The 72,089-nt window shown below is 49.0% G+C and overlaps 3 protein-coding genes across 4 annotated transcripts in view; 1 reads left to right on the top strand and 2 right to left on the bottom strand.

The window, feature by feature from the left end:
* The window catches only part of LOC146075980 (zona pellucida sperm-binding protein 3-like), a 6,282-nt gene extending 4,490 nt beyond the window's left edge, over window positions 1–1,792 (bottom strand). Inside the window, exon 1 of the mRNA XM_083185729.1 lies at window positions 1,258–1,792. Coding sequence (XP_083041855.1) covers window positions 1,258–1,764 — 507 coding nt within the window. The 5' untranslated portion in view covers window positions 1,765–1,792. The remainder of the gene's footprint in view (window positions 1–1,257) is intronic.
* An 18,964-nt stretch (window positions 1,793–20,756) lies between these two features.
* LOC146075978 (vitelline membrane outer layer protein 1-like) lies at window positions 20,757–43,276 on the top strand. Of its 2 annotated transcripts, none has more exons than XM_083185726.1 (3): window positions 20,757–21,072; window positions 42,340–42,460; window positions 42,818–43,276. In XM_083185726.1, exons 1-3 carry the CDS (start codon window positions 20,910–20,912, stop codon window positions 43,110–43,112), a joined length of 579 nt encoding a protein of 192 aa, XP_083041852.1. In that variant the 5' UTR covers window positions 20,757–20,909; the 3' UTR covers window positions 43,113–43,276. The 2 variants fall into 2 exon arrangements, with proteins under 2 accessions (XP_083041852.1, XP_083041851.1); XM_083185725.1 differs by having other exon boundaries at window positions 20,765–21,068; window positions 42,336–42,460.
* A 21,545-nt stretch (window positions 43,277–64,821) lies between these two features.
* LOC146075977 (vitelline membrane outer layer protein 1-like) overlaps window positions 64,822–72,089 on the bottom strand; it is an 8,811-nt gene continuing 1,543 nt past the window's right edge. The window contains exons 2-3 of the mRNA XM_083185724.1: window positions 70,055–70,164; window positions 64,822–65,258 (exon numbers count right to left, since the gene is read on the bottom strand). Coding sequence (XP_083041850.1) covers window positions 64,964–65,258; window positions 70,055–70,164 — 405 coding nt within the window. The 3' untranslated portion in view covers window positions 64,822–64,963. The remainder of the gene's footprint in view (window positions 65,259–70,054; window positions 70,165–72,089) is intronic.

The following is a 72,089-nucleotide window of genomic DNA, read 5'->3' as shown; positions in this document are numbered from 1 at the left end:
TGAGGGAAGCGCTTATTCCACACAGGAATAGTGGTACAAGAAACCCTTATGTGCATGCGAGATTAGTATACTAATGTGAGTTCACTGCCAGTAAGACCCCGGACCTATATAGATGGTGGAGAGCACACTCACTTTTCAAGACAGAGTTCATTCTCTGAGGGAAGCGCTAATTCCACACAGGAATAGTGGTACAAGAAACCCTTATGTGCATGCGAGATTAGTATACTAATGTGAGTTCACTGCCAGTAAGACCCCGGACCTATATAGATGGTGGAGAGCACACTCAAAGACAGAGTTCATTCTCTATCCTTTATCAGCGCTGGTTATCTTAATCCATTTCCAGACTCATAAGTGAAACAATTCGCTCCACCTGTGGCTTTTAAAGTGAGTCAATGAGTAACAAGGGCACCTGCTGAGTGACCTGGAATATGTGCACCTGAGGACCGAGTTTGAGAACCCCTGGCGTATTCAATGTGATCTGGGCAGGATCTTACCCATTAAGGGTAGGCAGGAAGGTACCCTGTGATGTGTTCGGATGGCTGCCAGGGTACCTGGGCATGCACGGGAAGCAATAACCACACAGCAGCCAATGGGCTTCTGACATTTATAGATTGCACAGAACGCTTTGCATTAAATGTTAAAATCGGGCTGGACTGCATCCACCATAGAAATCTAGTAAGTGATGTCTCTAAAGTCAGAAATGAGACAGTATACTGAGACCTAAACCACATACTGTGGGCTGCAGACCTTTTACTACTGCCCACTATCACAGCATTGCCAGGTGTCTGCTAAGGATCATCAGATACCTCCCAATTATCCCAATAGGGTAGGGAAATCCCATCTCAGGCACTGCCCATCTCAGGCACTGGCCGACACCAGACCGTGTCCCATGGTGGTGGTTGGGGACCCAGAGTCATAAGCAGCAGTGGAAAGACACCATATTCATAGGAGAGCGACTGGGGGCATGGCCAGCTGCGCATGGAGATTCCAGCTCTGAAGACCCCAGTCAGCAGGTGCTATATACATACAGATATACTACACCAGGCATTCCCAACCATGGTCCTCAAGGCACACCGACAGCACAGGTGTTAAAGATATCCAGGCTTCAGCACAGGTGACTTAAGTCATACCTAAGTTATTCCAATTAAGCCACCTGTGCTGCAGCCCTGATACCACTAACACCTGCCCTGCTGGTGCACCTTGAGGAACGGTGTTGGGAATGCCTGTATTACACCATTAGAACACAGTCAGCCTTACCTGTAGTCCATTCCCACAATCCTGAAGATCAATCTGGAAGACCACACTGGTACTGGAGCTCTGGGGGCCAGGAGCACAGGATTGGGGCCCCAGGCTCAGGTCTGAGGCCTTCACCAGCTTCCCATTCCCATACAGGTCCCTCATCACAGTCACCACCATCGTGTCCTCCCCACACTGCAGACTGATGGGAGAGCTCCGGGGTGCTGGCTGGGGTATGGTCAGCTGTCTAGACTGAGCAGCCCCCCCATCATTCCTAACCAGGGACCCCACACCAGACACCTGCCGTGCACCCCACCTGGGGGACCAAAGCCCAGACTCCTGTCCAAGCACAGGTGGAGCGCCCACCACAGGAGACCCTCTAGCAGACCCCCTCGCAGGAGACTGGTGATCCCGCAACCAACTGCCCGGCTGGTGCCTAGCCAAGACCCGCTCCCTGGCACTGACCAATCCTGACCCATAAACCAGGGCCACCAGCAACAGCCAACTCCATCTCATACACAGCCCCATTCTGTCTGCAGGACACACAGCACAAGGCCAGGAGAGCAGGGATCAGCCCTATATACCCCTCCCCCAGCTGCTAATACCCCACCTGGGGCAGATTACACTCACCTGAGCTCTCCTCTCACCATGTGCAATCACCTAACGAGGATACACACAATACATATATGAAACAAGGCAGGTAAACGTTGTCATACCCTCCAACATGACCCATTGCATTTGCTACACCTGGACTTCCCTCTTAATGTATGAGTGCTGTCACTTGAATTGAAACAACCTTCTCATCAATTACCTAGTTCCACACAGGTGATGGCAATCATACATTAAAAGGGAGGTCCAGGAACAGAGCATTGTGTCCCGAATGCAATGGGTCATGTTGGAGGGTATGCGTTGTATGACTGGGCATTATGGTACTTGTAGTGCCCCAAATGCCTGTGAGCTATATTATACAGTATATATACATATACTCATGTTGGAGGGTATGTACATATATATATATATATATATATATATATATATATATATATAATATATATATATATATATATCGGGGTTGCCTACCTGACCCTCTCCATGCGGGAGAAAATGCTCTGTTCCTGGACTTCCCTGGTAATGTATGATTGCCAGCACCTGTGGGGAGCTGGGTAACTGATAAGAAAGGTGTCACCACAGGTGATGGCAGTCATACATTACCAGGGAAGTCCAGGAGCAGAGCATTGTGTCCTCCTGGAGAGGGGCATGCTGGGAGGTATGGATAATGTAGGATTGCCAGCACCTGTGGGGAGCTAGGTAACTTATAAGAAAGGTGTCACCACAGGTGCTGGCAATCATACATTACCAGGGAAGCCCAGGAACAGAGCATTGTGTCCTTCTGGAGAGGGGCATGATGGGAGGTATGGATAATGTAGGATTACCAGCACCTGTGGGGAGCTAGGTAACTGATAAGAAAGGTGTCACCACAGGTGCTGGCAATCATACATTACCAGGGAAGCCCAGGAGCAGAGCATTTTATCCCTTATGGAAAGGAGCAGGTAGGCAAAGGCTAACTACTCCTCACCTCTATGAGGTGAAATACCGCCAGTGATCACTAGATGCCACTGAAGAACCAAGTTACACCTTTGTGTGCTGAAAGATAACAGAAAGTAAAAGCACTTTGTGCAGGGACACTGATCTGTTTCAAACTTGCTGAATATGGAGAGAGGGACCTGTGAAGCAAGAGATTGGAGGTGGGTCAGGAGCAGCTAGGGACTGGGGGTGGAGAATTTGTGCCCTAAAAACTGTCACAGCTCAAAGTGAAGGTAAGTACATTGTAGAATTCTTTCTACTTTTAGTGTGATACAAATATACAGTATTGCTCTGACTCACTTTACTTCTGCACCAGCTAGGTGGTCTGGGAAATGTGACAGTTAGTAATGACTGCACATGTGCACCAGCTAGGGTGGTCTGGGGAATGTGACAGTTAGTAATGACTGCACCTGTGCACCATCTAGGTGGTCTGGGAAATGTGACAGTTAGTAATGACTACACCTGTGCACCACCTAGGTGGCCTGGGAAGTGTGACAGTTAGTAATGACTGCACATGTGCACCAGCTAGGAGGTCTGGGAAATGTGACAGTTAGTAATGACTACACCTGTACACCGGCTAGGTGGTCTGGGACATGTGACAGTTAGTAATGACTGCATGCGCCCCAGCTACCCCAGTGAATTCTGGGAGTGCAACAGAAAACCGCAGACGGACCGGCCATTTGGAGGGAGGGCTGCCGATGTCAGCAGCGTCCATATCTCCCCACGGCCATCGCAGCACCATGTAAGTTTAGATGCGTGTGAACACACCTGTGACTGTGATAGTTGATGAAGGCGTTCGCACAGCGGCCCTGCACATGCGTATAATCGCCCCACCATTGGTCCCCGGCTCAAATATGCTGAGGGCCAAATGATTGTAAGAATAAAATAGTGTGCCGAGCGTAGCGAGGCACCGAGCCCGAAGCATGGCGAGCGCAGCCAGCGATGCCAGGGGATGCAGTGTACTTCAAACTGTGTCCATGTCGATTGTGTCGACATTCGGGTAAAAAAAACCTGTGAAAACCCCATGTTGACCTTTTGACTGTCGACCTAAACCATGTCGACCTAATGACCCATAGAATTAGAACCATGTTGACCTAGAACCATGTCGACCTAATGGTGTCAACCTAATGCTTGTCGACCAACATGCTGTGGACCAAATGATCCCAACCTATTAGTAAGGGTGGTCATACTTGCCTACCTGACCCTCTCCATGCGGGAGAAAATGCTCTGTTCCTGGCCTTCCCTGGTAATGTATGACTGCCATCACCTGTGGGGAGCTAGGTAACTGATAAGAAAGGTGTCACCACAGGTGCTGGCAATCATACATTACCAGGGAAGCCCAGGAGCAGAGCATTGTGTTCTCCTGGAGAGGGGCATGCTGGGAGGTATGGATAATGTAGGATTGCCATCACCTGTGGGGAGCTGGGTAACTGATAAGAAAGGTGTCACCACAGGTGCTGGCAATCATACATTACCAGGGAAGCCCAGGAGGAGAGCATTGTGTCCTCCTGGAGAGGGGCATGCTGGGTGGTATGGATAATGTAGGATTGCCATCACCTGTGGGGAGCTGGGTAACTGATAAGAAAGGTGTCACCACAGGTGCTGGCAATCCTACATTACCAGGGAAGCCCAGGAACAGAGCATTGTGTCCTCCTGGAGAGGGGCATGCTGGGAGGTATGGATAAAGTAGGATTGCCAGCACCTGTGGGGAGCTGGGTAACTGATAAGAAAGGTGTCACCACAGGTGATGGCAGTCATACATTATCAAGGAAGTCCAGGAGCAGAGCACTGTGTCCTCCTGGAGAGGGGCATGCTGGGAGGTATGTATAATGTAGGATTGCCAGCACCTGTGGGGAGCTAGGTAACTGATAAGAAAGGTGTCACCACAGGTGCTGGCAATCATACATTACCAGGAAAGCCCAGGAACAAAGCATTGTGTCCTCCTGGAGAGGGGCATGCTGGGAGGTATGGATAATGTAGGATTGCCATCACCTGTGGGGAGCTAGGTAACTGATAAGAAAGGTGTCACCACAGGTGCTGGCAATCCTACGTTACCAGGGAAGCCCAGGAACAGAGCATTGTGTCCTCCTGGAGAGGGGCATGCTGGGAGGTATAAATAATGTAGGATTGCCATCACCTGTGGGGAGCTAGGTAACTGATAACAAAGGTGTCACCACAGGTGCTGGCAATCATACATTACCAGGGAAGTCCAGGAGCAGAGCACTGTGTCCTCCTGGAGAGGGGAATGCTGGGAGGTATGGATAATGTAGGATTGCCAGCACCTGTGGGGAGCTGGGTAACTGATAAGAAAGGTGTCACCAGAGGTGCTGGCAATCATACATTACCAGGGAAGCCCAGGAACAGAGCATTGTGTCCTCCTGGAGAGGGGCATGCTGGGAGGTATGGATAATGTAGGATTGCCAGCACCTGTGGGGAGCTAGGTAACTAACAAGAAAGGTGTCACCACAGGTGCTGGCAATCATACATTACCAGGGAAGTCCAGGAGCAGAGCATTGTGTCCTCCTGGAGAGGGGCATGCTGGGAGGTATGGATAATGTAGGATTGCCAACACCTGTGGGGAGCTAGGTAACTGATAAGAAAGGTGTCACCACAGGTGATGGCAATCGTACATTACCAGGGAAGTCCAGGAGCAGAGCATTGTGTCCTCCTGGAGAGGGGCATGCTGGGAGGTATGGATAATGTAGGATTGCCAACACCTTTGGGGAGCTGGGTAACTGATAAGAAAGGTGTCACCAGAGGTGCTGGCAATCATACATTACCAGGGAAGCCCAGGAACAGAGCATTGTGTCCTCCTGGAGAGGGGCATGCTGGGAGGTATGGATAATGTAGGATTGCCATCACCTGTGGGGAGCTAGGTAACTGATAAGAAAGGTGTCACCACAGGTGCTGGCAATCATACATTACCAGGGAAGTCCAGGAGCAGAGCATTGTGTCCTCCTGGAGAGGGGCATGCTGGGAGGTATGGATAATGTAGGATTGCCAACACCTGTGGGGAGCTAGGTAACTGATAAGAAAGGTGTCACCACAGGTGCTGGCAATCCTACATTACCAGGGAAGCCCAGGAGCAGAGCATTGTGTCCTCCTAGAGAGGTATGGGTAATGTATGATTGCCAGCACCTGTGGGGAGCTAGGTAACTGATAAGAAAGGTGTCACCACAGGTGCTGGCAATCATACATTACCAGGGAAGTCCAGGAGCAGAGCATTGTGTCCTCCTGGAGAGGGGCATGCTGGGAGGTATGGGTAATGTATGATTGCCAGCACCTGTGGGGAGCGAGGTAACTGATAAGAAATGTGTCACCACAGGTGCTGGCAATCATACATTACCAGGGAAGTCCAGGAGCAGAGCATTGTGTCCTCCTGGAGAGGGGCATGCTGGAAATATGGATAATGTATGATTGCCAGCACCTACGGGGAGCTAGGTAACTGATAAGAGAGGTGTCACCACAGGTGCTGGCAATCATACATTACCAGGGAAGCCCAGGAGCAGAGCATTGTGTCCTCCTGGAGAGGGGCATGCTGGGAGGTATAGATAATTTAGGATTGCCAGCACCTGTGGGGAGCTAGGTCACTGATAAGAAAGGTGTCACCACAGGTGCTGGCAATCATACATTACCAGGGAAGTCCAGGAGCAGAGCATTGTGTCCCGCATGGAGAGTGTCAGGTAGGCAAGTTGGGGTGAATTCCTCCATACCCTGCACATTCTCAGTGTGCTGACCGGGGGAGTGGTCATACAAAGTTCCCAGCTCCTTTATTAAACCCTATTGGATGGTACAGATCCCGCCCCAAGCCACTCGTATCCATGGCTCCGCCCTATAATATCCACCTTTGGGACAGATTCTCAAAGCTTCAAAAGTGGTAAAATTAGAGATGAGCGGGTCCGGATTCCCGAGATCCGACAGATCCGAATATCGGGGATCCGGGCCAGATCCGAGCCGGCTCGGGAGTTCCCGCCTGAATTCCGGACCAATAACGAGGCCGAACGTCATCATCGCGCTGTCGGATTCTCGCGGGAGCGGGATCTTATAAAAGACGCACGCGCCCCCCGCCATCTTCACTCCAATCTTGAAGAGGGAAGAGGGTGGTTGGGAAGCTCCGTGTGCTCCGTGCTGTGCTCTGTGCCATGTGCTCCGTGACCTGACCTGTGCCCTCACTGCCCTGTGCTGTGCTCCGTGCCATGTGCTCCGTGCTGTGCTGTGCTCCGTGACCTGCCCTCACTGCCCTGTGCTGTGCTCCGTGCCATGTGCTCCGTGCTGTGCTGTGCTCCGTGACCTGCCCTCACTGCCCTGTGTTGTAGACTTGAGAGTCAGTGACTGTTTATAGGCCTGAGCCCTGTAGTGTGATTTAACTAACTAGGTGCTGCAGTGCTCACATGCAGGGGCTGCAGTGTCCACTGTCCAGGGGCTGTCCTGTGGCCCGTGCCCTGTTGTGATTTATTTAGCCCTAAGCCCTGTGTTGTGATTTATTTTATTTAGCCCTGAACCCTGTGTTTTTTTTGTGATTTAACTAACTAACTCAGGCCCTTATTCTGATTGACGCGGACTTTACCGCGTACTTTCGGATCGCGTCTTTACGGCGTCTGCACATGCGTGGAGAACGCTACGCGCATGTGCCACGCATTGACTCTGTACCAGTTCGGCCAAATCCCGTCCAGAACTGTTCACCGCTATCATTCGGGAAATAGGGGCGTATTATGGGCGTCATGCGGAATGACACATGGGCGTAGTTTCAAAGTGGGCAAAACGGGGCGGAAACATGGGCGGACACGGGGGAGTACACTTATGTTGGGGGGCGTACATTCGGAAACCACTCCGAATGCACGCGATCAAAAAGGGCAGAAATGTGCGGTGTCCACAAGTGTACTATTGCTTTGCGGACACCACTCGTTCATGCGGTAGGCGAACGTACGCCTAATGACTACAACCATTAACACCTGAACCCAATAGAATCTACTCCTTTACTCATTACTCACTAATAGGCCGCTTGTCAGTGCTTTAATTGAAACCATTGCTGCTTCAAGGAAACCTTACTAGTCCCCCACATATGGCTGTACTTGTCAGACCTTTCAAACTGCTAACAATGGACATGACAGAATATTAATACTATCAATACACATGTGTATTCGACATGTACTCATGAAACCACACATTTTGGGTAAAGTAAACACATTTATTTATATTCATGTCACACTCAATGCCAGTGTGATGCAAAGACCATAAAATAATACATACAAACAATAAACAACATGGCAGGAATGCTGCAAAATAAATAATAATACAAAAGATATATAATTGCACACAGATGGACTCCAGCACCTCCTATGTGCCACTGCACATGCAGCCATTGGGAAATGAGGAGGCTGCTGGCCCTTGTACAGCAGGGCAAGCTGCACCTGACCATTCAACAGCAGGGCACCCTACACCTGGCCCTTCTGCAGCAGGCCAACCTGCAGCTGGCTCATATGCACCATCAGCAGAATCATTTGGAACACAACCGGGGACTTCACAAGATAGTACCATGGCCATCACTTCAAGTACAGCTGACAGTAATGGCAGGCAAAAGAGGGCAACAGGGGAACCACTAAGGACATATGAAGCAAGGGCTCATCTGGTTACCCTGAGCACGTGATTGGACACAAGAAGCTGACACACACAGCACAATGGAAGATTTGGGAACACATAACGGCGGAGATTAATGCAGCCACAAGTTCATTTCCGACCACGTTTGGCCTTGGTAGGCTCCTTGGCCTGTGCAGCAGCTCTTCGGGGACGGCCAGATGCTGGGGCAGGTGGAGCAGATGATGTGGAGGGGTTGGCTGGTCTACCCCTCCTGCCAGCAGGGAGTGTTTCCGGTGGTAATGCACCAGAAACGGATGACATTAGGACCCTGTTGCTGGTAATCAGCTCCACCATAAGCTCATTATGGTGGAGGAGGAGATCATTTTGGCGGGTGGCTTGCTCGGCCAGCACCTGAGCACTTGCAGCCATGGCCTGCATGCTCGCAGCCATGGACTGCTGGGTGCTGACCAAGCTCGCCAGGATCTCCTCGGTCCTACGCACCCGTTCTGATGCCAAGTCTCCCTGCTGGTTGATGTCCCCAAGCACCTGGGCCAAGGCGGCCAAATCGGCTTGGGCCGATGCCTGCTGCTGCACAGGCCTACCTCTGGGGCCAGGTGGCACGGACTCCTCCACCTCCTGAGCAGAGTCCTCACCAAGCGGTGGGGTGTCTGTGGGAAAAGATAAACACAATTAGGAGACATTCTACGATAATTACTTGCACAAGTTTATGGCATGACCAATATTTACCTTCCAGAAAAGACGCAAACACTTCAGCTGGGGCCTCGCTATCCATCGTGCTCACCCCCCTGATCTCCTCAACTTCTATACAGCTCTCGGCCATCACCTCCAGGGGGGTGAGCTCTAGCCCTGATGGCATGGGCCCGGCCCCAGATGTCTGGCTGTGTTCCCACCGCTTGGTCATCTTCCTCTTCAGGTTGGTTTTGAAGTCCTGCCACCTGCAATGTAAGTTGACATATTAATACATGTCACTCCCAATGTTAGCTGTTGCAGCCATTGCTCTGTGCTACATATTACAACATGTGATTAATGTCCCATATATAATATTACATGCAACTATGATATCAACCGTTACAATACACATTCACAATCACCCTACTCTAACTCTCAACCAAATAACATGGCAATAATGTATGTGTATCGTAACAACCTCACGGCCCATTTGCTAAATGCATCTAAGCATCAATTCAATCATTACTTGGCTATTACTGGGCACATGTATCACAAAACAACTTGCCTCTTCTTCACATGGTCCGTCTCACGAACTTGTGGCGCTACTTCATTAATCTCTGCCGTTATCTGTTCCCAAATCTTCCATCTGCGTGTGTGTGTCAGCTTCTCCGATGGACACTCAATCCAATCACGTGCTCGGGGAACCAGGATGGCAAGCTCCTGTGCTTCATATGCCTTATTTCTTGTAGTTGGTTCCTCTGTTGCCCTGGCTCGCCCCTTGCCACGTCCCTGGCCACGCCCCCTGGCACCAGTCGCTGCACTTGAAGTGCTGGCCATGGTACTACCTTGTGAAGTCCCCGGTTGTGTTCCAACCAATTCTGCTGATGGTGCATATGAGCCAGCTGCAGGTTGGGCTGCTGCAGAAGGGCCAGGTGTAGGTTGCCCTGCTGTAGAATGGTCAGGTGCAGCTTGCCCTGCTGTAGAAGGCCCAGCAGCCTCCTCATTACCCACTGCCCGCATGTGCAGTGGCACATAGGTGGTGCTGGAGTCCATCTGGTGAAAAAGTTGCTGCAGCTCTGGGTCCAGCTCTGGTTGGGATCCAGACATGTTAGCAACAACATTGTCAGCTTCTAATAGACCTTTATATACTGTTTGTGTATCCTGTTTGGCGGACATCAGCGGCAGCTGCGTTCCGTGCGTGAGCGTACGTCGCTGTTTTTTCGCGCCGCATACGGTGGCGGAAATTCCATTGTGTAAAACCTGGCGAAAGTTCTACATGAAATACTGGTCACCAATGCTAACATTGCATAGAATCTTCTGATAAACCTGTGACTATTGCACAATACACATGCTATTTGCTAGCATGACATGACATTTGAATTATGACTACTGTGGTATTGTGGCGTTTTATTGCAAGCTAAAAGTAGCCCAATCCCTTAGATAATCCAGGCCACAAATCATGCAATACTCATCTCTACTGTTATAGACCAGACATGTGAGAGCCCTATAAATAGTGAGTTGCTGCTAGAATCATTTGTCTCCAGATCTGGACTTGTCAGGGTCTAAGGTAAGCTCTTCCATGCTCCTTGTAGATATGATATCCATTAACAATGTAAGTGTATGAATGTATGCACCATTGCCTCACTGACTACAGATTGTTGGGCCAGCAAAGTGGGTGTATCATTATTGCAACATGTCACATGTTCACTATTTCACTCACAGGTCTTAAACATGTGTGGGTTCATCTATTGCAGGACAACATGTCCCAGCAATAGATGAAATGTCTCATAGTACATGATGTCGGCAAAAAATGCTGACACCTTTATATGTGTGTTTTGGACGGTGTGTATTGAGTTCATATTATTGTGTCATCATTAGAGAGTCAAATGGATCTGCGGGATTACACGGGGCGGCCATCTATTGTACGTATTGAAGGCTACAAATCAATTTGTAGTCTGATATGGCCATTATGTGCATAGGTGCATCAGTATTTATGTTCATTTCTTTATAGGTTGCAGAAGCTATTATGCGCTACATGGAGAGGAGGCTAAGGGCACTTGCGGCTCTCCCCACTCGTCGCCCAAGGAGGCCAGGACGTGCTAGAATCTATCGCACACGGGTGACTCTGTTTGCTATGCCCGATGATGAGGTACTTACTAGGTACCGGTTACCCCCACATGTAATTCTGGATCTGCTCACCCTAATTCAGAGTGATTTGGAACCTCTACACGGGATCACGACAGCAATTCCGCCTCACACACAGCTGCTGGCGGTGTTGCATTTCTGCGCCTCAGGATCATTCCAACAAGTAGTGGCAGTACTTGCTGGAATATCTCAGCCGGCCTTCTGCCGAATCCTGAGGCGTGTGACGTCGGCCATGTTCAGGCGCAAGGGGCACTTCATGGCCATGACATTTGCCACCGAGACCCTGCGCAGAAGCCAGCAGGCCTTCCATCAAATTGCTGGCTTCCCTAATGTGATAGGGGCTGTGGATGGCACCCATGTACCATTTGTGCCTCCATCTCGAAGTGAGAAGATATATAGGAACCGCAAATTGTTCCACTCACTGAACGTGATGGTGGTATGTGGCCCATCCATGGAGATTCTCGCCTTCAACTCGAAGTTTCCCGGAAGTGCCCATGACTCTCATGTCATCCGACAAACCGGGATATGGCAAAGACTCCAAGAGCTGGAAGGCCGTGATGCGTGGGTTCTGGGTGACTCCGGTTACCCATGTACGCCCTGGCTACTTACGCCGTACAGCTACCCAGCACCGGGCCCACAGGAGGCATTCAATCGGGCGCATGTTGCCACCAGGCAAGTGGTGGAGCGCTCAATTGGCCTTTTAAAAGGTCGATTTAGAGTGCTCCACCGCACTGGTGGTGACTTACAATATGCGCCTGAAATGGTGTCGAGGATCGTGGGCCTGTGTATATTTTTCCACAACATTGCTGTGCGGCGTGAGATACCCTTTGATGAGTGGGAGGTACCATCTGAGCCGCAAGATCCGCCCATGCGCCCATCCCGCGCCCCTGAATGCCGGAGGGGATACCAGCTGCGGGACTCTGTGGCGCAAAGATACTTCAGGTACATGTTATCGAGTTGACAGAACACACCAATTATTGTAAAAATCACCTCTTCAAATAAGTACAGTGTGTTAGTTGTCAGTGTTACAACACGAAAATTAGCCAGCCTGCCCTCCTAATGGCAAAGAAATAGGAGATATTTATCATATGTGCTTAGTTTTGGGGGAAGTTAAATATTGGTGCCAATTATTATACCTTGTTAAAGGGATCTTATGTGTTTGTTATATCTTCATTATTGTAGTTGATACTATCCCTGATGACTGGTGAGTACATTGATTTATTCTGTAATGTGTTTGGGATTTTTTCATGTGTTGATGTCTGATTTGTTTGCATATATATATATATATATATATATATATATATCTATATATATGATATTACAATTTATTCACATGTTTCTACATTTCAAGGAGCAGGCAGGCAGGCAGGCAGGCAGGCAGGCAGGCAGGCAGGCAGGGCTGTTGTATAATGGTGGTCTCAGGATACCTGCAAGTGTGTGTATGTGTCTTTTACACATAAATGTACGCATACACATAGATGCATAGAGTAAATAATGCTAAGTACAGCTATGCGTTGCTAAGCTATAGCACGCGTTGCTTGGCGGAGCGAGGCGTCATTGGATTTGCTAAGTGCATACACACTGTGTTTTATATATATCAGATTTGTTCATTGCCATACATCAACACTACTGTTTGGAAGGCAAGCGAATTTGTCACCATTTGTGTTGGCGCAGAGACGCTGTTCATGTAAAGATGAACAATAAAGTTATTAACACAAATAACTGTGATCAACCAATGCCACCAGCTGATTGGTTGATAGATGCCATTGTCAACATGGCGGAGACACGAAGGGCTGAACCCTTCACACATGCGGAGCTGCGGGTTCTTGTCTCCGTCATGGAGACAAGGCTGGGCCGTGCAGGGCCCTTTATAACAAACCGGCATAAGCGGAGGGCCTATGCTGCGGCAGGGCGCCGAATTTACGCCCGCACTCGGGTGCGGAGGTCCCTCGGGCAGCTGGAGAGGAGGTGGTCGGACCTCCGCAGGCGCCAGCCCCAGCTGCTTCAGCAACTCAGGGGCGAAATTGCTGAGTGTGAGTATTTTAGCTATGAAATTTCGCACTTACAACATAGCATCTAGAAACAATAAAATGTGTCTCATGATAAGTGGGTGTCCATGGGTTTAAAAGTCCATAGACTGTTATGTGTGCTTCTTTCTGGTTAACATGCAGTCATGTGGCTTTTATATGTAATGCCATAGCATTGAGGATTATGATGCATACAATGTGCCAGATCTAATATGTGTTACACATTGATAAATGCCTGGGTTGTAATGTGTGAACAAATTACTACCAATCACATACTAATTTAAATGTCACTATTTGGAATCCATTAACAGTAAGGAGCTACTTTCCTGCATCGTTTGCCATCATTATCACCCTGCCATGTATGTCTTGTTATGGATTAATACATGTGCCCCAATGACCCCACATTGACCATGATGTTTTTTTCTAACACACAGCACGAGCCCAAGCACAACAGGCCCGGGAAGAGGCGGAGGCAGCCCTGGCACAGGAGGAGGCCCAAGACCCGGAGGAGGAGGTGCCGGCAATGGTGGAGGAGGAGGAAGTGGAGGAGGAGGAGATGGTGGTGGAGGAGGAGGAGGTGCGTGAGGAGGTGGTGGAGGAGGATGTGGAAGCGGAGTTGGTTGCGGAGGAGGAGGTGTTGGTGGCGGAGGAGGAGGTGGAGGAGGAGGTGGTGGTGGTGGAGGAGGAGGAGGAGGAGGAGGAGGAGGAGGAGGTGGAGGAGGTGGAGGAGGAGGTTGTTGGTGCAGAGGAGCTGGCGGAGGAGGGGTCTGAGGAGGCCACGGTTGCCCCGGAGGAGTCGGATGACGATGGGGAGGAGGCGTGCCAGGCCCCGGAATATCAGCAGATCGGTATGTTAACATAATGCATCATTCATGAAGTAGTTGTACTGGTATTTGTTATGTAGCACTGTTGATAAAAAAAATTTTTCCCATACTATTCATATAGACCCCAAAGTGGGTAGCTACAGATACAGGTACGGGTTAGATGGGGTGTCCAAGGCATCCCTTTCATCCAGGACACCTCTGAATTACACCGGTTTGTGGGATGGGTTGGAGCTCCATTTTGACTGCCACATAACCGTTGTAGTTAAACAGGATCCTGGAGTAAAGGGATGAGTGGATCATTTGTGGATTAAATTCACCTGCTGCAAGCGTTGATTATGACCCATCAAATAGTGGAATCTATATTGTTGGTGAATGTTATTTATAAACTCTAGGATGTATGCTATAAATGGAGTATGGCCCGGCCTACCTTGGAATGGAGTCAGAAGTTGCCAGTGTCCCAGGAGCCTCCGCGACCTAAACACCTCCTGTAGTTCAGTTTTTTTTTTTGCCGTCACAGAATTGTAGGTTGGTTTAGACAGAATTATGATTTTGAGGATGTGTACTGTGCATTCCTGACATTTGCATAACTCCCATGCCACGAACCATCACTGAACTTAGACTGAGCAGATTGTGACAAGTTCTTATTGACGGAGGCCATGACCTGCTTGTCATTGGTTAGTCATGGGTGGGTTGTGACTGAGAAGAAACAATATGACTGTTATGTCTTCTGCAGAGTAAAGTGTATAGGCCAAAAAATACAGTATGAAGTAAATAAGTTAGCATGTATGTATATATGTATGTGTCATATCTATTTATCTATGTGTGTCTCTATCTCTCTACATCATGGGTCCTCAAACTGCGGCCCTCCAGATGTTGTGAAACTACAAATCCCGCCATGCCTTGCCACAGTTTTAACACTTCCTTATAGCAAAACTGTGGCAAGGCATGCTGGGATTTGTAGTTTCACAACATCTGGAGGGCCGCAGTTTGAGGACCAATGCTCTACATAGATATATATATATATATACACACATGTCACCTAGCATTTGTGCAATTTATGTCGCAGTATGTGAAATGTATGCAAGAATAACATGACTAATTGTTGCCCCTTTGACATGCCCACAGATGACACCACACCGGCTGATGAGGGGGTGCGTGGGGCCCTCCGGCGACTGGAGCACCATCTGCGGCTCGCTCAAGCAGACCTGCAGGACCTGAAAGACCTGCTTATTTAATTTATAATTTTATATTTTTTTATTTATGTTAATTCTGTGGTTCATTAAATTCTTTATGCAAGTTCACAGTTGTTGGTTTTATTTGCACTTTAAATAGTATATGTGTAGATTGTTTATAATCTTTTACACAGGGTGTAATACAAAGCATTGCACTTACATTGCTGTAAGGGTTAATGTGTGCAATGCATGTGTTAGGCATGCTTGTAAGGATATATTGGAATCTAATTGATTCCAATTCCAAATAAGCAGTTTTTTATGAGGATAGGTAATTGAATAAGTGGGTCATGTGATGTATTGCAGAAGATACTTCATAGTGGGTTGTTTGGCGTAAATACTCCGCTTACGTGCGGTAGCACCGCTTGGCTCCCGTTCGGATGCGGTATTCCCGAGCATACTCTGTAATACTCTGTAATACCGTGCCGAATCGGAGTGTTTCTCCCGCACACGCATGCTTTGTATGTCGTCCGTAAACACGCCCTGTTCTTAAAGAGTGAGTCCGTCCGAATGCGGAGGACACGTGGGCGTTTCGACGGACGATGGCCGCATGCGGCAAAACGCCGTGGCGTGCGGACCGCTCCGTAAGAATGCGGGAATTTCCGCACAGATCAGAATAAAGGCCTCAGTGCTGCAGTGCTCACACGCAGGGGCTGCAGTGCTGCTGAGTAGTACACTGTGTATTGGGGCAGCATTAATACAAGGGGCTGTGTCCAGTGTGACGGCCTATATCTTATCCATTGTCCAGTGTCACGAGTCACTCACGACATATATCCTGTGTCCTGTCCTGTGTGACGACTGACGACATATCCTGTGTCCAGTGTGACGACATATATCCTGTGTCCAGTGTGACGACATATATCCTGTCAAAAGAAAGAGAAAAAGACTCTCTGTTTTTTGGGGCACTCTTTAGTTATCGATAACGCAGGAAGATCCCTGCGTATCTGGATTGGTCAAAAAAGTAAAGATGTATATAAGTTGAAAAAAGGGGTTACACTTAGTTTAACCTGTTGGGTAGATACATAAAGAAGCAGTGTCTCTAGTGGTCAAGTAACCGTGGTTAAGCTAGTTTGCACAATGTAAAGGAGACGGGGGGACTTCATGAAGGGTTCCCCACGTTTTCCTAGTAGGAATGGGTTTCTTAAAATATAGCTTTTAATTATGTTTTACTAAAAAAATTACTAGACAAACATGTAACTTAAACTGGACACACATACATAGATAACATAAAAAAGGAAAGAGCGGTGCTCGCTACGGTATTTGACAATTTCCGTCGTGAAATGCTTTGTGTTTGCCGCAAAGGGCAAAATGCGTACACCGTTTGTCAGACCTTGTACAAATATTAATATCAATATCAAGTCACTAGTGGAGTTACGGCAAATACAGATCTAAGATACCAGTCTACTCTATAATTTTAGGGTGCTTATTTTTACTTTTACGTTAACCCAGTATCTGGTATCCGCTATAGTCTTCTTGTGTCCCACTAGTACAACCCGTAGGTCAAATTCTAGTGGATCTCAGCCTAGGATAGCCAGCCGATTCTAGGCTATTCCTGATATCTGAGAGGTAGGGTTCCAGAGAAGGATAGATGCAAGAGTCAGTGGGTGATCAGAAGATTCCTGTGGGGGTGATATAAGGTGTTCCCAAACGTAAAAGTAAAAATAAGCACCCTAAAATTATAGAGTAGACTGGTATCTTAGATCTGTATTTGGCGTAACTCCACTAGTGACTTGATATTGATATTAATATTTGTACAAGGTCTGACAAACGGTGTACGCATTTTGCCCTTTGCGGCAAACACAAAGCATTTCACGACGGAAATTGTCAAATACCGTAGCGAGCACCGCTCTTTCCTTTTTTATGTTATCTATGTATGTGTGTCCAGTTTAAGTTACATGTTTGTCTAGTAATTTTTTTAGTAAAACATAATTAAAAGCTATATTTTAAGAAACCCATTCCTACTAGGAAAACGTGGGGAACCCTTCATGAAGTCCCCCCGTCTCCTTTACATTGTGCAAACTAGCTTAACCACGGTTACTTGACCACTAGAGACACTGCTTCTTTATGTATCTACCCAACAGGTTAAACTAAGTGTAACCCCTTTTTTCAACTTATATACATCTTTACTTTTTTGACCAATCCAGATACGCAGGGATCTTCCTGCGTTATCGATAACTAAAGAGTGCCCCAAAAAACAGAGAGTCTTTTTCTCTTTCTTTTGACTAACCATAACCACTCTCTTGGGTGCACCTCCACATTTATAGATTAATAGGAAATTCTGTCTCCAACTACATTTCTTCTATTGTGGAACATTCATCTACCTAAAGGTCAAGGTATATACCTAGATACAAAACCTGATTGCAAATCCTAACCTGTGCACCGGTCGCCATTCCCACTTCCCCTTTTCCCTTTTAAAAAGTGACATATATCCTGTGTCCAGTGTGACGACATATATCCTGTGTCCAGTGTGACGACATATATCCTGTGTCCAGTGTGACGACATATATCCAGTGGCCAGTGTGACGACAATATATCCTGTGTCCAGTGTCACAAGTCACAACATATATCCTGTGTCCAGTGTGACATGTAATGTGTGCCGGCATATATCCTGTGTCCAGCGTGACATATATCCATTGTCCAGTGTGACGACATATATCCTGTGTCCACTGTGACGACATATATCCTGTGTCCAGTGTGACGACATATATCCTGTGTCCAGTGTGACGACATATATCCTGTGTCCAGTGTGACGACATATATCCTGTGTCCAGTGTGACGACATATATCCTGTGTCCAGTGTGACAAAATATATCCAGTGGCCAGTGTGACGACATCTATCCTGTGTCCAGTGTGACGACATCTATCCTGTGTCCAGTGTGACGACATCTATCCTGTGTCCAGTGTGACGAAATATATCCAGTGTCCAGTGTGACGAAATATATCCAGTGTCCAGTGTGACGACATATATCCAGTGTCCAGTGTGACGACATATATCCAGTGTCCAGTGTGACGACATATATCCAGTGTCCAGTGTGACGACATATATCCTGTGTCCAGCGTGACATATATCCATTGTCCAGTGTGACGACATATATCCAGTGTCCAGTGTGACGACATATATCCAGTGTCCAGTGTGACGACATATATCCAGTGTCCAGTGTGACGACATATATCCTGTGTCCAGTGTGACGACATATATCCAGTGTCCAGTGTGACGACATATATCCAGTGTCCAGTGTGACGACATATATCCTGTGTCCAGTGTGACGACATATATCCTGTGTCCACTGTGACGACATATATCCAGTGTCCAGTGTGACGACATATATCCTGAGTCCAGTGTGACGACATATATCCTGTGTCCAGTGTGACGACATATATCCAGTGGCCAGTGTGACATCTAACCATTGTGTGACGGCATATATCCAGTGTCCAGCGTGACATATATCCATTGTCCAGTGTACAGGAGCTGTGTCCAGGGGCGGTGTCCAGAGGCTGTGTCCAGTGTGACGGCTGTGTCCATTGTCCAGGGGCTGTGTCCAGTGTACAGGAGCTGTGTCCAGAGGCTGTGTCCATTGTCCAGGGGCTGTGTCCAGGGTGACAGGCTGTGTCCAGTGTCCAGGGGCTGTGTCCAGGGGCAGTGTCCAGTGTCCAAGGTACTGTGTCCAGTGTGACAGGCTGTGTCCAGTGTAAAGTAAGAAAAATAAATAAAAGTAATAAATAAAATAAAAACACATTTTTTGGAGGATGATGGAGGAGGAAATAGTGGGAGTGCTGAAGCTGCTACCACCAGTCATGACAAGGCCGATACCTCTTTGTATTTGCTGTTTGGAGCATTTCTCTTTTTTTGGGATAGTTTATTAAACTGCCACTCTGTCTGCCCCTGCAGTGCCGCTCTGCCAGGTTGGAAGTGTAAGGTCCACATGTATGTGATGTCGACTGCTGTCGCTTAGCTCAGTCATCCAGCTACCTCGGTATACCCTTTTGGCCCAACTACAGAAAATGAAAACAATTTTGTAAGCTGTGAAGTGATCAAAATTGACTAGAAATGAGTGGAAACTAATGTTATTGAGGTTAATAATACTTCAGGGGCAAAAACAGGCCCAAATTCTGTTATTTTAGCCATTTTTAGCATTTTTTCATAAAAATCCAGATCCAAAACCAAAACCCACAAGGGTGGTTTTGCCAAAACTAATCCAGATCCAAAACACGAAGGGAGATCCAGATCCAAAACCAAAACCAAAACCCGAAAAAGTGGCCGCCGCACATCTCTAGATAAAATGCAGAGTGATAAACAACCAACCAATCAGCTCCTGCCTGACATTTTTCAAACACAGCCTGTAACATGTCAGGTAGGAGCTGATTGGCTGGCTTTTTATCACTCTCCATTTTATCACTTTTGAAGCTTAGAGAATCTAGCCCAAGGGGTGGTGAGACTGTCCCAGTGTCAGGTTATGTTTTAGTCGGATGGGAAGTCTCAGTCATCACCATATTTAGTAGTTGGGGCTTTTAAGTCACCGCCATGTTATGTGACTAGTGCTGGACATCACATGGCGCCTTATTGCCGTCCCTTTTACGAAGAATGGTCACACCAAATAATAAATAAGTATGACCTTTAAATCTAATGCTACGGTGTCCGAGCGGGCGGCACTGGTTTCCGCTTGCAGAAGCACAGACCCTCCCCTTATCCCTACCAATATCATATTAGCATACGGTAATAAATTAGGCCAATTCAGCCGCCCCCAGCTGCAGCCACTTTTCCCTGTGGGCTTAAAATCAACTCTATTGAAACTCAACTCAACAGAGGGCGGTCATTGGGAAGTGACCACTAACCATCATCTGGCACTGGTGGGAGCTCCCAGAAAAAATGCTGCGTGTCCTCATGCCAATGCAGACGTATGGAAGCCTGTATGCTCGCCACGCTATGTTTGTACACTATGTTTCATCTGTACGCTCGCATGTGAATAAATGCATCAGTATACACTTCCATTCGCATGCTGGTACAGATAGTCGCACAGTGATGGGGGGAGGGCTGGCATTCGCTTGCCCGGTGGGCGGCGGATCGGCACTTGTTAAGCAGCGAATTTCAGTGCTTACTGAGCCAACCTGAATCACCCCATAGCATCCTGTCCCAGGATTGAATCACTGCTGGACTCCTGAACTGTCCCGTATAAGACCCAGGAACGCCATTATGGATCGCGCCAATGTTGGAGAGAACGTCCAAAGCGGCGTTCCTCCTGGAATCTGGTGTATCCACAAGCAAAGTGGGTTGTTCTGTCTGGAACAGCTCCAAGCCCTGTGCTCCATATTCCCCTCTAAATGTCAGTATCAGCATAGAACTGTGCCAGGTTCACCTGACGTGACCGCTGAGTTTGCAATAAATGAGTTGTGGATTTCTCCCCCGGCGTTGTGAGGTTCCTGGCAGAAGGTAATGCTGGGGGAATGGTCCATGTTTGCCTTTTGGCTGAATTTGAATAATTAAAAGAATTTCTGCAGCCTGCAGTGAATGTATCATAGTCTCCCTGGTCCTGGTGTACAGGAGAGTCGCTCAGTACCCTGCACCAGTGTCAGCTCCAGGTAAACCTCTCCTGCAGAACATGTCTCCCATCATCTTCCCAATCCTTCTACTCTCTCTCTTCACCGTAGCACATGGAGAACATAGCAAAATCAGTGTCCACAATGGAGGGCCCTGGGGAGAATGGGGGACAGTGGAGTGGTGTCCCTGCGGATATCATGCGAAGGGGTTCTCTGTAAAGGTGAGTGAAAAAAACGGAATTTCTAGTGGAATTTATATAAGAACTGTGTAAACGTATTAATGTCAAAACTATGGATGATACGGTACTTGTTTCCTAGCACGGCCACACCGATCTTGATCTGGGGCATCGCAGGTAAAAAAATCGCGTCGGTCGCATCGCATGCGGGCTAAAAAATCACATGCGATGCGACCGACGCGATGCCCGCGATTTCCCATAGGGAACAATGTAAAATGCCTCAATTTACCAAAATCAACATAGGGAACAATGTTAAATGGGCCAGAGAGCCCAAAAAACCCCCCTGACCAGTGAAATGGCCCCCCAAAAATAGTTAACGCCACCCCACGATCAAGTGAACCCGAAGCGTGGTGAGTGCAGCGAGCCTGCGAGGGGCGGCGGTACGCGTCCTCCGACCTTTTCATACCCCCACTATTCACGCCGGCGTGGAGTTGAGAACAGATTAGTGTGGCGATCGCAGCGAGCCACCGAGCCCGAAGCGTGGCGAGGGGACGCGGATACCTTCACAGGTAAACGCGTCCCTTCGCGGGCTTCATAGGTATCCGCGTCCCCTCGCGGGGCTTGCTGCGCTCGCCACGCTTCGGGTTCACGTTGATCGTGGGGTGGCGTTAAATAGTTTTGGGGGGCCATTTCACTGGTATGGGGGTTTTTTTGGGCTCTCTGGCCCATTTAACATTGTTCCCTATGTTGATTTTGGTAAATTGAGGCATTTTACATTGTTCCCTATGGGATATCGCGGGCATCGCGTCGGTACCATCTTATGCTTTTTTTGGCCGCATGCGATGCGACCGACGTGATTTTGACTTTTTCAATGCATTTCAATGGGCGTCGCTCGCATCGCAGACCACTAAAAATTACCCGCGATGCCCGCGATTGTGGCCGTGCTAGCAAACAAGTACCGATTATACATTTCATATACACTAGTACACCCCCACACCTGCCCTACTCCCACCTGTGCCACTCACACTGGTACACCCTCACACCTCCCCTACTCCTATCTGTACTACTCACACTGGTACACCCTTACACCTCCCCTACTCCCACCTGTGCCACTCACACTGGTACACCCTCACACCTCCCCTACTCCTATCTGTACTACTCACACTGGTACACCCTTACACCTCCCCTACTCCCACCTGTACTACTCACACTGGTACACCCTCACACCTCCCCTACTCCCACCTGTACTACTTCCACCTGTACTACTCACACCGTCTTTCCCATTGGGCACGATGGTGGCCGGGGTCCGGGAATCCGCTCACCCTCGCTGTGGGATCCGGGCAGGGGGATCAGGGCGGTGGCGTCAGAGGCGTAGCGAGGGCGGTGCCGGTGGAGCACCAGCTCCGGGCGATGGAAGCTATCCTGGCACCGGAGCCGTCCCAGCACCGCCAGCTCGCCCGCTCCATCTCCCCCGCTAGCTCCCACCGCGGCTCGCTGTGTGCGGGACACGTGATGCTATTTAAAATTCACGTCTCCCTCTGGACCGCCAGCCAATAGGCGCTTGCGGTCCAGCAGCCAATCAACTGGTGGCTGCTGGACGGTGAGCGCCTATTGGCTAGCGCGGTCCAGCGGGATATGTGAATCTTAAATAGCAGGCGCAGCAGCACACACTAGTGCACTGTTACAGCGGGGACTGGGAGCGCCTGGGCAGCGGACAGCTGGGGGGGTCCCCACTGTCAGATGTCGCGCGCAAGGGCGATCCGCGGCACTGCTCCCCTCTCGTGACAGCCATCACAGCCGCCGCAGCTAACATCATCATCCCGCCCACCCGGCTCCCAATGTGCTGGTAAGTTGTGGCCATCAGAAGGGGGACCATGCTCGAGCTCCAGTATAACAAACCTAAAAGAGGTCCAGACTCACCACCCTGGTGTTGGATGGTATGGGTATGTTGGGGACAGTGAAAGAGTAGGGTGTGTAATTGGGAGTGGTGTAGAGGAATAGGGAGTGAATGTGGCACAAACAGGGGGACTAGGGTGTATATGTGAGTAAAGCTTTATAGGGGGTCTGTGGATGGAACAGGGTGTTTGTGGTGGGGATAGAGGGTTATGGGGTGTATGTTGGGGGACAGGGTGTTTGTGGTGGGGATAGAGGGACGTGGCAATGAGGTCTCTCCTCTTATATGGAATCAGTATGGGAATTCTGTAAGGGGCAGTAATATGGGCAATGTTTAAGGCGCACTACGAGGGGAATTATGTGTAAGGGGCATTACCCCGGAAGCTGACTGGCTGCCGCACGGAGCCAGAGAGGTGAGGGTTGGGGAGGTGACTGTGGGCTCCTGGGCAAACTAATTTGGGGGGGGGGGGGGGTCCAGTGAACTAGGTTGCCCAGGGGCCCTTACTAATGTTAAGACGGCCCTGCCTCACACCTCCCCTACTCCCACCTGTACTACTCACACTGGTACACCCTCACACCTCCCCTACTCCCACCTGTACTACTCACACTGGTACACCCTCACACCTCCCCTACTCCTATCTGTACTACTCACACTGGTACAGCCTCACACCTCCCCTACTCCCACCTGTACTACTCACACTGGTACACCCTCACACCTCCCCTACTGACACCTGTACTACTCACACTGGTACACCCTCACACCTCCCCTATTCCCACCTGTACTACTCACACTGGTACACCGTCACACCTCCCCTACTCCTATCTGTACTACTCACACTGGTACACCCTCACACCTCCCCTACTCCCACCTGTACTACTCACACTGGTACACCCTCACACCTCCCCTACTCCTATCTGTACTACTCACACTGGTACACCCTCACACCTCCCCTACTCCCACCTGTACTACCCACACTGGTACACCCTCACACCTCCCCTACTCCCACCTGTCCTACTCACACTGGTACACCCTCACACCTCCCCTACTCCCACCTGTACTACTCACACTGGTACACCCTCACACCTCCCCTACTCCCACCTGTACTACTCACACTGGTACACCCTCACACCTCCCCTACTCCTATCTGTACTACTCACACTGGTACACCCTCACACCTCCCCTACTCCCACCTGTACTACTCACACTGGTGCACCCTCACACCTCCCCTACTGACACCTGTACTACTCACACTGGTACACCCTCACACCTCCCCTATTCCCACCTGTACTACTCACACTGGTACACCCTCACACCTCCCCTACTCCCACCTGTACTACTCACACTGGTACACCCTCACACCTCCCCTACTCCCACCTGTACTACTCACACTGGTACACCCTCACACCTCCCCTACTCCCACCTGTACTACTCACACTGGTACAGCCTCACACCTCCCCTACTCCCATCTGTACTACTCACACTGGTACACCCTCACACCTCCCCTACTCCCACCTGTACTACTCACACTGGTACAGCCTCACACCTCCCCTACTCCCACCTGTACTACTCACACTGGTACACCCCCACACCTGCCCTACTCCCACCTGTACTACTCACACTGGTACACCCTCACACCTCCCCTACTCCCACCTGTACTACTCACACTGGTACACCCTCACACCTACCCTACTCCCACCTGTACTACTCACACTGGTACACCCTCACACCTCCCCTACTCCCACCTGTACTACTCACACTGGTACACACTTACAGCTCCTGTACTCCCACCTGTACTACTCACACTGGTACACCCTCACACCTCCCCAGGGCCGGCCTTAGGCATAGGCAAACTAGGCAATTGCCTAGGGCATTTGGTATGCCTAGGGGCATCAGCAGCTTCTGCTGATTAAAATGATATGCAGCATGCCTATATTATGTGTGTGATTGAGGCTGTATCTGCATATGAAATAGTGCATTCATGGAAATCACTGTAACATAGCATTCCGTATGCAGGTACACCCACAGTCTCACACAAAATATAGGCATGCCGCATATCATTTTAATCATCGGAAGCTCCTTGTGTGTGCTCGTCATAACAATGAAAAGAAGACGAATTTTCAGCAAAAACGTTAGCAGAACTGGCCAGGAGCTGCATGGCCTATTGAGGCAAGATGTATGAGGAAACATCTATATCCAAGCAGAGGCAGAGGTCACAGTGTTAGCGGCTGTGCGAGAGCTGTCTGCGGGTGGGTTGGTTGTGCAATAGTGTTCGGCATAATGTGTAAGGGGCATTATGGTTATAAGCACATTAATAATGTATGTCATATGTAAGGGGCATTACTGTGTGGTATTATTAGGGGTGCCGAGAGAAAGGGGTAGGGGGTACAAATTACCCAGGCCAAAGTCTGATGGGAGGGCCCAGTGGGGGCCCCGGGCCCCCTCCCCTTGAGTGACAGCAGCAGCTGCAGCTCTTCTCCTCTGCCCAGCACACACTGCTTTGTGCTGGGTTGCAGTGTGGTCATGGAGGTGGTTAAAATACAATATTTTCTCAGGATTTTTTTCTAAGGGTATAATGTGAGTAATGTATATAAGGTAAAGTGGTACTACAGTGTGATGTAACGTGAATAAGGGACACCATCGCATGATATAATGTGAATAAAGTTGCACTACTGTGTAGCATAATTTGAATTGGGGATAAAATTGTGTGGCCATGCCCCTTCCCAGCAAGAACACACCCCTGTTTGGGCTGCGCACCAAATGTGTGCACTGTTTCTATTTAAAATATTGCAGGTAGGAGCACCAAAATGATGACTGCTATGATGAGGGTTGATGGTGCTGGGAAAGGGGAGCAGGGTCAGAGACGGAACTAGTGGTGGTGCTAGGGGGCACCAGCCAAAATCGTGCCTAGGGCGTCATTTAGGCTAGGGCCGGCTCTGCACCTCCCCATCTCCCACCTGTACTACTCGCACTGGTATACCCTCACACCTCCCCTACTTCACCTGTACTACTCACACTGGTACACCCTCACACCTCCCCTACTTCACCTGTACTACTCACACTGGTACACCCTCACACCTCCCCTACTTCCACCTGTACTACTCACACTGGTACACCCTCACACCTCCCCTACTACCACCTGTACTACTCACACGGGTACACCCTCACACCTCCTCTACTTCACCTGTACTACTCACACTGGTACACCCTCACACCTCCCCTACTCCTACCTGTACTACTCACACTGGTACACCCTCACACCTCCCCTACTTCTTACTGTACTACTCACACTGGTACACCCTCACACCTCCCCTACTCCCACCTGTACTACTCACACTGGTACACCCTCACACCTCCCCTACTCCCACCTGTACTACTCACACTGGTACACCCTCACACCTCCCCTACTCCCACCTGTACTGCTCACACTGGTACACCCTCACACCTCCCCTACTCCCACCTGTACTACTCACACTGGTACACCCTCACACCTCCCCTACTACCACCTGTACTACTCACACTGGTACACCCTCACACCTCCCCTACTTCACCTGTACTACTCACACTGGTACACCCTCACACCTCCCCTACTCCTACCTGTACTACTCACACTGGTACACCCTCACACCTCCCCTACTCCCACCTGTACTACTGACACTAATACACCCTCACACCTCCCCTACTTCTTCCTGTACTACTCACACTGGTACACCCTCACACCTGTACTACTCACACTGGTACATCCTCACACCTCTCCTACTCCCACCTGTACTACTCACACTGGTACACCCTCACACCTCCTCTACTCCCACCTGTACTACTCACACTGGTACACCCTCACACCTCCCCTACTCCTACCTGTACTACTCACACTGGTACAGCCTCACACCTCCCCTACTCCCACCTGTACTACTGACACTGGTACACCCTCACACCTCCCCTACTTCTTCCTGTACTACTCACACTGGTACACCCTCACACCTGTACTACTCACACTGGTACACCCTCACACCTCCCCTACTCCCACCTGTACTGCTCACACTGGTACACCCTCACACCGGCCCAACTCCCACCTGTACTACTCACAATGGTACACCCTCACACCTCCCCTTCTCACACTGGTACACCCCCACAACTCCCCTACTCCCACCTGTACTACTCACACTGGTACACCCTCACCCCTCCCCTACTCCCACCTGTATTACTCACACTGGTACATCCTCACACCTCCCCTACTCTCACCTGTACTACTCACACTGGTACACCCTCACACCTCCCCTACTCCTACCTGTACTACTCACACTGGTACACCCTCACACCTCCCCTACTCCCACCTGTACTACTCACACTGGTACACCCTCACACCTCCCCTACTCCCACCTGTACTACTCACACTGGTACACCCTCACCCCTCCCCTACTCCCACCTGTACTACTCCCACTGGTACACCCTCACACCTCCCCTACTCCCACCTGTACTACTCCCACTGGTACACCCTCACACCTCCCCTACTCCCACCTGTACTACTCACACTGGTACATCCTCACACCTCCCCTACTCTCACCTGTACTACTCACACTGGTACACCCTCACCCCTCCCCTACTCCCACCTGTACTACTCCCACTGGTACACCCTCACACCTCCCCTACTCCCACCTGTACTACTCCCACTGGTACACCCTCACACCTCCCCTACTCCCACTGGCAGTCAGGATCCCGACTGTGGGGCATTTGAACAGTCGGGACTCCGATGTCAGTATACCGTCGTCGGAATCACAACTCCCGTGCCGTAATCCGGCACCCGTGGATATAATATTACTGTGTATGATGGAGGAGAACGTTACATGGGCCGTCATCCGGCACCCGTGGTTATAATATTACTCTGCATGATGGAGGAGAACGTTACATGGGCCGTCATCCGGCACCCGTGGTTATAATATTACTCTGTATGATGGAGGAGAACGTTACATGGGGGGTCATGCGGCACCCGTGGTTATAATATTACTCTGTATGATGGAGGAGAACGTTACATGGGGCGTCATCCGTCACCCGTGGTTATAATATTACTCTGTATGATGGAGGAGACCGTTACATGGGCATCGTCCGGCACCCGTGGTTATAATATTACTCTGTATGATGGAGGAGAACGTTACATGGGCCGTCATCCGGCACCCGTGGTTATAATATTACTCTGTATGATGGAGGAGAACGTTACATGGGCCGTCATCCGGCACCCGTGGTTATAATATTACTCTGTATGATGGAGGAGAACGTTACATGGGCCGTCATCCGGCACCCGTGGTTATAATATTACTCTGTATGATGGAGGAGAACGTTACATGGGCCGTCATCCGGCACCCGTGGTTATAATATTACTCTGTATGATGGAGGAGAACGTTACATGGGCATCATCCGGCACCTGTGGTTATAATATCACTCTGTATGGTGGAGAACGTTACATGGGCCGTCATCCGGCACCTGTGGTTATAATATTACTCTGTATGATGGAGGAGAACGTTACATGGGCCGGCACCTGTGGTTATAATATTACTCTGTATGATGGAGGAGAACGTTACATGGGCCGTCATCCGGCACCTGTGGTTATAATAATACTCTGTATGGTGGAGGAGAACGTTACATGGGCCGTCATCCGTCACCCGGGGTTATAATATTACTCTGTATGGTGGAGAACGTTACATGGGGTGTCATCCGGCACCCGTGGTTATAATATTACTCTGTATGGTGGAGGAGAACGTTACATGGGCCGTCATCCGGCACCTGTGGTTATAATATTACTCTGTATGATGGAGGAGAACGTTACATGGGGCGTCATCCGGCACCTGTGGTTATAATATTACTCTGTATGATGGAGGAGAACGTTACATGGGCCGTCATCCGGCACCCGGGGTTATAATATTACTCTGTATGGTGGAGGAGAACGTTACATGGGGCGTCATCCGGCACCCGTGGTTATAATATTACTCTGTATGATGGAGTAGAACGTTACATGGGCCGTCATCCGGCACATGTGGTTATAATATTACTCTGTATAATGGAGGAGAATGTTACATGGGCGGTCATCCGGCACCCGTGGTTATAATATTACTCTGTATGATGGAGGAGAGCGTTACATGGGCCGTCATCCGGCACCCATGGTTATAATATTACTGTGTATGATGGAGGAGAACGTTACATGGGCCGTCATCCGGCACCCGTGGTTATATTATTACTCTGTATGATGGAGGAGAACGTTACATGGGCCGTCATCCGGCACCCGTGGTTATAGTATTACTGTGTATGGTGGAGGAGAACGTTACATGGGCCGTCATCCGGCTCCTGTGGTTATAATATTACTCTGTATGATGGAGGAGAACGTTACATGGGGCGTCATCCGGCACCTGTGGTTATAATATTACTCTGTATGATGGAGGAGAACGTTACATGGGGCGTCATCCGGCACCCGTGGTTATAGTATTACTGTGTATGGTGGAGGAGAACGTTACATGGGCCGTCATCCGGCACCCGTGGTTATAATATTACTGTGTATGAAGGAGGAGAACGTTACATGGGCCGTCATCCGGCACCCGTGGTTATAATATCACTGTGTATGATGGAGGAGACCGTTACATGGGCCGTCATCCGGCACCCGTGGTTATAATATTACTCTGTATGATGGAGGAGAACGTTACATGGGCCGTCATCCGGCACCCGTGGTTATAATATTACTCTGTATGATGGAGGAGAACGTTACAAGGCCGTCATCCGGCACCTGTGGTTATAATATTACTCTGTATGATGGAGGAGAACGTTACATGGGGCGTCATCCGGCACCTGTGGTTATAATATTACTCTGTATGATGGAGGAGAACGTTACATGGGCCGTCATCCGGCACCCGTGGTTATAATATTACTCTGTATGATGGAGGAGAACGTTACATGGGGCGTCATCCGGCACCCGTGGTTATAATATCACTCTGTATGATGGAGGAGAACGTTACATGGGCCGTCATTCGGCACCCGTGGTTATAATATTACTCTGTATGATGGAGGAGAACGTTACATGGGCCGTCATCCGGCACCCGTGGTTATAATATTACTCTGTATGATGGAGGAGAACGTTACATGGGGGGTCATGCGGCACCCGTGGTTATAATATTACTGTGTATGATGGAGGAGAACGTTACATGGGCCGTCATCCGGCACCCGTGGTTATAATATTACTCTGTATGGTGGAGGAGACGTTACATGGGCCGTCATCCGGCACCCGTGGTTATAATATTACTCTGTATGATGGAGGAGAACGTTACATGGGGCATCATCCGGCACCCGTGGTTATATTATTACTCTGTATGATGGAGGAGAACGTTACATGGGGCGTCATCCGGCACCCGTGGTTATAATATTACTCTGTATGATGGAGGAGAACGTTACATGGGCCGTCATCCGGCACCCGTGGTTATAATATTACTGTGTATGGTGGAGGAGAACGTTACATGGGGCATCATCCGGCACCCGTGGTTATAATATTACTGTGTATGATGGAGGAGAACGTTACATGGGGGGTCATGCGGCACCCGTGGTTATATTATTACTCTGTATGATGGAGGAGAACGTTACATGGGGCGTCATCCGGCACCCGTGGTTATAATATTACTCTGTATGATGGAGGAGAACGTTACATGGGGCGTCATCCGGCACCCGTGGTTATAATATTACTCTGTATGATGGAGGAGAACGTTACATGGGGGGTCATGCGGCACCGTGGTTATAATATTACTCTGTATGGTGGAGGAGAACGTTACATGGGCCGTCATCCGGCACCTGTGGTTATAATATTACTCTGTATGATGGAGGAGAACGTTACATGGGCCGTCATCCGGCACCCGTGGTTATATTTTTACTCTGTATGATGGAGGAGAACATTACATGGGCATCATCCGGCACCTGTGGTTATAATATTACTCTGTATGATGGAGGAGAACGTTACATGGGCTGTCATCCGGCACCCGTGGTTATAATATTACTGTGTATGATGGAGGAGAACGTTACATGGGCCGTCATCCGGCACCGTGGTTATAGTATTACTGTGTATGGTGGAGGAGAACGTTACATGGGCCGTCATCCGGCACCCGTGGTTATAATATTACTCTGTATGATGGAGGAGAACGTTACATGGGCCGTCATCCGGCACCGTGGTTATAGTATTACTGTGTATGATGGAGGAGAACGTTACATGGGCCGTCATCCGGCACCCGTGGTTATAATATTACTCTGTATGATGGAGGAGAACGTTACATGGGGCGTCACCCGGCACCCGTGGTTATAATATTACTCTGTATGATGGAGGAGAGCGTTACATGGGCCGTCATCCGGCACCCGTGGTTATAATATTACTGTGTATGATGGAGGAGAACGTTACATGGGGCGTCATCCGGCACCCGTGGTTATAATATCACTCTGTATGATGGAGGAGAACGTTACATGGGCCGTCATCCGGCACCCGTGGTTATAATATTACTCTGTATGATGGAGGAGAACGTTACATGGGGCGTCACCCGGCACCCGTGGTTATAATATTACTCTGTATGATGGAGGAGAGCGTAACATGGGCCGTCATCCGGCACCCGTGGTTATAATATTACTGTGTATGATGAAGGAGAACGTTACATGGGCCGTCATCCGGCACCCGGGGTTATAATATTACTCTGTATGATGGAGGAGAACGTTACATGGGCCGTCATCCGGCACCTGTGGTTATAATATTACTCTGTATGATGGAGGAGAACGTTACATGGGCCGTCATCTGGCGCCCGTGGTTATAGTATTACTCTGTATGATGGAGGAGAACGTTACATGGGCCGTCATCTGGCACCTGTGGTTATAATATTACTCTGTATGGTGGGGAGAACGTTACATGGGGCGTCATCCGGCACCCTTGGTTATAATATTACTCTGTATGATGGAGGAGAACGTTACATGGGCCGTCATCCGGCACCCGTGGTTATAATATTACTCTGTATGATAGAGGAGAACGTTACATGGGCCGTCATCCGGCACCCGTAGTTATAATATTACTCTGTATGATGGAGGAGAACGTTACATGGGCCGTCATCCGGCACCCGTGGTTATAATATTACTCTGTATGATAGAGGAGAACGTTACATGGGCCGTCATCCGGCACCCGTAGTTATAATATTACTCTGTATGGTGGAGGAGAGCGTTACATGGGCCGTCATCCGGCACCCGTGGTTATAATATTACTCTGTATGATGGAGTAGAACGTTACATGGGCCGTCATCCGGCACCCGTGGTTATAATATTACTCTGTATGATGGAGTAGAACGTTACATGGGGCGTCATCCGGCACCCGTGGTTATAATATTACTCTGTATGATGGAGGAGAACGTTACATGGGGAGTCATCCGGCACCTGTGGTTATAATATTACTCTGTATGATGGAGGAGAACGTTACATGGACCGTCATCCGGCACCCGTGGTTATAATATTACTCTGTATGATGGAGGAGAACGTTACATGGGCCGTCATCCGGCACCCGTAGTTATAATATTACTCTGTATGATGGAGGAGAACGTTACATGGGCCGTCATCCGGCACCCGTGGTTATAATATTACTCTGTATGATGGAGGAGAACGTTACATGGGCCGTCATCCAGCACCCGTGGTTATAATATTACTCTGTATGATGGAGGAGAACGTTACATGGGCCGTCATCCGGCACCCGTGGTTATAATATTAGTCTGTATGATGTAGGAGAACGTTACATGGGCCGTCATCCGGCACCCGTGGTTATAATATTACTCTGTATGATGTAGGAAAACGTTACATGGGCCGTCATCCGGCACCCGTGGTTATAATATTACTCTGTATGGTGGAGGAGAACGTTACATGGGCCGTCATCCGGCACCCGTGGTTATAATATTACTCTGTATGATAGAGGAGAACGTTACATGGGCCGTCATCTGGCACCCGTGATTATAATATTACTCTGTATGATGGAGGAGAACGTTACATGGGCCGTCATTCGGCACCCGTGGTTATAATATTACTCTGTATGATGGAGTAGAACGTTACATGGGGCGTCATCCGGCGCCCGTGGTTATAATATTACTCTGTATGATGGAGGAGAACGTTACATGGGGTGTCATCCGGCACCTGTGGTTATAATATTACTGTGTATGATGGAGGAGAACGTTACATGGGGCGTCATCCGGCACCATGGTTATAACATTACTCTGTATTATGGAGGAGAACGTTACATGGGCCGTCATTCGGCACCCGTGATTATAATATTACTCTGTATGATGGCGGAGAACGTTACATGGGGCATCATCCGGTACCGTGGTTATAATATCACTCTGTATGATGGAGGAGAACGTTACATGGGCCGTCATCCGGCCCCCGTGGTTATAATATTACTCTGTATGATGGAGGAGAACGTTACATGGGCCGTCATCCGGCACCCGTGGTTATAATATTACTCTGTATGATGGAGGAGAACGTTACATGGGCCGTAATCCGGCACCCGTAGTTATAATATTACTCTGTATGATGGAGGAGAACGTTACATGGGGCGTCATCCGGCACCTGTGGTTATAATATTACTCTGTATGATGGAGGAAAACGTTACATGGGGCATCATCCGGCACCCGTGGTTATAATATTACTCTGTATGATGGAGGAGAACGTTACATGGGCCGTCATCCGGCACCCGTGGTTATAATATTACTCTGTATGATGGAGGAGAACGTTACATGGGCCGTCATCCGGCCCACGTGGTTATAATATTACTCTGTATGATGGAGGAGAACGTTACATGGGCCGTCATCCGGCACCCGTGGTTATAATATTACTCTGTATGATGGAGGAGAACGTTACATGGGCCGTCATCCGGCACCAGTGGTTATAATATCACTCTGTATGATGGAGGAGAACGTTACATGGGGCGTCACCTGGCGCCCGTGGTTATAATATTACTCTGTATGATGGAGGAGAACGTTACATGGGGTGTCATCCGGCACCTGTGGTTATAATATTACTGTGTATGATGGAGGAGAACGTTACATGGGGCGTCATCCGGCACCATGGTTATAACATTACTCTGTATTATGGAGGAGAACGTTACATGGGCCGTCATTCGGCACCCGTGATTATAATATTACTCTGTATGATGGCGGAGAACGTTACATGGGCCGTCATCCGGCACCCGTAGTTATAATATTACTCTGTATGATGGAGGAGAACGTTACATGGGGCGTCATCCGGCACCCTTGGTTATAATATTACTCTGTATGATGGAGGAGAACGTTACATGGGCCGTCATCCGGCACCCGTGGTTATAATATTACTCTGTATGGTGGAGGAGAACGTTACATGGGCCGTCATCCGGCACCCGGGGTTATAATATTACTCTGTATGATGGAGGAGAACGTTACATGGGCCGTCATCCGGCACCCGTGGTTATAATATTACTCTGTATGGTGGAGAACGTTACATGGGCCGTCATCCGGCAACCGTGGTTATAATATCACTCTGTATGATGGAGGAGAACGTTACATGAGCCGTCATCCGGCACCCGTGGTTATAATATTACTCTGTATGATGGAGGAGAACGTTACATGGGCCGTCATCCGGCACCCGTGGTTATAATATTACTCTGTATGATGGAGGAGAACGTTACATGGGCCGTCATCCGGCACCCGTGGTTATAATATTACTCTGTATGATGGAGGAGAACGTTACATGGGCATCGTCCAGCACCCGTGGTTATAATGTTACTGTGTATGATGGAGGAGAACGTTACATGGGGCGTCATCCGGCACCCGTGGTTATAATATTACTCTGTATGATGGAGGAGAACGTTACATGGGCCGTCATCCGGCACCCGTGGTTATAATGTTACTGTGTATGATGGAGGAGAACGTTACATGGGCCGTCATCCGGCACCCATGGTTATAATATTACTGTCATGAACCCCGGTTCTCGCACTGCTCGCATGCGCCCCTTACCGGCACGCTGGGGTAGTGTCCTCCGTAGGTCGGCTGCCGGCACAGTCGGCAATCCCTGGCGTGATGTCTTTTGCTTCTAAGTCGTCCCTGCGTCACTGTGAGCTCCAGGTGTATTCCCTGATCGAGCTGCGGGTCACATGATCCAGGTAAGCTCCAACTCACTTCCTGGTCTGTGTGCTGCTGCTGCGGCTGATCCCATCACCTGCGTCTGATTCCCTCATCACCTGGAGGGATAAAAACCCAGCTCACAGTCTCCTCCTTGTCTTGAACAACTCGTCAGTTTACCTGTGAGTTCTCCAGCGTTAAGCTCCTGTCAAGACTCCCCACGTGCTCCAGAGGTCCGGTTTCCTGAGTCCGCTGTCACCTGTGTTACTCTCAGCGTCCTGGTTATTCCACTCCTGCCAGAAGTCTCCACGTGTTTCCATCTGCCGTGTGATCCTGTCTTCTCGTGCAGCCCAGGTTACTCTCTCAGTGTCCGGTTATCCGTGGGTTCCCTACCCGTCTCCCCTCGGCTCTCAGGCCGCTCCAGCGATCCTCAGTGATCTCAAGTACCGGCTCCCTAGCCGCTCCAGCGATCCCCAGTGATCTCAAGTACCGGCTCCCTAGCCGCTCCAGCGATCCCCAGTGATCTCAGGTATCGGCTCCCTAGCCGCCCCAGTGTCACCAAGTGTCTCCAGTATCTCCAGCGTCCCTCTGTGTTACCCCCGTGTCATCCTCGGCTTCCAGGCCGCATCACTCATCTCTCAAGTACCCTCCGTGTTGCTGTATAGCATTCAGTGCCATCGACCACCATCGATGGTTTAAGTACCCCGTTAAAAGACTCTTGTGCTTCAACCCCGCCAAAGCCACAGGGGAACCTGGGCAGAGGGCCGCGACCTGGTCGGCAGTTGCAGCGAAGTCCATATCCCCTTGCGGGGGTCCCTGGTGAATACCACTGTCGGCTTAGACCCCGCGCCTCCGCTTTAGGTTTCAGCCAATCCCCTGTGTCCCCGGCAGTTCATCTCCCTCCTGTCTCCGTGCATGAGCTCCAGCTATCTCAAGCCTCCTCGCTTCCAGTTCCCTGCGCCCTCCACTGGCGCACCCAGGTCAGTGCCGGGAACACAGACAGTCCAGGCCGTGACAGATTGTTCAAGACCGATGGACTCGGCACGCGACCATAGTGTGGGGCCAGCGGCTCTCCAAGATGTCACCTCGCGTATAGAGATGCAGGAAGCGACGCAGCAGCAGGTGATTACATACCTCCAGGATGTGTCCACTCGTCTGGATTCCCTCCAGCAGTCCCTCCGGCCACCTCCGTCACCGGTATCTAATCAGCCTGCCACTCATGCCCCAACGTATATTCCCCGTCTTCAGCTGCCTACCCCTAATAAATATGATGGCAATCCCAAAGGCTGTAGAGGCTTCTTAAACCAATGTGATATCCAATTTGAGCTTCTACCACAGAACTTTCCGACTGCCAGGACCAAGATAGCATATATCGTTTCCTTGCTCACTGGTTCTGCCCTAGATTGGATATCACCCCTCTGGGAAAGATCTGATCCAATTCTCACCGACTATGACAGATTCGTCTCTCTCTTCCGACGGATATTCGATGAGCCAGGAAGGCCTGCATCAGCCTCTACAGAAATTCTCCGCCTCAAACAGGGCTCTCGCTCCATGGGCCAATATGTGGTTCAATTCCAGACGCTTGCCTCCGAGCTCAAATGGAACAATGAGGCGCTAACAGCCGCCTTCTGGTTGGGCGTCTCAGAACGCATCAAAGACGAACTTGCCACCCGAGATCTCCCTGAGCAGCTTGAAGAATTAATTTCCTTGTGTGTCAAAATAGACCTGCGCCTAAGGGAGCGAGGTCTAGAAAAATTAAAGAAAGTAGTTCCCCGAGTTCCGTCTCCGCCTCAGCACCGTCCTGCGACAACCACTACAGAAGAACCTATGCAAATAGGTAGATCTAGGTTATCCACAGAAGAACGGTCCAGGAGGCAGAAAGAAAAACTATGTATTTACTGTGCCGCCCCCGGTCACTTCATTGGGTCCTGTCCCGAGCGTCCGGGAAACGCCAAGCCCTAACCTGCAGTGGGGGAGTCAGGTTAGGTTGTCTCAGTAAAACTCCTCCCACCACTGACTTGATTCTACCTGTTGCCCTTGTGTCCCCTGTGGGTACCCTGCAAGTCTCAGCCCTGGCAGACTCCGGGGCTGCAGGGAACTTTATCTCAGCCGAGCTGGTAAAGAAGTGTAAAATTCCAATTCTGCCTCTTTCCCAGCCTCACTTCCTAACAGCAGTGGATGGAAGCAGAATCCCCGGAAGCGATATTGTGTATCGGACAGTTCCTGTCTCATTCCATGTAGGTGTACTTCATCAAGAATGTATGGACTTCCTGGTCATTCCTAAATCCTCTTATGACCTTGTGTTAGGGCTACCATGGCTACAACTCCACAACCCCCGTATCGATTGGAGATCTCTCCAAATTGTGGAATGGAGCGAATACTGCCAGAAACATTGCTTGACTGAAGTAACTCCGGTCCGATCCTCCGCATTCAAAAGCCTTCCGGGTCTTCCCTCAGTGTACCATGCATTCAGTGATGTATTCAGTGAACAAGCCGCTGATGTTCTGCCTCCACACTGCCGGTGGGATTGTCCCATCGATCTCCTCCCTGGGAAGTCCCCTCCTAAGGGGCGTACCTATCCTCTGTCAATCCCTGAGACCAAAGCGATGTCTGAGTATATCCAAGAAAATCTCCAGAAAGGTTTCATCCGACCCTCTACTTCCCCTGCTGGTGCAGGATTCTTTTTCGTGAAAAAAAAAGATGGAGGGTTACGCCCATGCATAGACTATAGAGGTCTCAATGAGATAACCATCAAGAACAGTTATCCTCTTCCCTTGATCACTGAGTTATTTGATCGCATCAAAGGTGCGAAAATTTTTACGAAGCTTGACCTCAGAGGGGCGTATAATCTGATCAGAATTCGCCAAGGCGACGAATGGAAGACTGCCTTCAACACTAGAGATGGGCATTACGAGTATCTAGTGATGCCCTTCGGTCTCAGTAATGCACCCGCCGTCTTTCAAGAATTCGTCAATGAAATTTTTAGAGATGTTCTATATAAATATCTTGTTGTTTACCTGGACGACATTCTAATTTTTTCTTCAGATCTCCAGTCCCATCGTTCTCAAGTCAAAGAAGTGCTGTCCCGTTTACGTGCCAATAAGTTGTACGGTAAACTCTCCAAGTGCACATTCGAAGTTCCCCAGATATCCTTCCTAGGATATATCGTGTCTGGCTCAGAGTTGCGAATGGATCCCGCAAAACTCGAAGCCATCAACAGTTGGTCTCAACCAACCACTCTCAAAGCAGTCCAGCGTTTTATTGGCTTTGCCAATTACTACAGAAAATTTGTCAAAGGATTCTCCACCCTCATCGCTCCTATCACAGCTCTCACCCAAAAAGGTGCCAATCCAGCTGTCTGGTCCGAAGAAGCCTTGTCCGCATTCCACCTGCTAAAACAAGCCTTCATATCTGCCCCCATTCTCAAGCAGCCAGACACAGACAAACCCTTCCTCTTGGAAGTCGACGCCTCGAATGTGGGTGTTGGTGCTGTGCTCTCTCAAGTTACAGACGATGGCAAACAGCACCCCTGTGGGTTTTTCTCCCGGAAATTCCTCCCTGCCGAGAAAAACTACTCCATTGGCGATCAAGAGTTGTTGGCAATTAAACTTGCACTGGAAGAATGGCGTTATCTGTTAGAAGGGGCCAAGTTTCCCGTGTCCATCTTCACAGATCACAAGAACTTACTGTACGTCCAGACAGCCCAGTGTCTTAATTCCCGCCAAGCTCGTTGGTCCTTATTCTTCTCACGATTCAGTTTTAAAATTTTCTATCGTCCTGGGTCCCAGAATGCAAAAGCTGATGCACTGTCCCGCTCTATGGAAGATGACACAGTGCTACAAGAACAGCATCCCATCATCAGTCCTACAGCCTTTGCCGCCACCCATGTGTCACCCGTGCCACCTCGAGGAAAGATGCTGGTTCTACCAGGTCTCCAGCCCAAAGTCTTATCGTGGGCTCACGCCTCGCCTTTCTCCGGTCACCCAGGCGTTCACAAAACCCTGGAAATTCTTCGCCGGTCATATTGGTGGCCTCACATGAAAAAAGATGTCCAGGATTTCGTGGCCTCATGTCCTACCTGTGCCCAGCATAAAGTCCATCGTCAGTCCCCTGCAGGTTCTCTTCTTCCGTTGCCCACTCCCATGCGTCCCTGGACGCACATTTCCATCGACTTTATCTCTGAACTCCCTAAGTCTCAAGAATGTAATACCATCTGGGTGGTGGTAGACCGGTTCTCCAAAATGGCACATTTCATTCCATTGACTGGCCTGCCCTCTGCTCCCAAGCTCGCCCAGATCTTCATTCAACACATCTTTCGAATTCATGGACTCCCTGCAGACATTGTCTCCGATCGTGGAGTGCAATTTGTAGCCCGCTTCTGGAGAGCTCTCTGTTCTGCCCTGAAGGTAAAATTGAACTTTTCCACAGCGTACCACCCGCAGTCTAACGGGCAAACAGAGAGAGTTAACCAAGATCTGGAAGCATTCCTCCGTCTGTATACCTCCTCGTCACAAGACAACTGGGTCAGTCTACTGCCTTGGGCTGAATTTGCCCACAACTTCAGATACCACTCTGCTACTGGCTACTCTCCTTTCTACGTAGTTTACGGTCAACACCCTCGACCACCAACCTTTGAGCCTTTACCAGCCTTGGAAGTGCCTGCCGCATCGTCCACACTCAAACATTTTTCACAAATCTGGAAAAATGTGCATGTTTCTCTCAAGAAAGCCTCTAAAAGATACAAATTCTTTGCTGACCGTAAAAGAAGAGCAGTTCCTCAGTTAAAACTTGGTGACAAAGTATGGCTCTCCACTCGAAATCTTCGCCTACGAGTCCCGTCCATGAAATTCGCCCCCCGATTCATTGGGCCATTCCCTGTGATCCGAAGGATCAACCCGGTAGCTTACAAGCTGAAGTTACCACCATACCTGAAGATCCCAAATTCCTTCCACATATCCTTATTGCGACCTCTCGTCCTCAACCGGTTCCAAAGTACCACTCCTGAGCTCCCCAGAGTCTATACCCATCGAGGAGTTGAATTCGAGGTCGATAAGGTGGTGGATTCTCGCAAAAGATATGGAAACATCCAATACCTCATCGATTGGAAGGGCTATGGCCCAGAAGAAAGAAGCTGGATCAATGCTGCAGATGTGCATGCTCCCCGTTTGATTGCAGCTTTTCATAAAGACAATCCAAGTAAGCCCAAAGGGTGTTCGGTGCCCACCCTTAAAGGGGGGGGTACTGTCATGAACCCCGGTTCTCGCACTGCTCGCATGCGCCCCTTACCGGCACGCTGGGGTAGTGTCCTCCGTAGGTCGGCTGCCGGCACAGTCGGCAATCCCTGGCGTGATGTCTTTTGCTTCTAAGTCGTCCCTGCGTCACTGTGAGCTCCAGGTGTATTCCCTGATCGAGCTGCGGGTCACATGATCCAGGTAAGCTCCAACTCACTTCCTGGTCTGTGTGCTGCTGCTGCGGCTAATTCCATCACCTGCGTCTGATTCCCTCATCACCTGGAGGGATAAAAACCCAGCTCACAGTCTCCTCCTTGTCTTGAACAACTCGTCAGTTTACCTGTGAGTTCTCCAGCGTTAAGCTCCTGTCAAGACTCCCCACGTGCTTCAGAGGTCCGGTTTCCTGAGTCCGCTGTCACCTGTGTTACTCTCAGCGTCCTGGTTATTCCACTCCTGCCAGAAGTCTCCACGTGTTTCCATCTGCCGTGTGATCCTGTCTTCTCGTGCAGCCCAGGTTACTCTCTCAGTGTCCGGTTATCCGTGGGTTCCCTACCCGTCTCCCCTCGGCTCTCAGGCCGCTCCAGCGATCCTCAGTGATCTCAAGTACCGGCTCCCTAGCCGCTCCAGCGATCCCCAGTGATCTCAAGTACCGGCTCCCTAGCCGCTCCAGCGATCCCCAGTGATCTCAGGTATCGGCTCCCTAGCCGCCCCAGTGTCACCAAGTGTCTCCAGTATCTCCAGCGTCCCTCTGTGTTACCCCCGTGTCATCCTCGGCTTCCAGGCTGCATCACTCATCTCTCAAGTACCCTCCGTGTTGCTGTATAGCATTCAGTGCCATCGACCACCATCGATGGTTTAAGTACCCCGTTAAAAGACTCTTGTGCTTCAACCCCGCCAAAGCCACAGGGGAACCTGGGCAGAGGGCCGCGACCTGGTCGGCAGTTGCAGCGAAGTCCATATCCCCTTGCGGGGGTCCCTGGTGAATACCACTGTCGGCTTAGACCCCGCGCCTCCGCTTTAGGTTTCAGCCAATCCCCTGTGTCCCCGGCAGTTCATCTCCCTCCTGTCTCCGTGCATGAGCTCCAGCTATCTCAAGCCTCCTCGCTTCCAGTTCCCTGCGCCCTCCACTGGCGCACCCAGGTCAGTGCCGGGAACACAGACAGTCCAGGCCGTGACAATTACTGTGTATGATGGAGGAGAACGTTACATGGGCCGTCATCCGGCACCCGTGGTTATAATATTACTCTGTATGGTGGAGGAGAACGTTACATGGGCCGTCATCCGGCACCCGTGGTTATAATATTACTCTGTATGATGGAGGAGAACGTTACATGGGCCGTCATCCGGCACCCGTGGTTATAATATTACTCTATATGGTGGAGGAGAACGTTACATGGGCCGTCATCCGGCACCCGTGGTTATAATATTACTCTGTATGGTGGAGGAGAACGTTACATGGGCCGTCATCCGGCACCCATGGTTATAATATTACTCTGTATGATGTAGGAGAACGTTACATGGGCCGTCATCCGGCACCCGTGGTTATAATATCACTCTGTATGATGGAGGAGAACGGTACATGGGGCGTCATCCTGCACCCGTGGTTATAATATTACTCTGTATGATGGAGGAGAACGTTACATGGGCCGTCATCCTGCACCGGTGGTTATAATATTACTCTGTATGATGGAGGAGAACGTTACATGGGCCGTCATCCGGCACCCGTGGTTATAATATTACTCTGTATGATGGAGGAGAACGTTACATGGGCCGTCATCCGGCACCGAGGTTATAATATTACTCTGTATGATGGAGGAGAACGTTACATGGGCCGTCATCCTGCACCGGTGGTTATAATATTACTCTGTATGATGGAGGAGAACGTTACATGGGCCGTCATCCGGCACCGTGGTTATAATATTACTCTGTATGATGGAGGAGAACGTTACATGGGCCGTCATCCGGCACCCGTGGTTATAATATTACTCTGTATGATGGAGGAGAACGTTACATGGGGCATCATTTACTTTCTCATGTGGACATATTTGTGTTTTGTTAGGTAGAAAAAAAACAGAAAGTAGAAGATGATACCGCCCTGAATGGCGTCCGCCTACACTGCCTAAACAGCACCAACACCGAGAAGGACAGCAACGCGGAATTTACTATTCAATCTGCAGAAGGAGCGTAAGTAATGTGTGTCATTATCCTAAGTGTCTTTGGGTGAGAGAGATGTGGGCATGGCCAATTCCTGGTGGGCACCACTTTCTGTAGGCCCCAACCTCTCCTCTAGTTTTTTCAAATGATAAATTGTTACCTATTAAGTATAAACTATATCTATGCACTCTTATAGGTTTGAGCAACTGCATATACAAACAGAGGGCTAATATCATGCAAATACAAACCAAAGATATCTGAGGTTCAAAAATAGAAAAAAGTTAAAAGAGATGCTATCTACATTGGCCAACCTTCATCAAGTTTCGACCCCACACATGACATTACTCCAATTTTATATGCGGATCTAATTAATTTTTTTCTTCACAGCTGGGGTGAGTGGGGTCCCACCCTGTGGTGTCCTGAAGGATATCTCCTGAGCTTCAGCATGCAGGTGGAGCCACCAAGAAAAGGGGTGGATGACACCGCAGCCAACAATTTCATGTTCCTGTGCTCCGACTACCACGTCCTGTTTGGAAACGGGCAACAATGGGGACAGTTTGGACGTTGGAGTGGGATCTGCATGCATGGGATTTGTGGCATGAAGACCAAGGTGGAACCACCACAAGGGAGTGGTGATGATACGGCACTTAATGATGTGCAGTTTATTTGCTGTAAGAAATAGTCATCATGCGGAGTTGGGATCATACATTGCAATGCCATTATGTGAATGTGATTGTTACATTGATCAGCGGATAAATTACTGTGGGAAGTCGAATTCATTCTTATGTAATTATACAGGGACACAAATGATGCCATACGCAAATAAAAACCACCCGAAGAAACATGTCAAGGACGTTGCATTATTAATCTTAATTATTCTTCTTGTAATTACATTTGTGGTCATTAGTGACATTTCAAAGTAGGGTTTTTCAGTAACAAAAAGTGGGACCACATACAAAAAATGCTGGTTGGTTGCAGAATCGTATGGCCTCCTAAGTAAGTGGTCAAATGCAGCCACTGTCACGCCACATCCGTGATACTTCTGCCCATTAGGTGGAACATATTTCTGCATGTGGGTCAAGGGGGTGTACTCTGCGCCACAATGCACATGTGCCAATAAATACAATATACTCTTTGGTAATTTCAAAGTAAATTCATTTTATTTGGAAAAAATATATGTATATATAAGTTCTAAAAATCTACAATGGGGGGCATTTTACAACAGTTGGTGGGGTGGGCTCAATAAAACCAAATTCTAATACCGGTATACACACTGGGGTGGGTTTTAGACAATACAAGACAAACAAACAAGGAACATGAATATAGACAGTCCAGAGTTACTCCTCCTTTATAGGTGGTGGATGGTAAAGTCTTTATGCTGGGTTTGCTTTTCCATTTTATAAGTCTGTGGAATCTGGTGTTCCCTGTAAGTTGAGGGAGTTCACCCGAATTGTGGTAGCTTACCAGAGTGCTGTGGGTGGTTTGAGGGTCTGCCGGCAGAATTCCCAGGTGTGCTGCGTGATGCTGCACAGTTCCAGTGGGATCCAAACCTTGTCCAGGTCATCAACTAGTTTCACCTTGCGGCTTCTTCAGGATGCTGAATGGTCTGGTACCTCTGCCACTCCTCTTTATATAGGCAGCTATATGGGGCTTTGATTGTGTTTCTGCCAGTGGGTATTGGCGATTCGTCACTTCCGGTATTCGCGTGCCTTGTTGCTATGCAACGTATCTTCCTATACAGCCGATCTCCCTTTCTCAAAGGGGTTCCTTCCTTTTCATTGGTCAAGCTTTTCTTTGCTTTGTTCTATCTCGTCCGAGGGTACTGTTCCAATGATGCGGGCGCTTGATGCTGTGTCCACCATCTTTAAACCTGGCAATTTCTTTGCTTTTGCCAGTATGGAGTTTGTCCGGTGCATACTATGCTGTTTCAACATTTAGGACATACAGAACATAAATGACACATGAGGTAATTGACACCTTTTAAGTATAAATAGTAAAACATTATGTTGATAAATATATAAGTAAAAATTAATAATAATAATAATAATAATAATAATATTAATAATAATATGATATTAAAAAGAGTCTATATGGATGGTCAAAATAAAAATTTAATATAATAGGATAAATGGAAATGGAGATGGATGTATATGTAAAAGGATATCCATGATGACAATAGAGAGAAAAAAATAATAATAATATAAAAATAATTATAATATTTATATGAGTATAGGAATAGGTGTAGACATAGATCTATAGACAGGGTTATAGGTAATATTAGTAGGTATTTAAAAATTATATATAGAGTATTTAATTAATTATAATTATTTATTATTTTTTAGTGGATATTCCGTAGAGATCAAGGGCATGAGTAGTGGGAATAGAAAAATTGTTGAGATGTGTGGAAACTAGAATAACTAGAAGGGGGGGCAGATCCGGAGGGGTAGCTGGAATATATGAACATAAGGTCAGTGAATGGCACAGGTATCGGCCATATACACATTCTGCGTGTGACAGGCCACCTACCTGTTCCCACCCAGGAATATCCTATTACATAGTCCCCACACCTGTGTGCATAGTAGCATAGCTACAGAGGGTACAGGGGATGCAGCTGTTATGGGGCCAGCCACTTGGGGGCACCAAGGCCCAGCTTGCAATTCAATTGCCCAATTTTGTATTTTTTTGGATTGTGGGAGGAAACCGGAGAACTCAGCGGAAACCCACACAAGCATGTGGAGAATATACAAACTCCACACAGTTAGGGCCATGGTGGGAATAGAACCTATGACCTCAGCACTGTGAGGCAGTAATGTAACCATTACACCATCTGTACTGACTCTCATTTTCCTGTTCTGAGCGATATCCATATCACTTAGTGTATGTGCTAAATATCGACACGCATGTGCGTTCCTGCAGGTTATTAACAATGCCTCCTTCTACCTGGATGTACAGACGAGGGAGCTGAAGAATGCAGCCTGGCCCTCGATCCACTGACCACTCCCCCCTCTGTCATTCCCTCCCACCAGCATCGGCAATACCCGGTTTAAGAGTAGCTCTGTACTGTCTTGCCATTTCCTATATTCTGTCCTCATCATCCATATTTGCATACGCCACACCCCTTTTCGGGCGCGAGTGTCCCTATTCTTCACTTGAAAAAGTTGGGAGGTATGCTGCATCCCCTGCTTTGGTCCTGTAACCACTGTCATGTCTCTGTCACCCCTCTCTCCCGTCCACTCTATCCTGGTCCTGTCTACTCTGTTCTGACCTCACTATCCTCTCTGTAATGACGCTATCACTTTTGTCTTCTCCTCTGACCTGTCCCTATCATTTTTGTCCTATCCCTATCACCTCTGTCCTGTCTCTGTCACCTCTCTCTACTGTCCCCTCTGTTCTGTCCTGTTCCTGTTCCCTCTGTCCTGTCCCTCCTATCTCCTGTCCCCTCCGACCTGTCTCTATCATTTTTGTCCTATCCCTATCACCTCTGTCCTGTCTCCTCTCTCTACTGTCCTGTCCCTCCTATATCCTGTCCCCTCTGACCTGTCCCTATAATTTTTGTCCTACTCCTATCACCTCTGTCCTGTCTCTGTCCCCTCTCTCTACTGTCCCCGCTGTTCTGTCCTGTTCCTGTCCCCTCTTTCCTGTCCCACCTATCTCCTGTCCCCTCTGACCTGTCCCTATAATTTTTGTCGTATTCCTATCACCTCTGTCCTGTCTCTGTCCCCTCTCTCTACTGTCCCCGCTGTTCTGTCCTGTTCCTGTCCCCTCTTTCCTGTCCCACCTATCTCCTGTCCCCTCTGACTTGTCCCTATAATTTTTGTCCTACCCCTATCACCTCTGTCCTGTCTCTGTCCCCCAGTGGCGTAAGTTTGTCCCAGTTCCCCGGAGGCAAGATGAATATCCCCCCCCCCCACACACACAATGTTAATCATTAATAATTTTTGTCCTACTCCTATCACCTCTGTCCTGTCTCTGTCCCCTCTCTCTACTGTCCCCGCTGTTCTGTCCTGTTCCTGTCCCCTCTTTCCTGTCCCACCTATCTCCTGTCCCCTCTGACCTGTCCCTATAATTTTTGTCGTATTCCTATCACCTCTGTCCTGTCTCTGTCCCCTCTCTCTACTGTCCCCGCTGTTCTGTCCTGTTCCTGTCCCCTCTTTCCTGTCCCACCTATCTCCTGTCCCCTCTGACTTGTCCCTATAATTTTTGTCCTACCCCTATCACCTCTGTCCTGTCTCTGTCCCCCAGTGGCGTAAGTTTGTCCCAGTTCCCCGGAGGCAAGATGAATATCCCCCCCCCCACACACACAATGTTAATCAAAATATATATAGTCTGTAATTAAATATATATTATATACTGTATATATATACAGAGAGAGAGAGAGAGAGAGAGAGAACACATATTGCAGAAGTCAGCCACAGAAGCAATTTTGATGGCTTTCAATTAATGGTTTTAAACTGGCAGTGGTGGAGAGGTGCCCCCTTGAGAGCAGGAGCCCGGCGGCAGATGACTCCATTGCCTCCCAGAGTTCTGCCTCTGCTGTCCCCTCTCTCTACTGTCCGCTTCCTGTCCCCTCTGACCTGTCCCTATAATTTTTGTCCTACCCCTATCACCTCTGTCCTGTCTCTGTCCCCTCTCTCTACTGTCCGCTTCCTGTCCCCTCTGTCCTGTCCCACCTATCTCCTGTCCCCTCTGACCTGTCCCTATAATTTTTGTCCTATCCCTATCACCTCTGTCCTGTCTCTGTCACCTACAGTACTCAGTTCTGTCCTGTTCCTGTCCCCTCTGTCCTGTCCCTCCTATCTCCTGACCCCTCTGTTCCGCCATTACGTCTGTTCTTTTCTCACCACCCTGTTCTTTCCCTGACTCCTCCTTCCTGGTCCTGTTCTGTTCCTCTCACCTGTGTCCTATCCCTGTCACCTCTCTAATGCCCCCTCTGTTCTTTCTTTCTCCCTTAATACACCTGGGCTCGCCTGCACTTCCCTGACACTCCCAGAAACCCCCAGAGACCGCCTTCCTGCCAATCACCTTGCGTATGGCCAATGACCAGAAAGTAGCTGGAAGTTATCACAAGACAGCCACGTGCATGTGTAGTACAAGCCGTACACATGGGCAGTCTATCGATAATAGCTCGGCCTGCTCATTCACAGCTGTGCGATCCGGTGTGAATTAGGCCCATGGAATCTGACAGCTGATAAGAACTTGGCCCACCTAGTCTGCACATGTACATCCCGGCACCTACACACTAAAGTTCATTAACCTACAAGTATTTTTTTGTTTGTTTGTAGAACCAGAGGAAACCCATGCAAGCATGGGGAAACTATACAAACTCCCCACAGCGATGGCAGGAATAGAACCCATGGCTTCAGCAATGCTAACCATTACACCGTCTGTAGGGTGTGGATTGGGTTCTTGTTTCCTAGCACAGCGCTCATCGCATACGGTATTTAGTGGTATTGCGATGCAATGCGATATTCACATTAAATTAACAGAATTGCTTGTACAATGACATATCACATAGCATCGCATGCCAGCAAATGGCATGCGATGCATGCGATTTTTAATTGTATCCCCCACCCTGGGGATTGTATCGCCAACCCGAAGCGTGGTGAGCCCAGCGAGGGGTGGCGATACGCGTCCTCCAACCTTTTCATACCCCCACTATCCACGTCGGCGTGGAGTTGACTTTAGATAGTGTGGCAAGCGCAGTGAGCCACCGAGCCCGTAGCGTGGCGAGCCGACGTGGAATACATGCAAAGTAATCCGTGTCCCCTCATGGGGCTCGCTGCGCTCGCCACGTTTCGGGCTCGCCACACTATCTACAATCAACTCCATGCCGAATTGGATAGTGGGGGTGTGAAAAGGTCGGCGGACGCGTACCGCGGCCCCTCGCGGGCTCGCTGCGCTCGCCACGCTTCGGGTTGGTGTTGAGAGTGGGGGTGGCGTGTTTAACATTGTAAGCACCCATTAGGGTGCTTGTACAATTAAAAATCGCATTGCATGCCGCTATATTGCATGTGATGCGATGCAATTGCATAAGATGCAGGGCGAGCAAAATCGGGGGCGCTGTGCTAGGAAACAAGTACATTGGATTGTATATAGACCTAGACAGGGGCGGATTGGCCCACCGGGGAATGGCCCGGCTTCCCGCCGACCGTGCTACCAGGGCCGGTGCTATGAGCCCTGCGGTGCGGCGGCCATATTTGTTTTGGGCTATCCTTCCCTTCTTTATGACAGGCTGCAGCCGCTGGTTGCTGACGTCACCCGCTAGCCAACTTCAGCCTGGCGGTGCGGCGGGTGACTGGTAAGTAACATCCCCTCCCGGGCAGTAGCGAGCGCACACACACCCCCCCCGGGCAGTAGAGCGTGTGCACACCCCGCCCACATCCCCACCCCGGGCAGTAGAGCGTGTGCAGAGCCCCCCCCCCCCCCCCGGGTTGCTTTGCGATTGTTCCCGGGCCGGATTTCGCTGCCAATCCGCCCCTGGAGCTAGATACACCACCAATAGGGTTACCCCAAAAGCTGGGCATGCAATAGGGAGACAGGGTCAAAAGGTCAACTTGGGAAAGGTCGAAACGGACAAAATACGGTCAGGATCAAAATGCTGACATGGAAAAGTTGGACACATTAAAAGGTAGTAATCAAAAGTATTTGTTAAGCACTCTCCCTTGGTATATTAAGTATGTGAAATGAGTGACAAGATGCTTGCGGTGTGAAATCAAATATATGTTTATTGTCTCAAAACAGTGCATACAAATGTACATATGAAAAAACGTAAATGGTGAAAGCAGTTAAGTGAGAGACCTGGGATGAGCCCCGTGGGGGAATTAGGGTGCCAGCAGGCTCCTTTTTACCATAAGCCTGGCAGGCTTATGTCTCATGCAGGTTGGGGCGGTGTAGATGCAGCCAGTGGTAAGCCCTTTCGGGTATAAGGGGTCAGCAGAACCCTTTAACCATAAGCCTGATGGCTTATGTCTTATGGAGGCAGATGAGCGTGTGGGTGGGGGAAGGGGTATGTCTGTGAGGCGGGTGGGTGGTGTGCGGCAGTCCAGAAAGCACAGGGGGCTGGTGGCAAAGTCAATGGATGGCTGAGTGGGCTTTGCTGGGTGGCGGCGTCCCGCTCCCAGAGGTCTTACCCAGTCAGTCCTTTTGCAGAGTGTTCGCAGCGGTGCTGTGCTGGATTCCCGGGCTGCCTGTGCCAGTCCGAGGTGAGGGATGCTCACCCGGCTGGCTGTGGTGTTGAAGCCGCTCTGATGGTAGTGGGCGCCTGGAGGAGACTTTGTGCTGTAGGAGATGCTTGCAGTGTGTTGCTTTGACACCAAAGCAACACACTGCAAGCATCTCCTACAGCACAAAGTCTCCTCCAGGCCGGAGTCGAGCGCACAGTCCCACGGTGACGTCATCACGCTAACCGGGAAGTAGCGTCCGGGTCAAACACTTGTGCAAGCCGCCTCCACTACCATCAGAGCAGCTTCAACACCACAGCCAGCCGGGTGAGCATCCCTCACCTCGGACTGGCACAGGCAGCCCGGGAATCCAGCACAGCACCGCTGCGAACACTCTGCAAAAGGACTGACTGGGTAAGACCTCTGGGAGCGGGACGCCGCCACCCAGCACAGCCCACTCAGCCATCCATTGACTTTGCCACCAGCCCCCTGTGCTTTCTGGACTGCCGCACACCACCCACCCGCCTCACAGACATACCCCTTCCCCCACCCACACGCTCATCTGCCTCCATAAGACATAAGCCATCAGGCTTATGGTTAAAGGGTTCTGCTGACCCCTTATACCCGAAAGGGCTTACCACTGGCTGCATCTACACCACCCCAACCTGCATGAGACATAAGCCTCCTAGGCTTATGGTAAAAAGGAGCCTGCTGGCACCCTAATTCCCCCACGGGGCTCATCCCAGGTTTTCTCTCTTACCTGCTTTCACCATTTACGTTTTTTCATATGTACATTTGTATGCACTGTTTTGAGACAATAAACATATATTTGATTTCACACCGCAAGCATCTTGTCACTCATTTCACATACTTAATATACCAAGGGAGAGCGCTTAACTAATACTTTTGATTAGAGATGTGCGGCGGGCACTTTTTCGGGTTTTGGTTTTGGTTTTGGATCTGGATCTCCCTTCGTGTTTTGGATCTGGATTGGTTTTGGCAAAACCACCCTTGCGAGTTTTGGTTTTGGTTTTGGATCTGGATTTATTTGGAAAAATGCTAAAAATTGCTAAAATAATAGTTTTCAGGCCTGTTTTTGCCCCTAAAGTGTTATTAAGCTCAATAACATTAGTTTCCACTCATTTCTAGTCAATTTTGATCACCTCACAGCTCACAAAATCGTTTTCATTTACTGTAGTAGGGCCAAAAGGTTATCCTGAGGTAGCTGGATGTCTAGGCTAGGCGACAGCAGTGGGCATCACATACAGGTGGACCTTACACTTCCAACCTGGCACATGTTAGAAGCAGAGCAGCACTGCAGGGGCAGATAGGGTGGCAGTTGAAATTGTCCTTGTAGCTGCGCTCCTCTGTTAGAAGAACCTCCACACAAGTACCAAGAGCCCAATGTGGATTGATTTTGCAGTTTGGCATGTGCAGCCAAGGAACAGTGGGCGTTTGGTGCAGCATTGACTGTGTCTGCAAGTTAGTATCTGTTTGTATCAGTTTAATATCTAATAAGACCACTATCTGGCGTGAGGTCAAGTGGTTTCTGGATGCTGGGAACAGTTGCCTGCTTATCAAGCTTGAACAGACTGGATAGGCGTGCATTCCACCACTTCACCACTTGACGTGTGTTCCTCCCGAAGCCACGCGCTTGGTCTAGTACGCTGACCATCAGCAGCTGTTGGGCCTTCTTCTTCCCAACCAACCATCCATCAATCCATCCATCATATCCCAATGATATGACCAATTCATGTGTGTTCCTCCCAAAGCCAGGCACTCGGTCTAGGAATGGATAAGACCATGGATGTGCCTGAGGACATTTTTTTCATCCATTATGGATGAGGTGGAGAGCGAATCACCCATCTCCCCACCATTCATCCATCAGATGCCCAAAAAGTCTTTCTTGCTCCGAAGAGCCAAAAAGACGCAAAAAGACGAGGAAGGAAATGATTGGCTGTGGCCCCCCCACCCAATAAATATATATATAATAATTAGAGGAATGGCGAAGACCACGGATGTCTCTGAGGACATATTGTCATTCATAATGGATGATGATGGAGAGCGAATCACCCATCTCCCCACCATTCATCCATCAGATGGCCAAATATTTACTCTTGCTCCGAAGAGCCAAAAGACACCAAAAGACGAGGTAGAAAAAGATTGGCTGGGGCCCTCCCACCCAGCCCGACACCCGGGATATCCCATCCAATAAATATATATGATAATTAGAGGAATGGCGAAGACCACGGATGTCTCTGCTCCAAAGAGCCAAAAGGCACCAAAAGACGAGGTAGGGCCCTACCACCCAGCCTGACATTTACATGTCCGATTGTACAAAACAGAAAGAAAAATGACCAAGCCATAGTACAGAAATGCAACAGAAAAATCTACCAAATGATCAGTCTCCCAGGAAAAGGATCTGCAATGGAACCTCTGCAGAGAGTACAACTTACTCCACGCCCAAAAAGCAAAAGGTGATGAAGTCTTCAGAAAAGTCTTCCGAAAAGAAAAGTGAGGAAACCAGGGTGAAACGTTGATTAAGTGCAAAATCACCAACTGCTTTCCAACGTATCGACCAAAGTCCTGTAAAAAAGAGTCCTGCAAAAAATTCTGTACAAGAGTCCTACGAAAGACTCACCACAAAAGGAAAGCAAAGCGCTTGTCAATTCAAGTCAAAAAAATAAAAGGCGAGAATATGTAAAAGATATATTTAGTATCTGTTTGTATCACTTTAAAATCTAATAAGACCCCTATCTGGCCTGATTTTCTGATTAATTATTAATTGATAATATAATAAACTGATTGGTGTACTGGGGAACATTTCCAGTCGCCTCTTCATTTATCACCTAATTGGTGGAGGGGAGGGGGGTTGTTGCTTATTAATAAAGTTGTTGCTTATTAATACTCAGACTATTGGGAGGGAGCTCCCATTACAGTAAAATCACTTAAGTTATTGAGAACTGTTTGTAAGGTATGAATCGCTTGTCATCGCTTACTGTAGTGCAAGATGTGTTTTTTTTTGTATTGGTCACAATGATCCTACTATTAGATAGTGATGTTTAGTGCTGCAAAAGTTTGTTATTTATGTATTACATCCTCGAAAGATTAATCCGCCTCTGCTTGCAGTAAATAAGTGAGCCCCTGGACAGTGGTCACTGCAGCCCCTGCGTGGGAGCACTGCAGCACCTAGTTAGTTAAATGACTCGAGTCTACAACACAGGGCAGTGAGGGCACAGGACAGGTCACGGAGCACAGCACAGGGCAGTGAGGGCACAGGGCAGGTCACGGAGCACAGCACAGGACAGTGAGGGCACATGGCAGGTCACGGAGCACAGCACAGCAGGGAGCACATGGCACGGAGCACAGCACAGGGCACACGGAGCTTCCCAACCACCCTCTTCCCTCTCCAAGAGTGAAGATGGCGGGGCACGCGTGCGTCTTTTATAAGATCCCGCGAGAATCCGACAGTGCGATTATGACGTGTGGGCTCGTTATTGGATCCCCGTTATTCTGATCTGTCGGATCTCGGGTATCAGGACCCGCTCATCTTGAGTTAGTATCTGTTTGTATCAGTTTAAAATCTAATAAGACCCCTATCTGACCTGATTTTCTGATTAGTGATTAATTAATTATCAATTGCTATAATAAACTGATCGGTGAACTCTGGGAACATTTCCAGTCGCCTCTTCATTTATCACCTAATTGGTGGAGGGGAGGGGGGTAGTTGGTGGCAGATGAACAAATTCATCTACCTCTCTAGGACCCCAGGTTTGGAGATCTAGTCCACCCTAGACTGTGGTGTTTGTGAGGTCAATGAGTCTGCGACATCTGTCACCCAATTTACCGCTAAGGTTAATTTGTTTGGTATGGCTGGCTAGAGCCAAAAAAAGATGAAAAAAGAAGAAGAAAAACATTTGCTGGGGCCCTCCGACCCAGCCATCCATCCGGGACATCCCATCCAAAAAGAAGTATGATAATAATAGTTAGGGTGAGTTCATGGATGTCCCCGATGACATCATTGAATCTATAATAGATGAGGACGTAAGTGTTGGCGAAGGAGGTCCAGTTCGTGGAATTTGAAATTCATTTTTATGAAGAGCATCTTCTCCACGTTTTGTGGAAGTAACCTCCTACGCCGATCGCTAACAAGGTTCCCAGCTGCGCTGAAGACTCTGTCAGAATAGACACTGGAGGGTGGACAACTTAAATAAAGCAAAGCCAGTTTGTGCAAAGGATGCCACATTGCCTTTTTTTCCTGCCAGTAATGGAATGGACAGTCTGACATACCTATATTGATGCTATCAGCAAAGTAGTCATCCACCATTCTTTCAATGGTGATAGCATCATAGTCTATGGCAGTCGACGTGTCCATGATGCTAGGAAGCTCCTTCAGTCCGGACCAGATGTCAAATAGATTTCCGGACTGAATAGCAGTCGGTCTTTTAGGAAAATTGAGCTTTTTCCTCGCAACCCCTGTGGTAGAAATTGAAGGAGAAGTTGTGCGCCTGCCACGTTCCGCTTCAGCTGACAATTTTTGGACCAAGAGGTCTTTGCACCTCTGCAGATTTGTTCCCATTGGTAACAAAGACACGATGTAAGACTTAAACCTAGGATCCAGCATTGTCCCCAAAATGTAAAGATCTGATTGTAAGACATCCGCGACCCTTGGATCGTTGCAAAGGGAACTAATGGCGTGATCCACTAGCCCAACATATCTAGCAGAATCAGTGTACTTCAACTCCTCCTTCAATTTCTCCAACTGCTTCTGCAAAAGACCTATCAAGGGAATGACCTGGCTCAAGCTGGCAGTGTCAGAACTAACTTCGCGTGTAGCAGCCTCAAAGGGCTGCAGGATCTTGCACACCACGGAAATTATTCTCCACTGAGCTTGGCTCAGGTGCATTCCCGTTCCTCTCCCTATGTCATAGGTCGAGGTGTAGGTTTGGATGGCCTTTTGCTGCTCCTCCATCCGCTGAAGCATATAGAGGGTGGAATTCCACCTCGTGACCACCTCTTGCTTCAGCTGATGGCAGGGCAAATTTAGCTTTTCTTGCAAGTCTTGCAATCTCCTGCACGCACTTGCAGAATGGCGAAAATGTCCACAAATTTTCCGAACAACGGACAACATCTCTTGAACACCCCTGTCCTTTTTCAAGAAATGGTGCACCACCAAATTTACTGTGTGAGCAAAACATGGGACATGTTGGAATTCGCCCACATGTAATGCACTCACAATATTGGTGGCATTGTCGGATACCACAAATCCCGAGGAGAGTCCAAGTGGGGTAAGCCATTGCGCAATGACTTCCCGTAGTTTTTCTAGGAGGTTTTCCGCTGTGTGCCTTTTACTGAAACCGGTGATACACAGTGTAGCCTGCCTCTGAATAGCAATGGGAGATGATGTTGCTGCTGCTGCTGCTGTTGGTGCTGCTGCTGAAGGCAATACATCCACCCAGTGAGCAGTCACAGACATGTAGTCTTTTGTTTGCCCTGTTCCGCTTGTCCACATATCCGTGGTTAAGTGGACAGTGGGTACAGAGGCATTTTTAAGGACAGTAACAACGCTTTTTTTAATGTCCGTGTACAGCCTGGGTATTGCCTTCCTGGAGAAGTGGAACCTAGATGGAATTTGGTAACGGGGACACAGGATCTCTAGCAACTGGGTAAAACCCACAGAATTAATTGCGGATACTGGACGCACGTCTATTACCAACATAGTTGTTATGGCGTCAGTAATACGCTGTGCAACGGGGTGACTGCTGGCATACTTCATCCCCCTTTCAAAGGATTGACTTACAGTCAGTTGCTTGGCTAAGTGATCAGGACTAGCATTCCTGGTCCCTTTCCTTGAAGCAGCAGCAGCACCAGCAGCAGCAGCAGAAGCAACAGGTGTACCTGATAAGGATGCTTCTGAGGAATCCAGGATAGGAGAGGATTCAGTCAGGATCATGACATTGGGTGCAGGACTACTTCCCAATCCCATAATCTCTGAGGATGGGGATGATGCAGTTGTTTGAGGAGATTGCAGGACCTTGGATTTAACAGAGAAAGGGGAGCAGGACGGTGATGCTGGGCGGGCTGCTACATGTTTGTTCACAGTTTCTTTTGACAAAAACTTCTGATGGATGCGCTGCAAATGACGTAACAGTGAGGAGGTCCCGAGGTGCTGCACGTCCTTACCTCTACTTACAATAGCTTTGCAAACGCTACACACGGCTTGACAGTTGTCCGGATTTGGGTAGAAATAATTCCATACATACGAGGTGGATTTTTTGGTCTTTTGCCCTGGCATGACAATGGGCTTTTCCACACCCCGGACAACAACTGTCTCCGTCGGTGCCTTAAAACAAACAACATCATCCCCAACATCGTCATCATCCGCATCCCTCTGTGTGCCAGCTTCACCAACAGAATCCACATCCAATTCCTCAGAAGCATCCTCAATAACGAGGTCAAAATCTTGACTGGGGATGCTCTTGCACACACTTGCAGAGGGCATGCAAATGGTGGAATGAACCTCCTCTTCACAAACAGTATTTGAAAGGTCCGGCTCACATATGGCATCCACGGACACACTTAGACTCTCCTCTGGGATTTGTGACATTTGTGAACTCGCCTTTGTCTTAAAAACTTTCATTCTTTTTTTTTGTAGTAGCAGAAGGGCTACCATCATTCTTCTGAGATGCTTTACCATCAGTCAGAAACAAAGGCCAAGGCCGTAGCCTTTCCTTCCCTCTGCGTGTGTTGATCGGCATATTGCCAATTTTATTTTTCTCCGCACGTGACTTAATTTTTTTTTTATGGACCATTGTAAAATTTGATTTCTGCTTTGCTTTTACATGGCCTCTAGGCCTTTGACCATCGGCCTTGCCATCATGAATCTGACTGGTGGTAGCAGCTTCAGAAGTTCTATCAGGTTGCTGATCTCCCACTATTTCCTCCTCCATCATCCTCCCCCCCCAAAAAATTTTTTAATACTTTTATTTATTTTTCTGATTTTTTACACTGGACACAGCCTGTGACACTGGACACTGCCCCTGGTCACTGGACACTGCAGCACGACACAGCCCATTACACAGGATATATGTCGTCACACTGGACACTGGATTTATGTCGTCACACTGGACAAAGGATATATGTCGTCACACTGGACACAGGAAATATGTCGTCACACTGGACACAGGATATGTCGTCACAGTGGACACAGGATATATTGTTGTCACACTGGACACTGGATATATGTCGTCACACTGGACAATGGATATATGTCGTCACAGTGGACAATGGATATATGTCGTCACACTGGACAATGGATATATGTCATGCTGGACAAAGTATATATGCCGGCACACATTACATGTCACACTGGACACAGGATATATGTTGTGACTTGTGACACTGGACACAGGATATATTGTCGTCACACTGGCCACTGGATATATGTCGTCACACTGGACACAGGATATATGTCGTCACACTGGACACAGGATATGTCGTCACACTGGACACAGGATATATGTCGTCACACTGGACAATGGATATATGTCGTCACAGTGGACAATGGATATATGTCGTCACAGTGGACAATGGATATATGTCGTCACACTGGACAAAGGATATATGTCGTCACACTGGACACAGGATATATGTCGTCACACTGGACACAGGATATATGTCGTCACACTGGACAATGGATATATGTCGTCACAGTGGACAATGGATATATGTCGTCACACTGGACAATGGATATATGTCATACAGGACACAGGATATATGCCGGCACACATTACATGTCACACTGGACACAGGATATATGTTGTGACTTGTGACACTGGACACAGGATATATTGTCGTCACACTGGCCACTGGATATATGTCGTCACACTGGCCACTGGATATATGTCGTCACACTGGACACTGGATATATGTCGTCACACTGGACACAGGATATATGTCGTCACACTGGACACAGGATATATGTCGTCACACTGGACACAGGATATATGTCGTCACACTGGACGCTGGATATATGTCGTCACACTGGACACAGGATATATGTCGTCACACTGGACAATGGATATATGTCACGCTGGACACAGGATATATGTCGTCACACTGGACACAGGATATATGTCGTCACACTGGACACAGGATATATGTCGTCACACTAGACAATGGATATATGTCGTCACAGTGGACAATGGATATATGTCGTCACACTGGACAATGGATATATGTCATACAGGACACAGGATATATGCCGGCACACATTACATGTCACACTGGACACAGGATATATGTTGTGACTTGTGACACTGGACACAGGATATATTGTCGTCACACTGGCCACTGGATATATGTCGTCACACTGGACACAGGATATATGTCGTCACACTGGACACTGGATATATGTCGTCACACTGGACAATGGATATATGTCGTCACACTGGACACAGGATATATGTCGTCACACTGGACACAGGATATATGTCGTCACACTGGACACAGGATATATGTCGTCACACTGGACACTGGATATATGTCGTCACACTGGACACAGGATATATGTCGTCACACTGGACAATGGATATATGTCACGCTGGACACAGGATATATGTCGTCACACTGGACACAGGATATATGTCGTCACACTGGACACAGGATATATGTCGTCACACTGGACACAGGATATGTCGTCACACTGGACAATGGATATATGTCGTCACAGTGGACAATGGATATATGTCGTCACACTGGACAATGGATATATGTCATGCTGGACACAGGATATATGCCGGCACACATTACATGTCACACTGGACACAGGATATATGTTGTGACTTGTGACACTGGACACAGGATATATTGTCGTCACACTGGCCACTGGATATATGTCGTCACACTGGACATAGGATATATGTCGTCACACTGGACACAGGATATATGTCGTCACACTGGACACAGGATATATGTCGTCACACTGGACACTGGACATATGTCGTCACATTGGACACAGGATATATGTCGTCACACTGGACACAGGATATATGTCGTCACACTGGACACAGGATATGTCGTCAGTTGTCACACAGGACAGGACACAGGATATATGTCGTGAGTGACTTGTGACACTGGATAAGATATAGGCCGTCACACTGGACACAGCCCCTTGTATTAATGCTGCCCCATGTACACAGTGTACTACTCAGCAGCACTGCAGCCCCTGTGTGTGAGCACTGCAGCACTGAGTTAGTTAAATCACAAAAAAAACACAGGGTTCAGGGCTAAATAAAATAAATCACAACACAGGGCTTAGGGCTAAATAAATCACATCAGGGCACGGGCCACAGGACAGCCCCTGGACAGTGGACACTGCAGCACCTGCGTGTGAGCACTGCAGCACGACACAGGATATATGTCGTCACACTGGACACAGGATATATGTCGTCACACTGGACACAGGATATGTCGTCAGTCGTCACACAGGACAGGACACAGGATATATGTCGTGAGTGACTTGTGACACTGGATAAGATATAGGCCGTCACACTGGACACAGCCCCTTGTATTAATGCTGCCCCTGTACACAGTGTACTACTCAGCAGCACTGCAGCCCCTGCGTGTGAGCACTGCAGCACGACACAGGATATATGTCGTCACACTGGACACAGGATATATGTCGTCAGTCGTCACACAGGACAGGACACAGGATATATGTCGTGAGTGACTTGTGACACTGGACAATGGATAAGATATAGGCCGTCACACTGGACACAGCCCCTTGTATTAATGCTGCCCCTGTACACAGTGTACTACTCAGCAGCACTGCAGCCCCTGTGTGTGAGCACTGCAGCACTGAGTTTGTTAATGTTAAATCACAAAAAAAACACAGGGTTCAGGGCTAAATAAAATAAATCACAACACAGGGCTTAGGGCTAAATAAATCACATCAGGGCACGGGCCACAGGACAGCCCCTGGACAGTGGACACTGCAGCCCCTGCGTGTGAGCACTGCAGCACCTAGTTAGTTAAATCACACTACAGGGCTCAGGCCACAAGTCTACAACACAGGGCAGTGAGGGCAGGTCACGGAGCACAGCACGGAGCACATGGCACGGAGCACAGCACAGGGCAGTGAGGCAGGGCCGGTGCAAGGCACCGGAGCGCCCCAGGCGAGTCGGGCTGGGGGCGCCCCGGTGCCGGGGGGGGTGGGGGTGGGGGGGTGGTGTGTGTGAGGTGTGGGGTGGTACCTGTCCTACCGGCGCTGTCTATTTCAATCTGGCGGCGGAGGCAGCGGGGGTCCCTGCAGTCTATTAAAAATCACGAGCGCTATCCGCCGGGCTATGCGGAAGCGCTTCTAGTGTGAAAACTCTGGCAGCACGCTGATTGGCTGAGATCAGCGTGCACCGTGCTGCCAGAGTTTTCACACTAGAAGCGCTTCCGCATAGCCCGGCGGATAGCGCTCGTGATTTTTAATAGACTGCAGGGACCCCCGCTGCCTCCGCCGCCAGATTGAAATAGACAGCGCCGGTAGGACAGGTACCCGGGCGGCATTTTCCGCCCTCCAGTGGCCGGCGCCCTAGGCAAATGCCTAGGTTTGCCTAGTGGTGGCGCCGGCCCTGCAGTGAGGGCAGGTCACGGAGCACAGCACAGCACGGAGCACATGGCACGGAGCACAGCACAGGGCAGTGAGGGCACAGGTCAGGTCACGGAGCACATGGCACAGAGCACAGCATGGAGCACACGGAGCTTCCCAACCACCCTCTTCCCTCTCCAAGATTGGAGTGAAGATGGCGGGCGCGCGTGCGTCTTTTATAAGATCCTGCTCCCGCGAGAATCCGACAGCGCGATGATGACGTTCGGCCTCGTTATTGGTCCGGAATTCAGGCGGGAACACCCGAGCCGGCTCGGATCTGGCCCGGATCCCCGATATTCGGATCTGTCGGATCTCGGGGATCCGGACCCGCTCATCTCTACTTTTGATTAACACTATTATTGAGCACGGACCACTCAGTTCAGCTGCCCCCACATACAAAAGGTTTAAAGCGCTGTAACCATCACCATTGATCACATTAAAAGGTAGGCATGTATTTTTCTCATTTTTTTGGTGTCAATGTCGGCATGGAGCCCCAATTAGTGTAACGTGTACCCTCTCACGGTTTGCTTCACTCTCCATGCTTCGGGATCGGGGGCCTCTCCATGCTTCGGGAACGGGGGCCTCGCTATGCTTGGAACACTATTATCTGGAACTCTCAGCCCCTCCCCATCAGACTCTCCACCTCTCTACAAATATACAAACAGGTTCTCCAGACCCCACTCCTTCCTCACACCCAGAGGGAGCGGACAGGGGTGGACATCGGGTGGCCCCATGAAAACGCCGGGAGGGCCAATGCCTGCCAGGGGGTGGGCGGCTGACACCACAGGACATCAGCGCTCCCGACACCGAAGGAAATAAAAGTCAGTTCAGATTAACCTTCTGTAGATTTCCAAAGGGGCGTCTCCATGAAAACGCTGGGCGGGGCGATGTGTGCCGGGGGCGTCTCTGTCCCGATGCTCGCAAATAATAGTCATTTCCCACTGATATCTATAGCGAATCCAAGAGAATTCATTGGACGGTGGCGACCATCTAATGTTTTCTCCGGCAGCCGAGGCATGTGGGGAAATGTGTCTTCCTTACACATAACCCACATGGGAAGGGGGCGGGCATTCAGACGGGTAATGGGCGGCGTCTCTGGTGCTCGGTAAGCTCAGTAACCAGAATCAGGCCCACACTCCTCTACAAATAATAATTCTATAAGCAGGATCCAGTCAATTGGTCGACAGTGTCTAGGATGAAAAAGGTTGACATGGTCTTGGTTGACCTTGATAAAAGGTCAACACAAGCAGAACGTCAACACGAGTTTTTCATGATTTTTTTAAACCGACGTAATTCCCAAGCGAGGGAACGCAGCACACCAAAATAGTGCTCATGTCGACATAGACACATAAACCTGTTTCTGTGTTGACAGTTTTCATGTCGACCTATTGCTTGTGTCGACCTAATATGCCCACCACTTCTAGATCTTCACAGCTGAATGGACCTAATTAATAAGCGGAGTCATCTAAAAAAGTGCGCGACAGTGGAAACAATTTCCATCATGTCGTAACCATCGATGGTGGCCAGCCATCGGTTTACAATAACTATATCTGCTCCCCACCACATATTAAGGGGAATAAAATAATTAACAAATAAAGGGCCTGATTCAGAGCTTTTCGCTAGGCTGCGTATGCTCGCAGATCAGGAGAACAGGAGAGGAGCGGTAGATAGGGGTGATATGAGCTCACCTAGGGCCAGATGTACAAAGCCTGGAAAAGTGATAAAATGGAGAGTAATAAACCACCAACCAATCAGCTCCTACCTGTCATTTTTCAAACATACCTTGTGACATGTCAGGCAGGAACTTATTGGTTGGTGGTTTCTCACTCTCCTTTTTATCACTTTTCAAGCTTAGTACATCTGGCCCCTAAAGAGGACGTTAAGGGCAGTATTCAATGAGAAAAATTCGACCTGTTATATGGAGAATTTGTGCTTTTTTCACCTTGGACGGAGCATTTTGCTCTCCAAAAGCGAGCAACCCTATTCAATGTGAAATATTCGCCGTCTTTCTAAGTGATTTTCCCCTGTTTCTCGTGTAGCAATTCTCCATCTTTTCATGGAGAGCTGGAATGTGAACTTTTAAACTAAAAGGTTTTTTTTTTTTTTATTTTGGTGTCAAAAAATCAGGATTTTTTTTCTGTGAAGGGGCATGTTATTTTTATTCATATACAGTAGCACATGAATATATATTTAATTAAAAAAAAAAAATTTTTTTTTTTTTTTTACACAGAGCAGCCAGTAGGGGGCGGGAGCTCATTAGATATTCATATATTCACTGCATCCGATCATTACATATGCACGATCGGGTGCAGTGAATACTGGGTCCCCCGCTGGCTATAGGGGGGGCAGCTTGTGCTCCCTGGGTCCCGGGGAGCCCACCTCCCCTCCACATATGTTCTGGGGCAGCCAGGGAGACTTTAATCTCCCTGACTGCCACCGTCCCACGGCTCCCTGCCAGCTCCCTGTCGCGGACGAGCTGTAGGGGTTAAGACTCGCCGAGAGTGGCGGCAAGTCTTAACCACAATGAATAGAGGGAGCAGGAGTGGCAGCGAGCCCTCCGGAACAGGGCGAGTGCATGGCGAGAGAAAAAATCTCTCGCCATGCACGGCAAATTTTTTTCATTGAGTACTGCCCATAGAGAGAGAAAAGGAGAGGACCAAGGACAGAACCTTGGTGGACACCTACAGTTGGTGGAAGTAGGGAAGAGAAGTGGAGTCATGAGAGGAGAAGGAGATGGAGCAGTCAGAGAGGTAGGAGGACAGCCAGGAGAGGGCAGTATGAGGCAGGGTAAGGTAGTGAAGGAGAGGTTGCTCCACAGTGTCAAATGCCCTTGGATTTGGCAGCAAGCAGAATGTAATGAGGGCAGTGTCAGTAGAGTGGAGAGGACGGAAGCTGGTCTGGAATGGGTCAAACAGGGAGTGGTTGGAAAGAAAACCGGAAAGGCAGTTGAAGACATACACTAAAGGAGTTTGGCGTTAAAAGGTTGGAGAGATAGGTTGGTCAATGGAGAGAGTGTTAGGGCCAAGGTTAGTTTTTTTAAGGAATACCATAAACGAGAGTATGCTTAAAGTCAGTGGGGACAGTGCCTGATGAGAGGGAGAGATTGACGATTTAGGCAAGATGACAGAAGAAGGGTAGCGGAGGAGACAGGAAGGGTTTGAATTAAATTGGGAGGTTGGACGGGACGTATGAGGGCCTTGGCTTCCTCATCAGATACAAGGGTAGAATGTGATGTCCTGACTTATTGACTCAATGTTGGATGTGGAGTAGATGGCAAAGTCAACAGCTAGCGAGTGTGGTTACCTCCTCTTACTCCGGGAATCCTGATACAATGGAGGCTTCAGCCATGCCGTACCTCAGGTAGAAGAGACACTTCAGCAACATTTGGGATGTCTTGTGCTACTGGATGGGTAACAGTACAATGTGATGGTTTATGTTGATGGCGGCAGACACAACACCTAGTTGGATGTGTGAGAGTCACTGAGACCTAGTTGTGTTTAGTCTGAGTGTGGTATATAAGAGGTTTTCACATTTGTTGGTGTCGATTTGCACATGTGAACCCTTAATTAGTGCCCCTCGTACCCTGGCATGGCTCGCTACACTCACCATGCTTCAGGCCCGGTTCCTCGTTCTGCTACCGCTGCGATTGCCACTTATCACTGTCCACAATCACAGTCTGCAAGGCTGATAAGGTCTGAATATGTGTAAAAATAAATACAAAATCCCCATAAATTCTTATCGACCACGTTGGCCTTTTGTGCGTGTCACCTTTTCATCATGTAGACCATATGTACATTGACCATACAGTGTTGCCATATTGACTGTGGTCCTAGACATTGTCTATCAGCCATTATAACAATATATAGGCCCTAATTCTGGTTCATTCGCTCAGATGCGTGCACGCATTCGTGCGAATGACCCAAACCCCGGCTTGCGAATGATTATCACGCGCCACCCATTCACACGCCAAATTCGTTCGCAAGGCTTGATATGGAATGTTTTACCTGAACATCCATTCGCATGCCAGTGGGAACCTCCCCCATCTTTCCATGGTCGCCAACCATCGAATAATGGCGAAGGTGGATGCATATGTAAGGGTAGCCCAGACCATTCGTACATATGAGCGAAGAAATGCAGGGAATCCAGCTGTCCGCCCCCCCCCCCCCCACACACGTGCGTCACGACCGCATTCGCATATGTGCGCCCAGCGTTTTAATGGGAACATCCATGAAATGCAGGGCGTACACATATGCTAATGCCCCATCCCGGCACCCCACACCCCTCTCAACCCCCCACTCACAAGGGTGGGAGCGTGCACTCGGGACCAGACTTCTCGCCGAGTTTGCACGCACCCAGCGTATTCACGTGCGCAGAAATGCTGCTGCACATGCACATATGCAAAACATCGGTCCCTGCGCGATTTCGCATCCAAGCGAATGAACCAGACTAAGGCCCATAGTGCTATTTATTGTTTAAGGAGGGGGCCCCAAATCGGTGTCTTGTTTAGAACCTTATTAATTTGAAATCCCCTCTGGATTGGACAGTGATTATACATTTCCCATTGCACAATGTCGGATAAAATGACCATATAGTAATTGTGGAGACTTTTGTTTATTTTTGGAAACCTGGAAGTTCTGGAAGACCCCAGAAACACATTCTGTCCTCATTGGCACAAGCGTAGATTTCCCAGCAGTCTGTGATATGCAGAACTGAGGAGCCTGGGATAATTCATCATCATTCATCGCAGCAGAACATCTTCACGTCATTAAGGGCGGTGTCGTCTCCATCTCCCTGAGGCGGCTCCACCTTGGTTTGAATCCCACAGACTCCGAACTCACAATCCTTGCTCCAGGAACCGTATGCTCCCAAAGAAGTTCCATCACCCTCCAACCTATCCCCATTGGAGCAATGAACCTTGAGGCTATTGACAGCTGTGTCATCTCCTTTATCTTGATATCCTTCCACCTTTAATTGGTATGACTCAATGTGACCACTGCTACATTTCAGTAGGGGGGTCCAAACTCCCCATCTGTGTAGATAAGAAGACAAAGATGGTCATCGCTCGAGAAGACTCATTTCTGGTTCATGCGAAGATACAGTTTGCTTTGCTTGCAAATTCTTTTTGTGTTTTTCAAAAGCTCATAATCAGATCAATAACCATAAAATACTTTGTAGAAGAGAGTAACAAATTTACTAAACAACGACTCAGTAATGATGGTGAGATGATCAAACCTTCTAAAGATAGAAAGTGGGCCAAAGCAATGGTAAGGGAATGGCTCTATAGCAGCGGTTACCAAATTGGGGTACTCGTAACCAGAGCTGGATTAAGGTCTGTGGGGGCCCTGGACAACAAATTTGTGGGGGCCCCCACAGATCACGCCGACGATGCCCCCCCCCCCCAAGGCAAACATCAGTGGGAGCAGGGCAGAGGGCGGGCGGCTGCAGCTGCAACAGGAGTCAGGAGTAGGACTGGTAGTGAGGGCTGTGACGGGATAACTCTGGAGTGGATATGGGCGGTGCGGCCTGCGCAGCGTGATGGTCAGAGGTCACGCTGCGCAGGTCGGACTGCCTATACCCGCTTCAGACTGCAGGCTGGGGATCGGGAACTCCTGGGCAGCGTCTGAGCACTTGCTCAGATGCTGCCCGGCATCATTTGGCAGCGGTGCCGTAAGTGTGGGGGCCCTCTGATGTGTGGGGGCCCGGGGCCATTGGAGGGCGGTAATGAGCTGCCTGGAGGAGCAGCAGCAGCAGCAGGAGGAAGGGTCCCGACACCGAGGAGAGCAGGAGGAAGCAGGTGAGTGAGCCTACCCTCACCCTGGAGCCCGCAGTGACCCCCGTGGAGCTCTAACCGCCCCCACCCCCCCTCCCGCACCCGCATCTCCCTCCACCAAAACACTGCATCTCCCTCCATCAAACCCCCACCGACGGAGCGTAGCGGCGGCCGCATTAACCCCCCGGCGTCCGCATTAATCCCTCCCCTGACGGAGCGGAGCACCGCATTAACCACCCCCTCCCCCCGGAGCAGGTGAGCTCCGGGGCACCGGGGCTCCCCCCCGCCTGGGGCGCTACGGTGCCCTGCACCGGCACTGCCCGGGGCGACCACCCCTATTGCCCCTGCCTTAATCCGCCACTGCTCGTAACCCTGGGGGTACACTACAGACTGGATGGGGGTACCTGAAAATAATATTGGTAATGGCTGAGCCAGCGATTGGAGTGTGCACCAGTGATAAATCATCGGGTGCGCTCTCCCGTTTTCAGCCCCCTAAATGGTCGCAGCGACATCCCCAGCCTCTTCTCCTGGCAGTGTGTCATTTTCATCAGTGACCATCTCTGGTCGCTGATGGAAATGGGACACTGAGCAATATGATTGCTGGGCAATATTGCCCTGTGTGTACGCAGCTTTAGACACAGACTGGAACAAACTGAACACTGGAGTAACCTCAGGCAGTAGTTAGCTAGGAAGTCTCCCGTTTGCCGGCCAGAGCTCCTGCAACCCCCTTCCCCGCTGATCGTATTACCAGCGTTTACCGCAAATCGCTGGTCTGCAGAGAGGAGTCCGCGTCATTTCGTGTCATTTTAGCCCCACCCCCTACTCACAGACTTGCGAGTTGCGGTGTTTGCGTGGATTGGGGGCGGGGCTTTGAGTCATCCCCGCCCATAAGATTCGGCTTAGTATGCTTCCAATCACTATCGAATCTAGAAATATGGTAATGGGTGTTCCCTTATCCAAATACTTAACAGAGATGATGCTCCTGCAAGCCACTACTCCTTTTTTGTCACTGTGGGGGCATGCCACCCATGTCGCACTTGCACACAGCAGCAGGATGCACACAGCCACTACGCTGCCCGCGCAGAGAAAGCTGGGCGGGCGCTGGCTCGGCTGTGCGCACCACGTAATGTCATCACGCCAGTTAACGCACATTACTATTTGAATTGTGGAGACAAAGGGCAGGGGAGGCGGAGCTAAGACATCCCGGTCCTACTCAGCTAAAACGTTCCAGACCGGGTTGCCATTAAAAATTAGAAAACACACCGTAATGCCCATTACACATTATAGCAAACGTCGTAATGCCCATTACACATTTTGCCACACACCATTATGCCCATTACACATTATACCACATGCCATAATGCCCATTATACATTTTGCCACACACCATTATGCCCATTACACATTATAGCAAACGTCGTAATGCCCATTACACATTTTGCCACACACCATTATGCCCATTACACATTGTGCCACATGCCGTAATGCCCGTTATACATTATTCCACATGCCGTAATATTTGTTACACATTATTCTGCAAGCTGTAACGCCTGTTACATATTATGTCTTGCACCATAATGGCCATTACACATAAGGAACACACGAAGACGGATGGCTGTGCGCTCGAGAGGCCACTTTGTGTAAAATATGTTATTGCTGCAGTGAGATGTGGCTACTAATCCACATAAAGATGAAGGCAAGAAACAACAACACTAAACACTGCGCTATAATGGAAATTGCTTTTTATAAACAAAATTATTAAAACAAATTATTAAAAAATAACGCTATAGAAAATTCCTTCCCATAGACTGAGTTATATCAACCGATGCAAGGAATAGAATACTGCGCTGAGGTCTGGGATCTCTTCCTTCTAAGAACCACAACCAATTCTGCTAAGAGACCAGTAGGGGTCACTGGAACCTCGTTTCATCTATATTAATGGAACTTTACAGACAGTTTTAGCACACGAAAAAGAAGTGTACCAGCGCTGGCTGAGATTATTTTTATAGAAAATAATAATAATGATATAGTAGAACGGTATCCTTTACAGTATTTATTATCAATAAAAATGCTAAAATAGCTGTACCAATAATAGGTAATATATAGGTAAAACAGGGGGTTACAATAAAATCATAATAATGGACATTCAATCAGCATCATAATAAATTGTGGGCATTGGTGTATATATTACCACACAGACGTCACAGATGGTAGTCCCATAAAGCAGCAGATATCCAGGTGGCCAAAGGCAGTCCCAAAACACAGAGTCCAGTTGGAGAATTAGGTTCCTCTGGTGGGAAAGATGGTAAACCTGGAGGAAGAATGGAGTATCCAGTCGCTGCCTCGGATAATGAGTCCGGATGGGGTGGTGCAGATGCACGGTGTGTGGTCAGCTGTGGTTGAAATCAAGCCCAATGGTGATGCGATAAGAGGGAATGTCCAATAGTGGGTGGCTCAACGCGTTTCCCTGGGTCAAACACCCAGCTTCTTCAGGAGCAGGTATATGTATGTCACCCTGTTAGGCTGTTTAAATACCCTGATGGTAATTACCAGATTGGGTGCAGCTGTACAATATGCATAGGAATTAGGATACCGTTCATAAAAATAAATAATTTAACCTTTAACCAGAAGGCAGATTTGACTAACTCATTGTTAGAAAATTTATACATATAATAATCAGTGTAAAAAGGATAATTTAAAAACAGTTATATCGAAATTTCTGAATCATGTGATCCATAATGGTCACGTGATCCGGAAGTAGCATAGATAGGGAAGTATATATACAGTATACAGGTTATGCCATTTTAATAATGGATCAGTCATACTCATCTATGGTTTATAGTTTTATTAGTTAAACGTAGGTATAATGAGGGAGTATTGATAATAAATACTGTAAAGGATACCGTTCTACTATATCATTATTATTATTTTCTATAAAAATAATCTCAGCCAGCGCTGGTACACTTCTTTTTCCTTTTTATCCATTTCGAGACCTGACAAGTCTCAGTACCAGCTGCAGATAGTAGCGCACTGATCACCAGACCTCTTTTTTCAGTTTTAGCACACGCACAGCGATGCTGTATAAGTTAAAACAACATGAATTACTTAATTCTAAATAATAAAAAAATGGATAAACAGGACATACTGTACAAAAATCATAAAAAATAGGAAAATTCATCCTACAGAAAAGATATAAAACAACATAAAAATTCCACTAGTCAGGATATGAAGAGAGAAATAATCCACTGTTCAATGGGATAGGCAGCACGAATGTCTCTGTGTAACTGTTTTAGGGGTAGATTTATTAAACTCGGTGAAGTGATAAACTGTCTGGTTTTTATCACCGACCAATCAGCTCCTACCTGTGAAGCTACAGGCTTGGTTTGATGAATGACAGGTAAGAGCTGATTGGTCGGTGATAAAAACCAGACAGTTTATCACTTCACTGAGCTTAATAAATCTGCCCCTGAGTACTTATTGTTATGAATGCATGAATGGAGAAATGGAACCTATGATCAGTCCATATTAGTAGATAATTAGCAGTCTGTTAGTCAGACATGTCCGCGCAGTGTCACAACTGGGGTGTTTGGAATTATATTTACCGCTCTTTTGCAGCAGCAAGTATGGGCCAGCTGCACTAAGCTTCAAAAGTGATAAAATGGAGAGTGATAAACAACCAGCCAATCAGATCCTGCTGCTGCCACCACCCACCCGGAGGCACCAGGCACCTCCGCACCACTGCTGGCTGCCCCACTCCCGGCCGGTGTGTGTTATTTTTAGGGATGCCAATCCCAGGATCCCGAGGAATCCCGAATGGAACATTTATTAGTACAGGAATTGAAAAATTGCCCCAAGATTGGCTTCCCTAGTTACAAGGTGTACCCTGCAAATTTTTCTATTTACAAGGCACTCGCAAACACGCCCGCAAAAATGGTGACCGCGCCTGAGGAAATGCTGGGGGTGTCTGGCCAAGTGCAGGCGTGTTTCTGCCTCCTAGGTGCTGCGCAGGTGACACTGTAAGCTTGACCATAAATATGATCCGGCTGCTCACTTACTGGGACACGGAGGACTGCACAGCTATGCGATTCACATCGTCCGGGCTATAGCAAAGTAATCGGATTCCATTCACAGCCGTATTGTCGCCCGGCCCCTGATCCGCCTCCACCTAATAAATAAAATGCGATGCATTAACAAACAAAATACAGGTGTGTGTACGTGCATTGAAGAGAGATAAAGGACCAACCAATAAGCCCCTAACTGTCATGTCATAGGGCATGTTTGAAAAATGGCAGGTGGGGGCTTTCTGGCTGGTACTTTGGGGGTTATTCAGCCCTGATCGCTGGGCTGCGAATTTGCAGGCTGGCCGACTATCGATACATTGCGCACGCGATTATAGGGTGCATGCACAAGGCCATCCAACGATAAAATCCAGCTTCTGTTTTAATCTCATACCGTTCGCAAGTTGATTGACAGGAAGCCGGCGTTTGAGGCTGGTCACTGGACATTTCCTGGGAGTGTCAGGTAACCAGGTGGTTTTTTATGGAGGGCGTGTGATGAAATCTCTGGCTAGCAGTGTCCCGTGGTGTGGGGTCAGTTGGGCGTCCCCCCAACCCCCCTCCCCTGCTCATCGCAGCACTGCTGAGTGGCTTCTATGCAGGAAGGCAAAGGGGCTACAGGCATGACCAGCGGGTCATGGAGTGCTGTCCGTGCCCCCCAGATCAGGTCAAAATGAGGTGCCAGGGTTCACGATAACAGGCATTCCTGCGAAGCCACGCCCCTATTACCCAAAGGAAATTACCCTTTTCACGAACATGAGCCGCGAGGAATGTGGGAGTCCTAGATTGGGGCAGGACAATGTTGGGAGGTATGTATATACCATATATAGTACTGTGCAGGGCAGGACAATGTTAAGAGGGATGTATATACTGTATACAGTACTGTGCAGGGCAGGACAATGTTGGGAGGGACGTCTATACCGTATACAGTACTGTGCAGGGCAGGACAATTTTGGGAGGTATGTATATACCGTACACAGTACTGTGCAGGGCAGGACAATGTTGTTAGGTATGTATATACCATATACAGTACTGTGCAGGGCAGGGCAATGTTGGGAGGGACGTCTATACCGTACACAGTACTGTGCAGGGCAGGACAATGTTGGGAGGGACGTCTATACCGTACACAGTACTGTGCAGGGCAGGGCAATGTTGGGAGGGACGTCTATACCGTACACAGTACTGTGCAGGGCAGGGCAATGTTGGGAGGGACGTCTATACCGTACACAGTACTGTGCAGGGCAGGGCAATGTTGGGAGGGACGTCTATACCGTACACAGTACTGTGCAGGGCAGGACAATGTTGGGAGGGACTTCGGTACCATACACAGTACTGTGCAGGGCAGGGCAATGTTGGGAGGGACGTCGGTACCGTATACAGTACTGTGCAGGGCAGGACAATGTTGGGAGGGACGTCGGTACCGTATACAGTACTGTGCAGGGCAGGACAATGTTGGGAGGGACGTCGGTACCGTATACAGTACTGTGCAGGGCAGGACAATGTTGGGAGGGACGTCGGTACCGTATGCAGTACTGTGCAGGGCAGGACAATGTTGGGAAGGACGTCGGTACTTGTGTACAATCACAGCTCCCACGATGTCCATCGCATAGCAAAAAATCGCATGCGATCGCATCGCATGCGATCGCATCGCATGCGATTTTTAACTGAAATGCATCCAAATGCATTGAAATTAGTATCAAACATGTTCAATGGCCCCCAAATGTCATTTTTGAGGCTGTACCACCCTCACTATCAACGCGAACCCGAAGCGTGGCGAGCGCAGCGAGCCCGCGAGGGGCGTCGCTACGCGTCCTACGACCTTTTCATACCCCCACTATCCACGTCGGCGTGGAGTTGAGAATAGAAAGTGTGGTGAGCGCAGCGAGCCACTGAGCCCGAAGCGTGGCGAGCGCAGCGAGCCCCGTAAGGGGACACGGATACCTTCACAGGTATACGCGTCCCCTCGCGGGCTTCACAGGTGTCCACGTCCCCTCGCGGGGCTCGCTGCGCTTGACATGCTTCGGGCTCGGTGGCT

This window comes from Crinia signifera, chromosome 4 (assembly GCF_055691185.1).
Source record: "Crinia signifera chromosome 4, ASM5569118v1, whole genome shotgun sequence".
Taxonomy (NCBI): Eukaryota; Metazoa; Chordata; class Amphibia; order Anura; family Myobatrachidae; genus Crinia; species Crinia signifera.
The sequence above is the reverse complement of the archived record's forward strand: the minus strand, read 5'-3'. Positions and strand labels throughout refer to the sequence as shown.

Bases quoted from the DNA above. Each gene is read 5' to 3' on its own strand.
- LOC146075978 (XM_083185726.1), top strand. From the start codon at position 20,910: ATGTCTCCCATCATCTTCCCAATCCTTCTACTCTCTCTCTTCACCGTA. The intron at 21,073-42,339 runs GTGAAAAAAACG...TTTGTTAGGTAG, and splicing joins GGGGTTCTCTGTAAAGGTGA to AAAAAAAACAGAAAGTAGAA. The intron at 42,461-42,817 runs GTAAGTAATGTG...TTTTCTTCACAG, and splicing joins ATTCAATCTGCAGAAGGAGC to CTGGGGTGAGTGGGGTCCCA.